The 60,948-nt window shown below is 43.4% G+C and overlaps 3 protein-coding genes and 1 long non-coding RNA gene across 13 annotated transcripts; 2 read left to right on the plus strand and 2 right to left on the minus strand.

The window, feature by feature from the left end:
* The first annotated feature begins 6,410 nt into the window (after window positions 1-6,410).
* CPT2 (carnitine palmitoyltransferase 2) lies at window positions 6,411-30,437 on the plus strand. Of its 8 annotated transcripts, none has more exons than XM_086389112.1 (8): window positions 6,411-6,706; window positions 11,371-12,477; window positions 12,997-13,180; window positions 13,868-13,946; window positions 17,130-17,210; window positions 19,336-19,442; window positions 27,511-28,815; window positions 29,817-30,437. In XM_086389112.1, exons 7-8 carry the CDS (start codon window positions 27,525-27,527, stop codon window positions 30,146-30,148), a joined length of 1,623 nt encoding a protein of 540 aa, XP_086245238.1. In that variant the 5' UTR covers window positions 6,411-6,706; window positions 11,371-12,477; window positions 12,997-13,180; window positions 13,868-13,946; window positions 17,130-17,210; window positions 19,336-19,442; window positions 27,511-27,524; the 3' UTR covers window positions 30,149-30,437. The 8 variants fall into 8 exon arrangements, with proteins under 8 accessions (XP_086245238.1, XP_086245218.1, XP_086245208.1 ...); XM_086389092.1 differs by lacking the exon at window positions 11,371-12,477 and adding an exon at window positions 14,189-14,264; XM_086389123.1 differs by lacking the exon at window positions 6,411-6,706 and adding an exon at window positions 14,189-14,264 and having other exon boundaries at window positions 12,341-12,477.
* Window positions 30,438-37,737: 7,300 nt separating this feature from the next.
* LOC147375363 (uncharacterized) lies at window positions 37,738-43,918 on the plus strand. The gene is made up of 2 exons (XR_015159592.1): window positions 37,738-38,517; window positions 40,760-43,918. It is a non-coding gene; the product is annotated as an uncharacterized LOC147375363 (long non-coding RNA).
* CZIB (CXXC motif containing zinc binding protein) lies at window positions 41,526-48,671 on the minus strand. Of its 2 annotated transcripts, XM_086389131.1 has the most exons (8): window positions 48,615-48,671; window positions 48,325-48,408; window positions 46,776-46,832; window positions 46,337-46,418; window positions 46,098-46,129; window positions 44,739-44,816; window positions 42,726-42,791; window positions 41,526-41,775 (listed from the first exon to the last, which is right to left on the minus strand). In XM_086389131.1, the coding sequence occupies exons 1-8, from the start codon at window positions 48,618-48,620 to the stop codon at window positions 41,698-41,700; spliced, it is 483 nt and encodes a 160-aa protein (XP_086245257.1). In that variant the 5' UTR covers window positions 48,621-48,671; the 3' UTR covers window positions 41,526-41,697. The 2 variants fall into 2 exon arrangements, with proteins under 2 accessions (XP_086245257.1, XP_086245266.1); XM_086389140.1 differs by lacking the exon at window positions 42,726-42,791.
* A 2,464-nt stretch (window positions 48,672-51,135) lies between these two features.
* On the minus strand, window positions 51,136-60,387 carry MAGOH (mago homolog, exon junction complex subunit). Of its 2 annotated transcripts, XM_086389156.1 has the most exons (5): window positions 60,218-60,387; window positions 57,249-57,307; window positions 54,784-54,894; window positions 52,466-52,548; window positions 51,136-51,375 (listed from the first exon to the last, which is right to left on the minus strand). In XM_086389156.1, exons 1-5 carry the CDS (start codon window positions 60,303-60,305, stop codon window positions 51,276-51,278), a joined length of 441 nt encoding a protein of 146 aa, XP_086245282.1. In that variant the 5' UTR covers window positions 60,306-60,387; the 3' UTR covers window positions 51,136-51,275. The 2 variants fall into 2 exon arrangements, with proteins under 2 accessions (XP_086245282.1, XP_086245291.1); XM_086389165.1 differs by lacking the exons at window positions 51,136-51,375; window positions 52,466-52,548 and adding an exon at window positions 54,336-54,661.
* Window positions 60,388-60,948: the final 561 nt, after the last annotated feature.

Genomic DNA, 60,948 nt, shown 5'->3' on the forward strand with positions numbered 1-60,948 from the left:
ATCGATCGACCCTGTTAAGGATTTCTGTTTATCGGCTAAGGTGGCGCCACCGTGTGGCAGGAACGTAAACATAGTTTACAACAGATTTGCGTAGCTAGCCTTGAAGCTGTGGGTCCTGATTAACAGTTTTTAATCCAGGAGAGTTGCCTTATTTTAAAATTGTACACATAAAGTCAAGCTTTATTAGCATCTCGCATCACACCATTTCAAATTATCAAGTGGCCTCTAAAATACAATGTGGGTGACCTATATATCATGGTTCAGGCCGCCTTCTCCTGTCACGTTCTGCTAATTAAAGAAGCCATGTGAAGCAGGTGGAAATTCTGATAATTTAATATTAGGAGCATCATAGAGGCCGCCTTGGTTGCATTCTCTCTGGCAAAAATATGGTGAAAGATCGATTTAAATGGCACTCTGAAATTGACCCAAAGAACTTTGGATTCTCTGGCCCAAAGAATCTGAACAGCAGTATAGATGGTAAAGAATCTGCCTGCAATGCAGGAGACCTGGGTTCAATCCCTGGATGAGGAAGATCCCCTGGAGAAGGGAATGGCAACCCACTCCAGTATTCTTGCCTGGAGAATTCCATGGACAGAGGAGCCTGGTGGGCTACAGTCCTTGGGGTTGCAAAGAGTCGGACATGACTGAGCGACTAACATGTTCATGGTGACCCGTCAGGAAGGTACATGTTAATCATGTGACTTTAGTCACACTTGGTAGGGTGTCTTTACATTTATCTGATTTGAGAACCTATCCTAGATAGATTTCATAGGTTTAACTCTTAGAGTTCTGGGTATCGTGACCCATGCCTGTTTCAAAGGATTGTTGTGAGGGTTAAATGACATAACATTGGTACAGCACACAGCAGAGGATGGCAGTCAACAATTTTTGGTTGCTTTTCCTTTCACTATTTGAAATGAGCTTTGAAAATTACAAAGTGATGAATGTCACTGACAAATATATCTTTGTATGATGCAGGTGGAACTGGTCCAGTGGAAGAGACCACTGTTTCCCAAATGCTAATGTACCTACAAATCACCTGAGGATCTTGTTAAAATGCAAATTCTGTGTTCTATAGTTCTGGGATGGAGCCTGAGAGTCTCCACTTTTAACTAGCTCTCACGTGATTCCAGTCCATTGGCTGCACTTTGAAGAGCAAAGGTTTAGAACAGTTGATCTTAACCAGACTGTACATTAGAATTACCTATGAGATTCTGTAAAGTGTGGACTCTCAGCCCCCACACTAGATCTACTGTATCAGAATTTCCAAGGGTAGGGCTCAGGCATTCATAGTTTTATTAAGTGACCCAGGTGATTCTGGTGCTCAAAATCTTCTTAAATCTGCTCTCAGCCAATTCTGATTCATTCAATCAGCTGCTATTTGTTGAGCTTCTACTCTGTGCCAGGCATTGAGCCTGGTGAGGAGGAAAAACAAAAGAACAGCAACAACAAAGCATACGATAAATGTTGGATATGGGGTGCTTTATATGGGACAGGGGGTGTGAGGGCTCAGCCAGGCTGTTCAGTCAAGGGCAAGGAAGGCTTCTCTGTGGGAGGGGAAGTTAGGAACAAGTATAAGAGTTGAATAAGGCCAAGGAAGAACAACAAGAAGAGGTATAAAATAACATAACATTTTAGCAAAGATTTGAGTTCACCCATGAAGAAGGTCAGAGAAGAAACTGGGAACAAGACCACAAAGGTGTGCTAGGCTAAATAGTTTGACCTTCATTATGAAGAAGTCTAGGGTTTTAAGAAGTACCTGGCAGGGTTTCCCTGGTGGCTCAGTGGTAAAGAATCTGCCTATTAAAGCAGGAGATGCAGGTTCCATCCCTGCTCTAGGAAGATCCCACATGTCCCTGAGCAGCTCAGCCTGTGTACTACAACTGCTGAGCCTGTGTTCTGAAGCCTGTGAATCACAACTACTGAAACCTGGGTGCCCTGGACAGGGAAGTCTGGCGTGCTACAGTCCATGGGGTCGCAAAGAATCGACACGACTGAGTGACTGAACTGAACTGGGTGCCCCCGTGCTCAGCAACAAGAGAAGCCACTTTAATGAGAAACCCATACACTGCAGCTGAAGAGTAACCCCTGCTTTAGCAACTAGAGAAAAGCCCAAGAAGCAACAAAAACACAGCACAGCCAAAAAGAAAGAAATAAATTGAATTTACTTTAAAAGTCCTTGGTAAATAGCAAGTTCAGTCAGTTCAGTCACTCAGTTATATCTGGCTCTTTGCGACCCTATGGACTGCAGCACGCCAGGTTTCCCTGTCCAGGGCACCCATCGCAAACTACTGGAACTTGCTCAAACTCATGTCCATTGAGCTGGTGATGCCATCCAACCATTTCATCTTCTGTCGTCCTCTTCTCCTCCTGCCTTCAATCTTTCCCAGCACCAGGGTCTTTTCCAGTGAGTTGGCTCTTCTCATTAAGTGGCCAAAATATTGGAGCTTCAGCATCAGTCCTTCCAATGAATATTCAGGACAAATGTCCTTTATGATCGACTGGTTTGATCTCCTTGCAGTCCAAGGGACTCTCAAGACTTCGGAGCTCAGCCTTGTTTATGGTCCACTTCTCACATCCATATATGACTACTGGAAAAACCAGAGCTTTGACTAGATGGACCTTGTTGGCAAAGTAATGTCTCTACTTTTTAACATGCTGTCTAGGTTGGTCATAATTTTTCTTTCAAGGAGCAAGCATCTTTTAATTTCATGGCTTCAGTCATGATCTGCAGTGATTTTGGAGCCCAAGAAAATAGTCTTTCACTGTTTCCATTTATTTCCCCATCTATTTACCATGAAGTGATGGGACCAGATGCCATGATCTTAGTTTTTTCAATATTGAGTTTGAAGCCAGCTTTTACACTCTCCTCTTTCACCCTTATCAAGAGGCTCTTTAGTTCTTCTTTACTTTCTGCCATAGAGGTGGTATCATCTGCGTATCTAAGGTTATTGATATTTCTCCCGGCAATCTTGATTCCAGCTTGTGATTCATCCAGCCCAGCATTTCTCATTATGCACTCTTCCTATAAGTTAAATAAGCAGGGTGACAGTATACAGCTTTGATGTAGTCCTTTCCCAATTTGGAACCAGTCCTTTGATCCATGTCTGGTTCTAACTGTTGCTTATTGACCTGCATACAGATTTCTCAGGAGACAGGTAAGGTGGTCTCATATTACCATCTGTTTAAGAATTTTCCACAGTTTGTTGTGATCCACACAGTCAAAGGCTTTAGCATAGTCAATGAAGCAAAAGAAGATGTTTTTCTGGAATTCTCTTTCTTTTTCTATAATCCAACAGATGTTGGCAATTTGATTTCTGGTTCCTCTGCCTTTTCTAAATCCAGTTTGTACATCTGGAAGTTCTTGGTTCACCTACTGTTGAAGACTAGCTTGAAGAATTTTGAGCATTACTTTGTTAGCATATGAAATGAGTGCAACTGTGCGGTAGTTTGCGCATTCTTTGGCAATGCCCTTCTTTGGGATTGGGATGAAAACTAACCTTTTCAGTTCTGTGGCCATTGCTGAATTTTTCAAATTTACTGGCATAGTGAATGCAGCACGTTCGCAGCATCATCTTTTAGGATTTGCAATAGCTCAGCTGCAATTCCATTACCTTCACTAGCTTTGTTTGTAGTGATGCTTTCTAAGGCCCACTTGGCTTCATGCTCCAAGATGTTTGGCTCTAGGTGAGTATTCGCACCATTGTGGTTTCTGGGTCATTAAGATCTCTTTTGTATTGCTCTTCTGTGTATTCTTGCCATCTCTTCCTAATATCTTCTGTTTCTGTTCGGTCCATAATGTTTCTGTCCTTTATTGTGCCCATCATTGCATGGAATGTTCCCCTGGTATCTCTAATTTTCTTGAAGAGATCTCTAGTCTTTCTCATTCTATTGTTTTCTTCTATTTCTTTGTGCTGTTCACTCAAAAAGGCTTTCTTATCTCTCCTTGCTATTCTCTGGATCTCTGCATTCAGATGGGTATATCTATCTTTCTCTCCTTTTCCTTTCACGTCTCTTCTTTTCTCAGCTGTTTGTAAGGCCTCCTCAGACAACCATTTTGCCTTTTTGCATTTCTTTTTCTTGGGGGTGCTTTTGATCACTACCGTCTATACAATGTTACGAACATGCATCCATAGTTCTTCAGGCACTCTATCAGATCTAATCTCTTGAATCTGTTTGTCACTTCCACTGTATAATCATAGAAGATTAGGCCATACCTGAGTGGTCTAGTGGTTTTCCCTACGTTCTTCAGTTTAAGTTTGAATTTTGCAATAAGGTGTTCATAATGAGCCATAGACACCTCCTGGTCTTATTTTTGCTGACTGTATAGAGCGTCTCCATCTTTGGCTGCAAAGAATATAATCAATCTGATGTCAGTATTGACCATCTGGTGATGTCCACGTGTAAAGTCATCTCTTGTGTTGTTGGAAGAGGGTGTTTGCTATGACCAACACGTTCTCTTGGCAAAAATCTGTTAGCCTTTGTCCTGCTTCATTTTGTACTCCAAGGCCAAACTTGCCTGTTACTCCAGGTGTCTCCTGATTTCCTTCTTTTGCATTCCCGTCCCCTATAATGAAAAGGACATCTTTTTTTGTGGGTTAGTTCTAGAAGCTGTTCTGTTCAGCAATAAGTTGTAGTTTTAGTTTTCTTGAAGGAGAAGATGAGCACATGTCCTTCTACTCTGCCATCTTGTAGAGAGCAAGCCCAAGAAAGCATGTGGGGAAAAAGAAAGAACTCTCATGCACTGTTGGAAGGGAATGTAAATTGGTGCAACCACTATGGAAAACAATATGGAGATTTCTCAAAATTTTAAAAATAGGACTACCATTTGATCCAGCAATTCTACTTCTTGTATAAATCCAAAGAAAATGAAAACACTAATTTATTTGAAAAGGTATACGCACCCCTATGTCCATCGCAGTACAATAGCCAAGATATGGAAACAAACCTAAGTGTCCATAGATGGATGAATGGATAAAGAAGATATAGATAAATAAAAAATATATATGGAGTAGTACTTAGCCATAAAAAAGAAAGAAATCTTGCTGTTTGTAACAACATGGATGGACCTAGAAGGTATTATGCTAAGTGAAGTAAGTCAGACAGAGAAAGACAAATACCACATAGTCTCATGTATGTGTGGAATCTAAAAAACAAAGGAAAACAAAAAAAATCAAGATCATAGATAAAAAGAACAGACTAATTGTTGCCAGAGGGCAGGGGGTTGGAGGGTGGGCAAATGAGTGAAGGGGGTCAATAGGAACAACCTTCCAGTTATAACTGGAGAAGGAAACAGCAACTCACTCCAGTACTCTTGCCTAGAAATCCCATGGATGGAGGAGCTTGGTGCAGGCTGCTGTCCATGGGATCGCAAAGAATCGGCACGACTGAGCAACTTCACTTTCACTTTCACTTTCCAGTTATAATACAAATAAGTCATGGGGATGTAATGTCCAGCATGGTGACTATAGTTAATAATACTGTATTGCACATTTGAAAGTTACTTAGAGACTAAACCTTAGAAAATATTAGAAGTCTTCATTACAAGGGGAAAAAAAGATATTTATGACTATGTATGGTGACTAATGGTAACTAGACTTATTGTGATATTTGTTTCACAGTGCATACAAATATCAAATCATTATGTTTTCCACCTGAAACTAACATAGTGTTATATATCAGTTATATCTCAATAAAACAATGTTTCTTTTTAAGAACTTTGGTTTTGAATAAGAATATTATTTAAACCTAGCCATCATGTTCTGCTTTTTCATAATTAATTCAAAACAGAGCAGAACTCTGGAATACTTCAATACAATTTATTCTCCAGAATTTTTCTGAGTAAAGGAACTTTCTTGACTCCTACACAGCAAAATATGGCGTGTCTCTATAAGCAAGGTAAAAAGACAACCCTCAGAATGGGAGAAAATAATAGCAAATGAAACAACTGACAAAGGATTAATTTCCAAATTTCCAAAATAAATAAGCAACTCATACAACTCAATACCAGAAAAACAAACAACCCAATCAAAAAGTGAGGAAAAGACCTAAACAGACATTTTTCCAAGGAAGACAGACAGATGGCTAAGAAACACTTAAAAAGATGCTCATATCGCTGATTATTCAGTTCAGTTCAGTTCAGTCGCTCAGTCGTGTCCGACTCTTAGCGACCCCATGGACTGCAGCCCACCAGGCTCCTCCGTCCATGGGATTTTCCAGGCAAGAGTACTGGAGTGGGGTGCCATTGCCTTCTCCGCTTGTTCCAAAACAGAAGGGCGTGGCTTCCAAACTGGTTTTCCGACCGCCTGGAGAACAGGAAAACGAGCGAAGAGGCCGGGGCCCCGCCCACCCTGCGGTAGGCGGGACCCTCGTAGGGCCTGTGGGCGGTGCCTTCCGTGGGCGGGGGCGGGGAGCCGGAAGTGGCCCCGCGGAAGGGCACAAAGTGTACTGAAGTATCTGACCCATTGTCGCGGGGCACCGGGGGCCGCGGCCTGATCTCCATACACCAGAACTCCCAATTCTCCGCGTTCTAGCTGCTGCCGCCTCCTGGGACGATGGTGGCCCGCCTGCTGCTGCGCTCTTGGTCCCGGGGCCTTGCCGTTGGCCCGGGAGCCCCATGTCGGCCCTTGAGCACCGGCTTCGAGCCCAGCCAGTACCTGCAGCGCAGCATCGTGCCCACTATGCACTACCAGGACAGCCTGCCCAGGTGAGCCCGGCTTCCAGGTCCCTGTCGCCCACAACCAGCCGAGGGTTCGGCCCCAGACTTTCTCCAGTCACTCTTGTCTCTTCTACCGAACCCTCTTGCACCCCCAAAGCTTCACCTGGGACGCTGCCGCATTCGCCAGTCTGACAATCCCAGGGCACTGGAGCTTAAGAACGCTCAAGTTCTCTTCCAGAATCCACCCCCTCCCCGCCCCCATCCCACACCGCTACCATCATAGTTCTCTCAGAATTTCTCTCTTGAGCTCTTCTCAGACTCCTCCAAAAACTCAGCTTCCAATCAGATATCTAATCGTCCCTCACATTTCTCTCTGAACAAATGTACAACCTGTATATGTCCACCATTACTCTTACGCTTCCAGCTAGGGTGTCGCCCGAATTCCTGCACAGAATATGGATCGGCCAGTTCCTGATACATAACACTGACAGTTACTCTCCTTTAACTTCTCCCACCACCACCTTTTTCGCAGCTGCTGCCAGAACCCTCAAGCCCCACTCTCCATGTCTCCAGTCCTCTTCGGTTTTAGCACCTGTCAGTCCCCCAAGCTGACTCAGATATTTACCTTACCCTCCAAGTCCTCAGCATTCTAAGTCCAGTCTTCACCTGGAACCCTTTCATCCCTACCAAACCTTCCTCAACACTCCCCCACCTTCCTCCCCCTAAAATATCCTCCCTAATCCACACTACTCCCTGAAACTTCAGCCAAATCTCACAGAATTCTAGACAGCATCTTCAGTACTCCTCCTCAAATCTTACTTTATTCACATTAGATCCAGTTCAGTTCAGTTCAGTTGCTCAGTCCTTTCCGACTCTGCGACCCCATGGACTGCAGCACACCAGGCTTCCCTGTCCATCACCAGCTCCCAAAACTTATTCACACTCATGTCCTTTGACTCAGTGATGCCATCCAAACCATTTCATCCTCTGTCGTCCCCTTCTCCTCCCACCTTCAATCTTTCCCAGCATCAGGGTCTTTTGCAATGAGTTAGTTCTTTGCATCAGGTGGCCAAAGTATTGGAGCTTCAGCTTTAGCATCAGTCCTTCCAATAAATATTCAGGACTGATTTCCTTTAGGATGGACTGGTTGGATCTCCTTGCAGTCCAAGGGACTCTCAAGAGTCTTCTCCACACCACAGTTCAAAAGCATCAATTCTTCAGCACTCAGCTTTCTTTATCATCCAACTCTCACATCTATACATGACTACGAGAAAAACCACAGCTTTGACTAGATGGACCTTTGTCGGCAAAGTAATGTCTCTGCTTTTTAATATGCTGGTCATAATTTTTTCTAGGTTGGTCATAACTTTTCTTCCAAGGAGCAAGCATCTTTTAATTTCATGGCTACAGTCACCATCTGCAGTGATTTTGGAGCCCCCCAAAATAAAGTCTGTCACTGTTTCCATTGTTTCCCCATCTATTTGCCATGAAGTGATGGGACCAGATGCCATGATCTTAGTTTTCTGAATGTTGAGTTTTAAGCCAACTTTTTCATGCTCCTCTTTCACCCTCATCAAGAGGCTCTTCAGTCTTCACTTTCTGCCATAAGGGTGGTGTCATCTGCATATCTGAGGTTATTGATATTTCTTCTGGCAATCTTGATTCCAGCTTGTACTTCATCCAGTCCAGCATTTCTCATGATGTACTGTGCATATAAGTTAAATAAGCAGAGTAACAGTATACAGCTTTGATGTACTCCTTTCCCAATTTGGAACCAGTCTGTTGTTCCGTGTCCAGTTCTAACTGTTGTTTCCTGACCTGCATATAGGTTTCTCAAGAGGCAGGTCAGGTGGTCTGGTATTCCCATCTCTTTCAGAATTTTCCACAGTTTATTGTGATCCACATAGTCAAAGGCTTTGGCATAGTCAATAAAGCAGAAATAGATGTTTTTCTGGAACTCTCTTGCTTTTTCAGTGATCCAACAGATGTTGGCAATTTGATCTCTGTTCCTCTGCCTTTTCTAAAACCAGCTTGAACATCTGAAAGTTCACGGTCCATGTACTTGAAGCCTGGCTTGGAGAATTTTGAGCATTACTTTGCTAGCATGTGAGATGAGTGCAATTGTGTGGTAGTTTGAGCATTCTTTGGCATTGCCTTTCTTTGGGATTGGCATGAAAACTGACCTTTTCCAGTCCTTGGCCACTGCTGAGTTTTCCAAATTTGCTGATATATTGAGTGCAACACTTTCACAGCATCATCTTTTAGGATTTGAAATAACTCAACTGGAATTCCATCACCTCCACTAGCTATGTTCGTAGTGATGCTTCCTAAGGCCCACTTGACTTCACATTCCAGGATGTCTGGTTCTAGGTGAGTGATCATACCATCGTGGTTATCTGGGTCATGAAGATCTTTTTTGTATACTTCTTCTGTGTATTCTTGCCACTTCTTAATATCTTCTGTTTCTGTTAGGTCCATACCATTTCTGTCCTTTATTATGCCCATCTTTGCATGAAATGTTGCCTTGGTGTCTATGATTTTCCTGAAAAGATCTCTTGTCTTTCCATCCTATTGTTTTCCTCTATTTCTTTGTACTGATTGTTGAGGAAGGCTTTCTTATCTCTCCTTGCTATTCTTTGGAACTCTGCATTCAAATGGGTATATCTTTCCTTTTCTCCTTTGCCCTTTGCTTCTTTTCTTTCCACAGCTATTTGTAAGGCCTCCTCAGACAACCATTTTGCCTTTTTGCTTTTCTTTTTCTTGGGGATGGTCTTGATCACTGCATTCTGTACAATGTCACAAACCTCTGTCCATAGTTCAGGCACTCTATCAGATTTAATCCCTTGAATCTATTTGTCACTTCCACTGTATAATCGTAAGGGATTTGATTTAGGTCATACCTGAATGGTCTAGTGGTTTTCCCTACTTTCTTCAATTCAAGTCCAAATTTGGCAATAATGAGTTCATGATCTGAGCCACAATCAGCTCTTGACCTTGTTTTTGCTGACTGTATAGAGCTTCTCCATCTTTGGCTGCAAAGAATATAATCAATCTGATTTCAGTATTGACCATCTGGTGATGTCCATGTGTAAAGTCGTCTCTTGTGTTGTTGGAAGAGGGTGTTTGCTATGACCAGTGCATTCTTTTGGCAAAACTCTATTAGCCTTTGCCCTGCTTCATTTTGTACTCCAAGGCCAAATTTGCCTGTTACTCCAGGTAGCTCTTGACTTCCTACTTTTGCATTCCAGTGCCCTATAATGAAAAGGACATCTTTTTTGGGTGTTAGTTCTACAAGGTCTCGTAGGTCTTCATAGAACCGTTCAACTTCAGCTTCTTCAGCATTTCTGGTTGGGGCATAGACTTGGGTTACTGTAATACTGAATGATTTGCCCTGGAAACGAACAGAGATCATTCTGTCTATTTTGAGATTGCATCCAAGTACTGCATTTTGGACTCTTTTGTTGACTATGATAGTTACTCCATTTCTTCTAAGGGATTCTTGCCCACAGTAGTAGATATAATGGTCATCTGAGTTAAATTCACCCATTCCAGTCCATTTTAGTTAGCTGATGCCTAAAATGTCAATGTTCACTCTTGCCATCTCCTGTTAGACCACTTCCAATTTGCCTTGATTCATGGTTCCTATGCAGTGTTGCTCTTTACAGCATCGGGCTTTACTTCCACCACCAGTCACATCCACAATTGGGTATTGTTTTTGCTTTGGCTCCATCTCTTCATTCTTTCTGGAGTTATTTCTCCACTGATCTCCAGTAGCATATTGGGCACCTACCGACTTGGGGAGTTCATCTTTCAGTGTCCTATCTTTTCGCCTTTTCATACTATTCATGGGGTTCTCAAGGCAAGAATACTGAAGTGTATTAGATCCAGAGCGCACCCAAATTCTATGCCTCTTCACCATAGCTACTCCCCCCACCCTCTTAACACTTCTTCCAGAATTTACTTCCCCTATGAAACAGCCCCAATATATCTTCCTCTCTCCTTCCCTCACCCAGTATTTTCTTTAATTCAGCTTCCAGTTTTCCCAGTCTTTGAACTCCCAGCCTTAAATTAAGCTGCCAGGTCTCCTCCAGTATTAGCAATTTCCCCAAATTTCTTCACCCTCTACAATCAAACTTTGCTTACTTGCTTACCAGTTAGTTCCTAGTGCAAAGTTCCAAATTTCTTTCAAAAACCTTTTTACTTGCTTCCTTACCAAGCTGCCCGTCAGGGATCTCACAGTCCAGGGGTTGGAGACCAAGTCTCATTGTAAACAGAACCAAGATTGTCACAGACATCCCCCAGAACTAATAGGTTGCTCTTTTTCTCTACAACCAGGAGCCCCTTAATCCTTAACTCCCAGCCCACCTTCTCAGGAATATCATCTGAGGTGATTCTTGTGAAGTTACAGTGTGCAAACTTCTAAAACAGACTAAAATGAGATTATCTAGTCCCAACCCCGCTGTTTAAATTTGGTAGGAGGTCTGGGAGGAGAAAGAAAAAGTCCCTGTTCCTGTGAGATAAGCCTTGACCTCCTGTGTCTGAGCTGAGCCTGTATGTAGGGGAAAGGTGAGGGATGACAGAGCCAAGCCCAGCAGCAGTTGGCCTTTAACTTGTAGATAGGCCTGGGCATGGAACAACAGACTGGTTCCAAATAGGAAAAGGAGTACGTCAAGGCTGTATATTGTCACCCTGCTTGTTTAACTTGTATGCAGAGTACATCATGAGAAATGCTGGACTGGAAGAAATACAAGCTGGAATCAAGATAGCCAGGAGAAATATCAGTAACCTAAGATATGCACATGACACCACCCTTATGGCAGAAAGTGAAGAGGAACTCAAAAGCCTCTTGATGAAAGTAAAAGAGGAGAGTGAAAAAGTTGGCTTAAAGCTCAACATTCAGAAAACGAAGATCATGGCATCCGGTCCCATTACTTCATAGGAAATAGATGGGGAAACAGTGGAAACGGTGTCAGACTTTATTTTTCTGGGCTCCAAAATCACTGCAGATGGTGACTGTAGCCATGAAATTAAAAGATGCTTACTCCTTGGAAGGAAAGTTATGACCAACCTAGATAGCATATTCAAAAGCAGAGACATTACTTTGCCAACAAAGGTCCATCTAGTCAAGGCTATGGTTTTTCCAGTGGTCATGTATGGATGTGAGAGTTGGACTGTGAAGAAGGCTGAGCGCTGAAGAATTGATGCTTTTGAACTGTGGTGTTGGAGAAGACTCTTGAGAGTCCCTTGGACTGCAGGGAGATCCAACCAGTCCATTCTGAAGATCAGCCCTGGGATTTCTTTGGAAGGAATGATGCTAAAGCTGAAACTCCAGTACTTTGGCCACCTCATGTGAAGAGTTGACTCATTGGAAAAGACTCTGATGCTGGGAGGGATTGAGGGCAGGAGGAGAAGGGGATGACAGAGGATGAGATGGCTGGATGGCATCACTGACTCGATGGACGTGAGTCTGGGTGAACTCCGGGAGTTGGTGATGGACAGGGAGGCCTGGCGTGCTGCGATTCATGGGGTCGCAAAGAGTCGGACATGACTGAGCGACTGAACTGAATTGAACTGGGCCCCACCCAGGTTTAGGATCAGAGGGATTTTCTCCACTGTAGAATTGGAAAGCTGAGAAGAATATTAAAGTCAAGGAATATGAAGATCATTTCTTTCACTCTGCAGAACAAATATCCTGGAGCTACAAATAGCACCCATCACCTGTTGTATAATTCTGTAAACAATGACTCCCTCAGGCCTCCACTTCGTCACCTGTATGTTGAGAGTTAGATGAGATTCCTTATCTCTGAGATTCTGGAAAGGTAAATTGTATTATCCTTACACTCATTTAGATGTCACACTTAATGAAAAGCCCAGGCTTGAAGTCCTGTAGAACTTAGATTTAGATTCCAGATCTGACACTCTATAACTTCAGGCAGTTCTGTTCACTTCTTTTGAGCCCAGTTCTTACCTGCAAAGTAGTATCAGAATGCACAGTTCATAGGGCTGTTGTGAGGGTAGAGTGAGGTAAAATGCCAAAATAGTTGGCATCTTCTCTTGTTAGTTGGCAAGAGAAGGACTAGCCTCTTAATATCAGTATTAGGTGGTCCAACTGGGCCTCCCTTCTTCCCTCATCCTTTTTCTGTCATATCCCTGCCTTTTAGTCAAGTGACTTTGGACTTGCTTTCTTCTAGGAAGCCTTGCAGTATCATTTGCTTGGTTTCCAGCTATTATGTTTTTTTCCTTTGTTCTTTTTTTTTGTGGTCAAATATACAAAACATAAAATTTACCCTTTTAACTATTTTTAGGTGTGCAATTCAGTTAAGTGTTTTTTTTTTCAGGGTTATGTTTTATGCACTGAGCAATTAATCTCAGAATATAAAACCGCAAGTCTGGAGAAGACAAAGGGTGGATCAGCCTGATCTACACATTTACATTATTAACTTGATAAACATTGATTGACATGAATTTGGAGACCAGGCAGTCATGGTGAGGAGTTACTGTATAGTGGGGGAGATTCGACAGGTAAGCAGATATAGTTATAGAATAATGGATCAGTGGGAAGCAGCATCTCATGGTGGTTACGGTCATGAGATAGGAGTCAGATTTGATTTTTAATCCAGCTCTACTTACTAGCTTCATGGCTGTGAGGAAATCATGTAATCTAAAAATGGAGTGTTAATATTACCTTCCTCTCAGGGTTGTTAAAGTTAAATACCCTGATATAAAACACTTAGCACAAAGCCAGGCATATAGCAAGTACTCAGTAGATATTCTCAAGTGCTATAACTACCTTAAATATTTGTTGCATATTGCATTGTATGAGTGTGGTGGTGGGAGTGACTTAGTGCCTGGCAGAGAAAGGAAGCTTCATAGAGGAGGTGCTATTTGAGTTGGAATTTGAAGATTACCACATGAGAGGAGTGATGCAAGGATAGAATAGCATGTGCTAAGAAACAGAAGTCTGAAAATGCATGACGTGTTCAAAAATTTTGAGAAGCTGTTGGGGGGCCCAGCTCAAAGTAAAGACTCATCACTTAGGCCCTGAGTTACTAGAGTTGGGCTGGTGTGTGTGTGTCTGTGTGTTGGCTGGGTTGGGGGAGTGGCACTGTGTCTTAAAAAAAATAGTAATGGGCCACTATTTTAGGCCTATAGTTGACCCACAGTCATTGTCAATTATCTTGTGATTTCTTTTACCCCTAATCACTTTAGATGATAGCTGATGTTCAAGACAAAATGGGCATGTTCTCTAGAATTCACATGGGAGGCAGGCGAGGCCCAAGTTTCCAAGGTATGGAGAATGACAGATAGAAACAGTAATGTTCTGAGCCCCGAAGGCATGGTCCGCAAATTGTCTTGACAACCAGAATGAATTTACCAGAATAATATAGATTCTGTAAATAATATAGATTCTATAAATAAATGTATATAATATACTTATTTATATTATATATATAATATAAATAATATAGATTCTGTAAATAATATAGATTGTGTAAAAATACAAAAGGCTTTATACCTGTGTTCTTGCAGGGAGAATAATAAAATGCCTACTGCTTGGAGGCTTCTTAGATATTGATATCAGTCACTTAGACAGGAGATAAATCAGGTTGGTGCTAACTTTTCTTGCATCCTTATTATAGCAAATGGTGTTTAGATGGGGATGGGGTTCTTTGATAGAGGGTGGGGAAAGAGAACCCACATGGTTAAAATGAACCTGCCAGGCCTCTCTCAAGGCTGTAGCTCTATAGCTCTTTTCAAGGCACCTGGTGAACAACCCCTCAAGGAGCTCAAGGAACTTCAGCTGTGCCTTTGAAACCACTTTTGGTGTCCCTTGAGGAACATACTGAAAAGGCCACAGTAAGGGCAGTTGTGGTAGCAAGTTATAGGAAGCCCGATTAAACTGGTTTTAGCCAAAAGGAATGTGTGAACCCACACACCTGAAAAATCCAGGTTGGGTTAAGAGGTCCAAATGATGTCATCAAGACCTGATTTGCCTTCCCACTCCACTCTTCATTTGTGTGACTCCATTCTCAAGTAGGCTCTCTCCTCATGAGCCTCCTCTCTCCTCATGGAGCCATAGTGGCAGCCATCACCTAAGGCATAGCTTTCGCACTCATTTCTTAGTAACTCAGATGTTAGAGATTCCCTTCCTCATCCTAACAGTTAAAAAAAAAAAAACCCAAACTCCTATAGTTAAGTCTTTAGATTCTTGCTAGGTCTCACTGAGTCTGAACCAGTAAGCTTTAAGCCCACCCCTGGGAGCTGGGCATGGAGTCAGCTCTATCTGAACTGCAGGGACTTAAATAGAAAGGGTGCTCTTACTAAAAGAAGTGAAAGTTTGGGGTAGGCAAAACACCAATATGGTGAAACCCCATTCCAGGCACTGAGGCAGAGATGATGAGCTAGTTCCCTAGGAACATGAGCAGAGTTTGAATCTATAGGACTTGATGACCAAGTAAGTAAAAAAAAAAAACAAAAAACGTATTTATCAGAAGAAAAGCAGTGACAAACCTAGACGGTGTATTAAAAAGCAGAGACATTACTTTGCCGACAAAGGTCTGTATTGTCAAAGCTATGGTTTTTCTAGTAGTCATGTACGGATGTGAGAGTTGGACCATAAAGGCTGAGCGCCAAAGAATTGATGACTTTGAACTGTGGTGCTGGAGAAGACTCTTGAGAGTCCCTTCCACAGCAAGGAGATCAAACCAGTCAATCCTAAAGGGAATCAATCTTGAATATTCATTGGAGGGACAGATGCTGAGGCTGAAGTTCCAATACTTTGGCCACCTGATGGGAAGAGCCGACTCATTAGAAAAGACCCCGATGCTGGGAAAGATTGAAGGCAGGAGGAGAAGGGGATGACAGAGGACAAGATGGTTGATGGCATCACTGACTCAATGGACATGAGTTTGAGCAAGCTGTGGGAGATGGTGAAGGACAGGGAAGCCTGGCGTGCTGCAGTCCATGGGGTCGCAAAGAGTGGGACACAACTGAGCGACTGAACAACAATAATCGAGTGCTTACTGTGTACCAGGCACTGTTCTGAGTCTGTGACATGTGTCGCCTCATTGAATTTGCACACAACACTGAAAAGTACATATTAGTATCATCTCCACTTTATGTACGGGGAAAGTTATGTGCAGAGCAGCAGCATGCCCAGAGTCACACAGCTGTAAATGGTGATGCCAGAGTCTGCCCTTTCACCATCGTGCAGTTCTGCTGCCTTGCCGCAGGAGGAATCAACCGGATTCCTGTGGTTGTGGTCACAGAATTGTAAAGGAGCTTTAGAAACAGTCTCTTTCAGTTCCTTCATCTTACTGAGGAAAAAATTGATCACCAGAGACGAACATAACTTGTTTAGAAACATTTCTAACAGCTTTATTGAGATATTGGAGAGGGAAATGGCAACCCACTCCAGTATTTTTGCCTGGAAAATCCCATGGATGGTGGGACCTGGTAGGCTACATACAGTCCCTGGGGTTGCAAAGAGTTAGACACGACTGAGCAACTTCACTTCAGTTTATTGAGATATAATTCACATGCCATAAAATTGACACTTTAAAAATTGAGATATAGTAGATTTACAGTATTATGTAAGTTTCAGGTGTACAACATAGTGACTGATAATTTTTAAAGATTGTACTCCATTTACTGTTAATATAAAATGGTGGCTATCCTCGATGTGCTACAGATACATCCCTGTGGCTTATTTTGTACCGAGTGGTTTGTACCTCTTAACCCCCTACCCCTGTTTTGCCCTTCACTGCTTCCTTCTCCCCACTAGTAACCACTTAGTTTGTTTTCTGTATCTGTGTTTCTTGTTATATTCACCAGCTTTATTTTTAAATTTCACATATAAATGATACCATACAGTATTTGTCTTTCTCTGACATATTTCACTAAGCATAATACCCAAGAATATGCATTCCTCACAGGACTCCTGGTGAGGCTGGGCGTGACTTGAGAGTCCATCCCTTGGTTGGCTGGCGATGGATAGACCTGTGTTTCTCTTTTGTATGATTCTCTGTCAAAAATACACCAATAAATTTAAAAATAGAACTTTTTTTCATCTTAAGAAAGAAAAAGACTGTTGTTCAAATTAAGTAGAATTAAAATCCATGCCAGTGCAGGGTTAACACAAGTATTATAATTGTGACAGGAATCAGGAATATTTTGGCTGCTTCTGCTTCCCCATTTTTAATTTGTTAGTATATTTACTAATTTAGCTCATGAAAATACATTAAAAGGTTATTCTTCTACCTAGAAAATAAAAGGAGTACTGTTGATACTTAAATTCATCTATTCTCATTTGTCAGTGGCTTAGGCTTCCTCTTGTGTTGTTTTTTGTGTGTGTGTGTTTTTTTTTGGAAAGAATTTAATTATCCAGTAATTATTTGTGAGTTTGGATTGGCAAGCTAACTAACCTCTTCCACATCTTGTCAACATTACACTGACCTTGTTTTCTCCCCAGGCTGCCTATTCCCAAACTTGAAGACACCATTAGAAGATACCTCAGTGCACAGAAGCCTCTGTTGGATGACAGCCAGTTCAGGTAAATGCTGAGAAACCCAAATGACCATGGTGGGGTGGTTCAGGAGAAGCTGGCAAGTGGTGGTGGACCAATCTTCGGGGAGTGTCTATGATTTGACTGGGTCCTCAGGCACCTGAGACCCAGTCTTTACATTTGCAAGTTCAGGAAATAGATTTTCACTCATGAAGGGGTGACCAAGCCCTAAGGTGAGACTCTTTAACTTGACTGAATAAACAATGGTTTAGACACTAGAATGCCAAATTTGACTGCCCTGGCAGATTTTACCTCGTCAGCTAGCTGACACTGGTCATTTGCAGAGGGCATGTGCTCTTGGCAGGGAGCTTCATTGAGGAGAGCATGTGGCAGACCAGAAGTTTGCTTGGTGAGCTTATGTACTAGGTTAGATAGTATGTCCCCTAAATCCACTCCCTTCTCAAAAACCTCAGTATGCAACCTTATCGGAAAGAGGGTAGTTGTATGTGTAATTAGTTAAAAGCAGTTCAGTTCAGTCACTCAGTCGTGTCTGATTCTTTGTGACCCCGTGGACTGCAGCATGCCAGGCTTCCCTGTCCATCACCAATTCCCAGAGCTTGCTCAAACTCATGTCCATTATGATGAGGTCATACTATTAATAGAGAAGGTTTAGTCCTTATTCCAGTCCTTAGAAGGGATAAAGAGACAGCCATGTAAAGACAGAGGAGGTTGGAGTGTAGTAACAGGCTGAGGAATGCCAAGGATACCTGATAACACCACAAGCGAAGAGAGAGGCCTGGGACGGATTCTCCCCGAGAGTCTTCAGAGAGAGTATGGTCTTGTCAGCACCTTGATTGTGTAGTTGTAGCCCCCAAAACTATGAGAGAATACATTTCTGTTGTCTTAAGCCATCTGCTCTGTGGCACTTCGTCTTGGCAGTCGTGGGAAACTAATTCAGCCTGAAAGTGGAAAATAATATTGGATATTGTAAAAAAAATGGATTCCATCAGGCTATTGTATCCTGGTGTAGTACTCTTTTTCCACAATGGGAATTTGTTGTGCAGAACACTGGCCTTGTCATTAGAATCACATAGAGTCCTTCACTGGCCAGTGATGGCAAAAAACAGATGAACTGTCCACTGTCTTTTTGTTGTTGTTTAGTCATGGCACCCCACTCCAGTACTCTTGCCTGGAAAATCCTATGGATGGAGGAGCCTGGTGGGCTGCAGTCCATGGGGTCACTAAGAGTCCGGCTTGACTGAGCGACTTCACTTTCACTTTTCACTTTCGTGCATTGGAGAAAGAAATGGCAACCCACTCCAGTGTTCTTACCTGGAGAGTCCCAGGGACAGGGGAGCCTGGTGGGCTGCCGTCTATGGGGTCGCACAGAGTCGGACACGACTGAAGCAACTTAGCAGCAGCAGCAGCAGTCATTGTCATGTCCGTCACTTTTGTGACCCCATGGACTGTAGCCTGCCAGGATCCTCTGTCCATGGGATTTTCCAGGCAGGAATACTGAAGTGGGTTGCCATTTCCTTCTCCAGGGGATCTTCCCTACCCAGGAATTGAACCCACATCTTCTGCATTGGCAGGCAGATTCTTTTATCACTGAGCCACCAAGGAAGCTAATCCACTGCTTTTAAATATTCCATATTAGTCACTTGAAGCTTCTCTTGACATGGTAATGATTTAATAGCTACCCATTATTATTATTTTTCAAACTATCGTAAATCCTTAGCTTTATAAATATTTTAAAAATCATGTAAAGTGGTATATTTCTGGGTTAACATATAAAGAAACTGAGACTGAGAAAGATCGAATAACTTGTCCAAGGTCATACAATTTGAAAGTAACAGAGCTAGAATTCAAACTTAACTCTTCTTGACTCCAAAGCTTTTGGAGTCATTTTCTCCATGTCAAGCTGCCTCCTAGATTATACATTGTTTTATGAGATGTGAATTCACCTTCCTGATCTGTCATTTTAAGAAAATATCTTAGATTCATCTGCTTAGATTGATTCTCCTCTTCTGACCAGAGATACTTTCTGGTCTCAGTCCCAGATTCTAGGGATATGCTAGGGAACCCAAAGTTCTCCGATGCATTTGTGGCCATGAATCTAAAAACCACCTATTCCCTGTCATGGTTTGATTATGTCTTTTCTTGAACATTTCAGGAAAACAGAACAGTTGTGTAAGAGTTTTGAAACTGGAATTGGAAAAGAACTACATGAGCAGCTGGTCGCTCAGGACAAGCAGAATAAACATACAAGCTACATTTCAGGTGGGTAGGCAGGGCTGTGAATGTGGTATTTCCAGAGCCTTCCATGATGGAAAGCAGGTCATCTTCTCTCCTGTTTTGGTCTCACAGGTATTTTTGGTGAGACCAAAAACGTTTGTGAAGTGTTGTCTCATCCTGTCTTCCTGAGGTGAACATTAAGGCTGAGTGAGTTCTTCCTCCACTGAGGTGTTGTCTGGAGTCTGTTGTCAAGAGCAGTGGCTTACCTGCTCTGTAGATAGGATCAGGACAGAACCTCATCATTGGTTCTGTCTGAAAAGGATGCAGGATTTAGTCCTGTGTCCTGTATGTATCATTCTAGGTCCTTCGTTGTCTGGCCCAGCTGCCCGCTCCAGCCTCATTTCACCATCCTCCCTGACACACCCATGCTTCAGCAAAACTGAGTAGCTTCTTCCCTCGACCCCTTAGTCTTTTCATTCTCCTGGGCCTTAATCCATGTTGTTCCCACCACCTTTTTTTGCCTGGCAAATTCTTCCTTTGGAGCCCGTTAAGATGGTTGTCAGAGGCTGGGAGTAGGGGCTGCAAAATGGAGAAGAGGATCAAAAGGTACAGACTTTCAGTTATAACATAAGTAAGTCCTGGGGATGCAATATACACCTGGGTGACTGTAGTTGGTACTGTATTGTGTATTTGAAAGTTGCTGTGAGTATGGATATTAAAACTTCTAATAAGGAAAAAATTTTTATAAGTGTGTATGGTGATGGATGTGCTGAGCATTTTACATATATACAAATATCGAATCATTATGTTGTACACTTGAAGCTAATATAATGTTATATGTCAGTTACATCTCAATTTGAAAAAAGCAGAAAAGACCAGATCTGGGTAGGATGATTTTTCTATAAAACCTTTCAGCCCTTCCCTTTCAGAGTTGGTTGCTTCCACTTCTGTTCCCACTGCGCTTCTTTTAACTCAGTTTATGTTTGTAGTAAGGTCATACATGCATATCATTTAAAGAATCAAATAGTTTTCTCATGCTTGTTATGAGAAGCCACAGTTTCCTGACCTTGACTTAATTTCTCACTTCTCATTTTGCCCCATTCTCTAAATTACTTACTCATATCAGTGCATCTTTTTTAGTTTTAGGCATTATCTATAGATGTCTCACTATAAAAGAGTAGGATTTGTCGGTCTCTTGTATCCTCACCACATTTCCATCCCCTTATTGTCACAGTATGCTATGCTGTGCTTAGTCGCTCAGTCGTGTCCAACTCTTTGTGATCCCATGGACTGTAGCCCACCAGGCTCCTCTATCGTGGGATTCTTCAGACAAGGATACTGGAGTGGCTATCCCCTTCTTCAGGGGATCTTCCCAACCCAGGGATCGAATGCAGGTCTCTTGCAATGCAGGCAGATTCGTTACCGACTGTGCCACTAGGGAAGCTACCTGGCGTTTATACTGTTATAATCATGCAAACCCTGTTTGTCAGCTGAGTTGTGTAGCACACTGGAATTGTTTTGCCTTTTCCATACTAACTTTGTTTTCTCTATAATTAATAATTATACCTTCTTCTGTTTTGCTTTCTATGTGCCTAATAATTTATCTGGGAATTTTTTTTTTAATTTCTCATCTTCTTTAATGGTCTTTTTGCTTTTTTTCCTGTTTGTTTTACCCTCTTTTCTTTCTTCAGATCTTTCGTAATCCTTCTCTGTTGACTTAGAGCTGAATGAGATATTAAAAGTTATGGGAATTTCTATAAATGAGAGTGGGCTTGTCCGTCACAGCTTCACTGTCATGTCATCGGCTAAACCACTTCCTCGGGGCGCCCCTAATGTTGGTGTCTTTGGGTTATTTAGACTTCTTAGGGAAGGCTTTTCCAGTTAACTGCCAAAAGGTATATTCCTGGTTGCTGCTGTTGCAGGAGTGAGATTAAGGAAAGAAGACTTGAGTTCTCATCTATGACTTACATCTCCCAATTTTACTTTCTCCAGTGAATAAAACTTAAATCTTCTACTGGAATAGGGAGGGAATCTAGGGGGTGGGGTTCTAATTAAACAGCCTTTCAACCAGTGTACCTAGGCTACTACATCCTGAGCCATCTGGGGGTTCTGCTGTTTAAGTCATATTGTTTCCTGGCTTTCTTTGCTGCAAGCTTAGGGTTGGCTTTCTCTGACTCTGCTAGATAATTTTATACTTTCCAATATTTGTTCTTTTCTTCTCTCTCATTCTCTTTGCCTTATTGGCTTATGTCTTTTTAAAATTCTTTTACTCAGGGGATCAGAAGCATAAATTCATGTCTTCTTTCATCAAATGTATCTTACCCCCATTTTAATGAATTGCATTCTATTTTAATTCTGTTTATCTCCTTCGCCAGAGTTCTTCTGAATTGAAATCCATGCTCTGTCCCCAGGCTGAGGGCCTGGCATGGCACTGATTCTCAAGGAATGAAATGGAATTAATGGATCAACAAATGAATAATAGATAAATTTTTGCCTATTAATCCTTCCCCAATGCTTTATGTATAAAAACTACTTCTTCCCATTGAAGATACCCCATATTTGTAGAGTTCACCCATGCTTGCTAATCCAACCAGGAACTTCCCTTGAAAACATGTTTTCTAATAAGATACTGTTTCTGGAATTTTTACAAGCATCCACAGGAATACAGAGGGCTAGTTTGAGTGGCTCATATGCACTGAGTTATTTCTAATTGCCTTTCAAGTATTTCCTAAAAGAGGGAGTAGTGTACATAGTACACAGAATGATGGTGAAAACTTTTCTGTCATTTTAGGGAGACAGTCAAGTATGGATATTGTCCCTGAAAGGAGGTGAAGCACAGGAGGGGTGGGGATTAAAAACTGTTCTGTTTCAGTCTGAATGCAAGTGAGGAATTACTGTTTTTTATTTCTGTAAGTGTTAAGGAGGAAAACAGAATGAAGAGGAAAAAGCAATTAATAAATATTAGAGAAATGTAAGTCAAAACCACAGTGATGGTTATCCACTAGAACGGCTCCAATCAAATAAGACTGATAGTCATGTTAACAACAACACTAGAGATGACTCTACACATGGACATCACCACATGGTCAATACTGAAATCAGACTAATTATATTCTTTGCAGCCAAAGATGGAGAAGCTCTATACAGTCAGCAAAAACAAGGTCAAAAGCTGCCTGTGGCTCAGATCATGAACTCCTTATTGCCAAATTTGGATTTGAATTGAAGAAAGTAGGGAAAACCACTAGACCATTCAGATATGACCTAAATCAAATCCCTTATGATTATACAGTGGAAGTGACAAATAGGTTTAAGGTATTAGATCTGATACACAGAGTGCCAGAAGAACTATGGATGGAGGTTTGTGACATTGTACGGGAGGCAGTGATCAAGACCATCCCCAAGAAAAAGAAATGCAAAAAGGCAAAATGGTTGTCTGAGGAGGCCTTACAAATAGCTGAGAAAAGAAGAGAAGTGAAAGGCAGAGGAAAAAAGGGAAAGATATATTATCTGAATGGAGAGTTCCAAAGAATAGCAAGGAGAGATAAGAAAGCCTTCCTCAGCAATCAATGCAAAGAAATAGAGGAAAACAATAGAATGGGAAAGCCTGGAGATCTCTTCAAAAAAATTAGAAATACCAACGGGATACCTCATGCAAAGATGGGCACAAAAAAGGACAGAAACAGTATGGACATAACAGAAGCAGAAGATATTAAGAAGAGGTGGCAAGAATACACAGAAGAAGTGTACAAAAAAGATCTTCATGACCCAGATAACCACGGTGGTGTGATCACTCACCTAGAGCCAGACATCCTGGAATATGAAATCAAATGGGACTGAGGAAACATCACTACGAACATAGCTAGTGGAGGTGATGGAATTCCAGTTGAGCTGTTTCAAATCCTAAAAGATAATGCTGCAAAAGTGCTGCACTCAGAATGGCAGCAAATTTGGAAAACTTATCAGTGGCCACAGGACTGGAAAAGGTCAGTTTTCATTCCAATCCTAAAGAAGGTCAATGCCAAAGAACATGCAAATTACTGCACAATTGCATTCATCTCACACGCTAGCAAAGTCATGCTCAAGATTCTCCAAGCCAGGCTTCAACGGTACGTGAACCAAGAACTTCCAGATGTCCAAGCTGGATTTAGAAAAGGCAGAGGAACCAGAGATCAAATTGCCATTATCCACTGGATCATCAAAAAAGCAAGAGAGTTTCAGAAAAACATCTACTTCTGTTTTATTGACTACACTGAATAAATTGTTGTGTGGATCACAACAAACTGTGGAGAGTTCTGAAAGAGATTGAAATACCAGACCACCTGACGTGCCTCCTGAGAAATCTGTATGCAGGTCAAGAAGCAACAGTTAGAACTGGACATGGAACAACAGACTGGTTCCAAATAGGAAAAGGAGTACGTCAAGGTGGTATATTGTCACCCTGCTTATTTAACTTATATGCAGAGTACATCATGAGAAATGCTAGGCTGGAAGAAGCACAAGCTGGAATCAAGATTGCCAGGAGAAATATCAATAACCTGAGATATGCAGATGGCACTACCCTTATGGCAGAAAGTGAAGAAGAACTAAAGAGCCTCTTGATGAAAGTGAAAGAGGAGAGTGAAAAAGCTGGCTTAAAACTCAATATTCAAAAAATGAAGATCATGGCATCTGGTCCCATCCCTTCATGGCACATAGATGGAAAAACAGTGGAAACAGTGAAAGACTTTATTTTCTTGGGCTCCAAAATTACTGCAGATGGTGACTGCAGCCATGAAGTTAAAAGATGCTTACTCCTTGGAGGAAAAGCTTGACAGCATATTAAAAACCAGAGACATTACTTTACTAACAAAAGTTTGTCTCAAAGCTATGGTTTTCCAAGTAGTCATGTATGGATGTGAGAGTTGGACCATAAAGAAGGCTGAGCACTGAAGAATTGATGCTTTTCAACTGTGGTGCTGGAGAAGACTCTTGAGAGGCCCCTGCACTGCAAGAAGATGCAACCAGTCCATCCTAAAGGAAATCAGTCCTGAATATTCATTAGAAAGACTGATGGTGAAGCTGAAACTCCAATACTTTGGCTATCTGATGTGAAGAGCTGACTCATTGGAAAAGACCCTGATGTTGGGAAAGATTGAAAGCAGGAGGAGAAGGGGAGGACAGAGCACAAGATGGTTGGATGGCATCACTGACTCAATGGACATGAGTTGAGAAAGCTCCAGAAGTTGGTGATGGACAGGGAAACCTGGCATGCTGCAGTCCAGTGGGTCGGGAAGAGTCAGAAATAATTGTGCAACTGAACTGAACTGAGTGGTAACAAATGTTGCTGAGGATGTGGAGAAATTGAAACCCTTGTACACTGCTGGTGGTAATGGTGCAGCCACTTTGGAAGACACCTGGGCAATTCCTCAAAAGATTAAACATAGAGTTCTGGTTCAAGATGGTGGAGTAGAAGGGCATGGAATTCACCTCCTCCCACTGATATGTCAGAAATATTTCTACATGTGGACTGAAAGCTTGCAGAAGATCCCATACAACCAAAGCTGCAAGGAAGGTCCCCACTTAACTGGGTAGGATGAAGGGAAAAGGGAGAGGAGTAAGTGGGACAGGACCTGCGCTCCTGGGAGGGAGCTGTGAAAGATGACCTCTTCCCTCACCTGTCAACCTCCTTCACTGAGTATGAGATCCACCAGGACAGATAGGGAGCTTCAGAGGCTGGAGAGGAGAGTGTAGGAGCTGGTTTGCCACCCTGCAGAGGAGAGAGACCCACAGATGGTCCAGGCCATATTGTCTCACTTCTGAGCCCAAGACACCTGCCTGCTGGTGTGTGCAGCAACTGAGTGCTGAAACTTAGGTTTCAGAGGGCAGACACGGGGATAGGATGTGGTTTGGCTGTGGGGAGACAGCCCAAAGGGCTTGGAGTATGGCCAGGCTGAACAAAGGGTGTGCACATGATTGATGGTATTGGCACAAAAACAGACATATGTATCAGTGGAACAGAATAGAGAGCCCAGAAATAAATCCACACACCTATGGTCAATTAATCTATCACAAAATAGGCAAGAATATACAGTGGAGACAAGACAGTCTCTTTAATAAGTAGTGCTGGGAAAACGGGACAACTACATGTAAAACAACGAAGTTAGAACATTCTCTAATACCATATACAAAAATAACTCAAAATGATTAAAGACCTAAGTATAAGATCAGTTACAATAAAGCTACTAGAGAAAAACATAAGGAGAATACTCTTTGACATGAACCATAGCAAAGTTTTTTTTTAGGTCTGTCTCCTAGAGTAATGGAAATACAGGCAAAAATAAATGAATGGGACCTAATTAAACTTAAAAAGCTTTAAAAGCACAGCAAAGGAAACCATAAACAAAACAAAAAGACAACCTGTGAAATGAGAGAAAATATTTGCAAATGATGTAACCAACAGAGATTAGTCTCCAAAATGTACAAACAGCTCCTACAGTTCAATATAAAAAAACAAACAGCCCAATCAAAAAAATGGGAAGAAGACCTAAATAAACATCTCACCAAAGAAGACATATAGAGATAGCCAGTGGGCACATGAAGAGATGCTCAATATCGCTAATTATTTGAGAAAAAAAATATGGGGTATTGCCTCACGCCAATCAAAATAGTTATCATTAGAAAGATCTACAAATAATAAATGCCAAAGAGGGTGTGGAGAAAAGGGAGCCCTCCTACACTATTGGTAGGAATGTAAATTGGTGCAGCCACTATGGGGAACGGTATATGATCCAGCATATATGCATATATATGGGCATATATCTGGAGAAAAACTCTACTTCATAAAGGTACATGCTCCCCAGTGTTCATAACTGCACTATTTACAGTAGCCAAGACATGAAAGCGGCATAAATGTCCATGATAGGTGAATGGGTAAAGAAGATGTGGGGGGTGTATATATATACACACACACAGACACACAATGGAATATTCCTCAGCTATCAAAAAATGAAATAATGCCATTTGCAGCAACGTGGATGGACGTAGAGATTAGCACATATACTGAAGTAAGTCAGAGAAAGATAACCATCATATGGTACCACATGTGGAATCTAAAATATACCGATGAGCTTATTTCTAAAACGTGTTTGAGACAGACTCACAGACATGAAAATAAACTTAAGATTGCCGAAAGGGGAAAGGTGGTGGGGGAGAGATAAATTAGGAGTTTGGGATTAGCAGATACCAATATATCTAAGATAGACAAACAGCAAGGACCTACTGTATAGCACAAGGAACTATATTCAGTATCTTGTAATAATCTAAAATGGGTAAGTGTCTGAAAAAGACTAGGTATATGTGTAACTGAATCACTTTGCTCTACACCTGAACTGACACAGCACTGTAAATCAACGATACTTCATTCTCAGTCAAAAAGCAAAGGGTTAGAGTAGACTTCCCATATGACCCAGCAATCCCTATCCTAGCTATATCTTCCAAGAGAACTGAGAACATAATGTCCTCACACAAAGAAAGCACTAGCATTATAATAAGCAACAAGTGGAAACAAATGTCCATGTACAGGTGAATGGATAAACAAGATACAGTATATTACTGGAACATTACTTACCAATAAAAAGAAATGAAGAACTGATACATGCCACAGTGTGGATGAATTTCCAATACATTATTATAAGTGATAGAGTGTGTGTTCAATTGCTTAGTCGTGCTGACTCTTTGCAGCCACATGGACTGTAGCCCGCCAGGCTCCTCTGTTCAAGAAATTTTCCAGGCAAGAATACTAGAGTGGGTTGTTTTTTTGTACTGCAGTGGATCTTCCTGACCCAGGGATCGAACCTGCATCTCTTGTGTCTCCTACATTGGCAGGTGGGTTCTTTACCACTAGAGCCACTGGGAAGCCCATAAGTGATAGAAGTCAGATGCAAAAGACGACATATTATATATTCCCATTTAATGTTTTTGAATTATTGCAAAGCAAAAAAAAAAAAAAAAAAATCAGAAAATTCCACCCTCTGAAAGTGATCGTCATTTCTTCTGAATATGCTTGATTTTTTTTTTTTTTTCTTTCTCACATTCTGTCTTTAGGAACTCTTTATTGTTCACTTTTATTTTTTAGGCCCCTGGTTTGATATGTATTTAACTGCTCGAGATCCTGTTGTCCTGAACTTTAATCCGTTTATCTCATTCAACCCTGATCCAAAGTCCGAGTATAATGACCAGCTCACCCGGGCCACCAACATGACTGTCTCTGCCATCCGGTTTCTGAAGACACTTCGGGCTGACCTTCTGGAGCCAGAAGTGTTCCATTTGAACCCTGCCAAAAGTGATACCGATACCTTCAAGAGATTCATACGCTTTGTGCCTTCCTTCCTATCTTGGTATGGCGCCTACTTGGTCAATGCATATCCCCTGGACATGTCCCAGTATTATCGGCTTTTCAATTCAACTCGTTTACCCAGACCCCATCGAGATGAACTCTTCACCGATGACAAGGCCAGACACCTCCTGGTCCTAAGAAAAGGACATTTCTACATCTTTGATGTCCTGGATCAAGATGGGAACATTGTGAGTGCCTCTGAAATCCAGGCTCATCTGAAGTACATTCTGTCAGACAATAGCCCGGCCCCCGAGTTTCCGCTTTCGTATCTGACTAGTGAGAACCGGGACATCTGGGCAGAGCTCAGACAGAAGCTGGTGAGTGGTGGCAACGAGGCGACCCTGGAGAAAGTGGACTCGGCTGTGTTCTGTCTCTGCCTAGATGACTTCCCCATTAGGGACTTTGTCCACCTGTCCCACAGCATGCTGCATGGTGACGGCACAAACCGCTGGTTTGACAAATCCTTTAACCTCATTATAGCCAAGGATGGCACTGCTGCCATCCACTTTGAGCATGCCTGGGGCGATGGTGTTGCAGTGCTCAGGTTTTTTAATGAAGTGTTTAAAGATAGCACTCAGGCCCCTGCCATCACTCCCCAGAGCCAGCCGGCCAGCACTGACTCTTCTGTGGCCGTACAAAAACTCAACTTCAAGCTGAGCGATGCTTTAAAGACTGGCATTAGCGCTGCTAAGGAAAAATTTGATGCCACCGTGAAAAGCCTCACCATCGACTACATCCGGTTTCAGAGAGGAGGCAGAGAATTCCTGAAGAAGCAGAAGCTGAGCCCTGACTCGATGGCTCAGCTGGCCTTCCAGATGGCCTTCCTGCGGCAGTACGGGCAGACGGTGGCCACCTATGAGTCCTGTAGCACTGCAGCATTCAAGCACGGCCGCACCGAGACCATCCGCCCGGCCTCCATCTTCACAAAGACGTGCTCCGAGGCCTTTGTCAGGGAGCCTTCCAAGCATAGCGCTGGAGAGCTTCAGCAGATGATGGCCAAGTGCTCCACATACCACAACCAGCTGACCAGAGAAGCAGCAATGGGTGAGACGGGGTTGGGGAGCATGCCGTTTGGTCTTGTTGCCCTCAGCTCTGGGGTATGCCTCAGTACTATTCTGATTTCCACCCTTCTCTAGGCTTAATCCATCTGCCAACTGATTATTATTTTTTCCTTAGCAGTCTGAACAGCCAGACTAGCCACTAGGGACAGACCATTCTCTCCCTCTGAGCAGGAATGGGGCGATGCATCTGACTTAAATGCATCATCCTCATTTAAGGTCATTTTCAGCTGTGTCACATACTCTCTTCCTATTATTTATTGGTCTTCAGCCTCATTTTTGACAATGCAGGATTTCTAAGCCCACAGCCCCTCTTACTTCAGCCCAGTTGTAGTGTGATGGCTGCGTGTAAATAGGCCATCTCAGAAGCTCTTCCCTACCTAAGTGGCATCATTTTGCTCCTTTCTGATGAGATTCAAGACCTAGGAAGGACCTGAGGGATCACATAGTCCAGTCCTTTCATATGGCAAAGTCCTGGAACTAAAAGGGACCTCCAAGATCATTCTGGTCTCAGCCTTCTCTATTTTATAGGTCGGAAGCTGAGACCACTGGCCCAGGATCACACAGCAAATTAGCAGGAAAGCTGAGATTAGAACCTGGTCAAATACCCTTTCCATTTTGTTCCACTGACTCCATCTTGTCCTTTGTACTTGATTTGGGCTTTTGGTTTTCCCTTAGTTTTTGAGTCCATGGTGTGCTCTCCACATACTTTTCGTGACTGTTTAAACTGATTCAATCTCAGAATTTTAAAAATTAGGTGTATCTTAGGCTGATTTTTAGCTCAGCTGTTCACTGCTTTTTTAAAAGGAATATTCTAGAATGCACTGCTCCAGAATTTAGCAAGGTGGAGGTGTGAATGCAGAGGTCAACAAACCCTTCTTCCCCTCTCGAGGATGCTGTGAAGAATATTCCTACCTTGGGTGGGAGGTGTTACTAAGTGAGGTCCCTTTCAGTTCTGAGTCTGGTTTTCCATTTTGTCTCTGACAGGCCAGGGCTTTGATCGACACTTGTTTGCTCTGCGGTACTTGGCAGCAGCCAGAGGGATCAGCGTGCCCGAGCTGTTCCTGGACCCCGCATACAGGCAGATAAACCACAACATCCTGTCCACCAGCACACTGAGCAGCCCAGCAGTGAACATCGGCTGCTTTGCCCCCGTGGTCCCTGATGGTTTTGGCATTGGGTACGCTGTTCAGGACAACTGGATAGGCTGCAACGTCTCTGCCTACCAAAGCCGCAATGCCCGTGAGTTTCTCCAGTGTGTGGAGAAGGCCTTAGAAGACATGTTTGATGCCTTGGAAGGCAAAATGATCAAAACCTAGCTTCTAGGTGAGTGAAAAGCCTCTGTTTCATCAGCATAAAAACTGGGGCCTCTGTAGCCAGTAGGCACTATTCTGTGACTAATGAAACTAATTATGAGGTGCCTGAGCACCATTGCTATAAGATTTGAGCCTTAAAACCATGGTTTTAAAGCTAAACATATGATTTCCAAGACCATAACTAAAGATGCTGTAAAATTTCGGTTTTAAGGACATTATCAGGAGGTAAGACTTGGAAAATAACTCAGATGTACTTATTGTTGAAGCAGAAATAAAATTTAATTCTTTCTTAGAGGTGGTTCCTCTTAGGCTTTTTTGTGTTGGGTTTTGTTTGTTTTAATTGTTTAACCGAATTGCCAAATCCCCACAAAGAGTTTTCCAGCAGTAAGTTCGGGTGGCAGTTCCTGTTGGCTCCAGGTTCTTCAGGTAATGGTGGGAAACACGCGTCTTTGCTGTAAACATGCTTCTCTCTCCTGGAATATCCTTTCTTTAAAAATCCTCTTCATTTTTCCAAGGAGTAAACTGCTACCGCCTGATTCTGACAGTCCTTGTGCAACAAAGGGGTTATAATACCCTTGGATTTAAGGAGTTCTATTTCACCATTCTTTGAGCCAAATGAAGATTAAGAATGTGTGTGCATTTATTTTGACCAGTTGACTCTTGTGTGCTGATGATGCTCTGTACATTGTGCAGAGCATAGAAACCTCTCCATTGAGTGAAATGAACACAGAATTTATCGTTAGAACATCCCTGCTCTGGCAATGTATTGTTTAAAATACTGCCATAATGTGAAAAGGAAGCGTATTCTGTTGTTTTTGAACAGGAAGAGTTTTTTGTTTGTGTTTAATTTTACCTGTGTTTCCAGTGGCTTGCCCAGTGAGTTATTGGACAGCTGGAATTTGAACTCTGATAATGAGCCAGTCACAAAGTTCTTCCAATGTATTATCTCATTTAATCCTCCTCACACTTCATGTCAACACACCTGCCTGTTTTCTTAGCCAACACGGTCCATCCTTTGCTCAGTAACCATTTGGTAAATACCCAACAGATCCCAGGTCCTCTACTCCGTGATTTGATCCGACAGAGGCATTTGGGGGCTGCCAGCAACTGAAGCGACTTAGCAGCAGCAGCAGCGCACATAAACATACGCTGCTTTCATTCAGCAAACATGATCAGGAGTATCTGAACTCGGTATCTGGGTTCCACCATGTCCTTACTTTATGACTATAGGCAAGTTCTTTTGTCTTTCTGGTCTGTGAGTTCCTTTGTAAAATGGGGATAATTCCTGTAGCATGGGGATGTTATAAGAATTAGCTGTAACAATATAGATAAAGTACCCAGCGCACAGTTGGAGCTGAGTTTCTGCTCTCTTGCTCTGTGATGTCTCTGCTGCCACTGTTATATTCCTTAGTGAAATACTCACCTCTGTTGAATAGCAAGTTCCCCATAGCAGGAGCTCTTAAGACCAAAGCCTCTGTTCAAACTTGATTAAAAAGTATATATTTCATGCTTACATCAGGTGAATGTACCCTTGGGCAGTACACCTTGGGTGCAGGCAGTTCCTTAACGGGGCTACGCCTGCCGGCCTGTCTGAGTGTTCCGCATTCCTATTTACAACTTTCCCCGCCCCTCCTTCTGGTCTTGGGTTCATGCTGTGAAGGAGTCTATGGGGTGAGTAGAATGGCAAAAACAAGTATTAAGTCTCAGTCCAGTTGGGGCTCACACACACATCTGGCACATTTGTACAGAACTCAACTACTGGTAAAGCATCAGCTGATTGGATCCCCTTAACTTTGAAATAGAAGTTATCCTCATCTTCCACACAGAAGATGGATAGTTTCGGTTCAGTTTAGTTGTTCAGTCGTGTCCGACTCTTTGCGACCGCATGAACTGCAGCACGCCAGGCCTCCCTGTCATCACCAACTCTCGGAGTTTACCCAAACTTATGTCCATTGAGTCTGTGATGCCATCCAACCATCTTGTCCTCTGTCATCCCCTTCTCCTCCTGCCCTCAGTCTTTCCGAGCATCAGGGTCTTTTCAAATGAGTCAGCTCTTCACATCAGGTGGCCAAAGTGTTGGAGTTTCAGCTTCAACATCAGTCCTTCCAATAAACACCCAGGACTGATCTCCTTTAGGATGGACTGGTTGGATCTCCTTGCTGTCCAAAGGACTGTCAAGAGTCTTCTCCAATATCACAGTTCAAAAGCATCAATTCTGCACTCAGCTTTCTTTAGAGTCCAACTCTCATATCCATACATGACTACTGGAAAAACCATAGCCTTGATTAGATGGACCTTTGTTGACAAAGTAATGTCTGTGCTTTTTAATATGCTGTGTAGGTTGGTCATAACTTTCCTTCCAAGGAGTAAGCGTCTTTTAATTTCATGGCTGCAATCACCATGTGCAATGATTTTGGAGCCCCCCAAAATAAAGTCAGCCACTGTTTCCACTGTTTCCCCATCTATTTGCCATGAAGTGATGGAACCAGATGCCATGATCTTAGTTTTCTTGAGCTTTAGGCCAACTTTTTCACTCTCCTCTTTCACTTTCATCAAGAGGTTTTTTAGTTCCTCTTCACTTTCTGCCAGAAGGGTGGTGTCATCTGTATATGTGAGGTTATTGATATTTCTCCCGGCAATCTTGATTCCAGCTCTTGCTTCTTTCAGCCCAGCGTTTCTCATGATGTACTCTGCATATAAGTTAAATAAGCAGGGTGACAATATACAGCCTTAACATACTCCTTTTCCTATTTGGAACCAGTCTGTTGTTCCATGTCCAGTTCTAACTGTTGCTTCCTGACCTGTATACAGGTTTCTCAGGAGGCAGGTCAGGTGGTCTGGTATTTCTATCTCTTTCAGAATTTTCCACAGTTTATTGTGATCCACACAGTCAAAGGCTTTGACATAGTCAATAAAGCAGAAATAGATATTTTTCTGGAACTCTCTTGCTTTTTTGACAATCTAGTGGATGTTGGCAATTTGATCTCTGATTCCTCTGCCTTTTCTAAAACCAGCTTGAACATCTGGAAGTTCACGGTTCACATATTGCTGAAGCCTGGCTTGGAGACTTTTGAGCATTACTTTACTAGTGTGTGAGATGAGTGCAATTGTGCAGTAGTTTGAGCACTCTTTGGCATTGCCTTTCTATGGGATTGGAATGAAAACTGACCTTTTTCAGTCCTGTGGCCACTTGGTGAGTTTTCCAAATTTGCTGGCATATTGAGTGCAGGACTTTCACAGCATCATCTTGTAGGATTTGAAATAGCTCAACTGGAATTCCATCACCTCCACTAGCTTTGTTCATAGTGATGCTTCCCAAGGCTCACTTGACTTCACATTCCAGGATGTCTGGCTGTGGTTGAGTGATCACACCATTGTGATTATCGTGAAGATCTTTTTTGTACAGTTCTGTGTATTCTTGCCACCTCTTCTTAATATCTTCTGCTTCTGTTAGGTCCATACCATTTCTGTCCTTTATTGATCCCATCTTTGCATGAAATGTTCCCTTGGTATCTCTAATTTTCTTGAAGAGATTTCTACTCTTTCCCATTCTATTGTTTTCCTCTATTTCTTTGCACTGATTGCTGAGGAAGGCTTTCTTATCTCTCCTTGCTATTCTTTGAAACTCTGCATTCAAATGGGTATATCTTTCCTTTTCTCCTTTGCTTTTCACTTCTTTTCTTTTTACAGCTATTTGTAAGGCCTCCTCAGATAGCCATTTTGCTTTTTTGCGTTTCTTTTTCTTGGGGATGGTCTTGATCCCTGTCTCCTGGTCAATGTCATGAACCTCCGTCCATAGTTCATCAGGCACTCTGTCTGTCAGATCTAGTCCCTTTAATCTATTTCTCACTTCCACTGTATAATCATAAGGGATTTGATTTAGGTCATACCTGAATGATCTGGTGGTTTTCCCTACCTTCTTCAATATAAGTCTGAATTTGGCAATAAGGAGTTCATGATCTGAGCCACAGTCAGCTCCCAGTCTTGTTTTTGCTGACTGTATAGAGCTTCTCCATCTTTGGCTGCAAAGAACATAATCAATCTGATTTCAGTGTTGACCATCTGTGATGTCCATGTGTAGAGTCTTGTGTTGTTGGAAGAGGGTGTTTGGTCATAGCAAACACCCTCTACGTTTGCTATTTGCTATTCCTCTATGATATTAAGTGAAAAACAGTTAAATATTAGGTTAACTGTGTGCTAGGATTATAGCCATATAAAAACATGTCTTTGTGTAGATAGGCCCTGAAAGGGAACAGGAGAAAATAAACACATTTGTATTAGGGAGCCAGGAGAGTGGGATTTAAGAAAATGTTTACTTCTTTTTCTTTTTTTCCTTTATTGATATCATACTGTTTGTGCAATACCAAGTTGTTAGGCGGGAAAAAAAAAAAAAAAGAATTCACACTCACAGCCCCTCACTTCCTTACCTCACTCCTCATGCTTCAGCCACACTAAGCCTCCCATTCGTCTTGGACATGTCTGATCTTTACTGTGGCTCTGTCCTTTGTATATGCTGTGCTCCATCACTGAAATGCCCTTGGCTCCAACACATTCTCTGCCAAATTCTTCCTTGTTCTTTTTGTTATTGTTTCTGTTCAGTCACTAAGTTGTGACCCCATGGACTGCAACATGCCAGGGTACCCTGTCTTCCACTGTTTCCTGGAGTTTGCTCAAATTCATGTCCATTGAGTTGGTGATGCTATTTGATTATCTCATCCTCTGCCACCCCCCTCTCCTTTTGCCTTCAATCTTTCCCAGCATCAGGGTCTTTTCTAGTGAGTCGGCTTTTCGCATCAGGTGGCAAAAGTATCAGAGCTTTAGTTTCAATTCAGTCCTTCCAGTGAATATTCAGGGTTGATTTCCTTTAGGGTTGACTTTAGGTTTGATCTCCTTGCAGTCTAAAGGAGTCAAGAGTCTTCTCCAGCATCACAATTTGAAAGCATCAATTCTTCAGCACTCAGCCTTCTTTATGGTCCAGCTCTCATATCTGTACATGACTACTGGAAAAACCATAACTTTGGCTATATGGATCTTTGTTGGCAAAGTGATGTCTCTGCTTTTTAATATATTGTCTAGGTTTTTCATAGCTTTCCTTCCAAGGAGCAAGCATCTTTTAATTTCATGGCTGCAGTCACTGTCAGTAGTGATTTTGGAGAAATAAGAAAATAAAGAAAATAAAGAAAATAAAGAAAATAAAATTTGTCACTGCTTCCACTTTTCCCCCTTCTATTTGGCATAAAGTGATGGGGCCAGATGCGATGATCTTAGTGTTTTAAGCCAACATTGCTCTTTTTAGTCCAGCTCTAATGTCCCCTTCCATGAAGCCATGCTCATGGAGTCTCCCTGGAAGAATGGGTCATCCCTTCCTCCATCCTCCACTACTCCCAGCTTTGACTTCTGTTTTAGCCAGCAAGGGGCCTGACACATAATGAGTTATTGCTGGAGACCACATTGTTCCCTTCTGGTGACCATGGCTTTGTAAGGAGGTAGCACCTTCTGTCAAGAAGTGGAGTCTATTTCTCCCCTCCTAACTGGCCCACCCCTGCCTCAAGACTCAAGTCATTCCCTTCCCAGTGATTCTTTTCATGTACAAGTCTAATTATATCCCTGCTTGAAATTCCTCAGTAGTTTCCCACTGCTTTGGAAAGCAGTCCGTATGTCTTGATGTCACAGTGTGGCCCTGATGGAGCTGGCCCTGCTTGTGTTCTCAGCCCCACCTCTCCTAACAGGTCACCCTGAGGAAGTTGCCTCTGCTGGAACATAACCTCCTCTCCATCCTTCCAGTTATTTTCTGCCTAACTCTCAGATTTCAGACAGACTGCATCCATCTCACCCCACCCCCCGAGACCGAGTCAGTGTGTGCCCTTCCTGTGTGTGCCCAGAGCATCCTGACAATCTAACCTCGGTCACAGCTGTCCCCATTACTAGGTTGTGGCTATATTCCCAGTGTTGTACAGTAAGTCCTTGTAGCTTATTTTTAGTTGTACATCTTAATCCCTTACCCCTATTTTGCCACTCCCCCTTTCCTCCCCCCACTGGTAACCACTTAGTTTTTCATATCTGTAAATCTGGTTTTTTGTTATATTCACTAGTTTATTTTCTAAATTCCACAAGTAAGTAATGTTACAAAGTACTTGTCTTTCTCTGACTTATTTCACTCAGCATAATACCGAAGTATATCCATGTTGCTGCAAATGGCAAAATTTCATCTTTTCTTTTCTTTTTTTGTGCATATCTGTTACAGATTTTTGGTTTATAGTTACTGGGAGGTTTGTATATAGTAACCTCTCTATATATGTGATTAAGTTGCTGATCGCTTAATTTCAAATACAGTTTAACAACCCTGCTTTTGTACTCTTATCCTATCACAATGACTGTTTTTGACATCATATTTTATATCTAAATGTTTTGTGTAACTCTTATTTTTGTAACTTATTTGTGTAACTCTTTATTGTGGATAAAGATGATTCTATCACTTCTTTCTTTTAGCTTTCCTACCAGCTTTGTGTGTGGATTTTTATTGTATATCTGCCTTTACTGGTGAGCTTTTTCGTTCTGTTATTTTCATGTTTCCATTTGTGGCCTTTTCTTTTTCACTTAGAGTTCCTTTAACATGTCTTGTAAAGCTGGTTTGCTGGCGCTGAACTCTTGCTTTTGATCTCTGCATAAAATCTGAATGAGAGCCTTACTGGGAACCGTATTCTTGGTTGCAGGATTTCCCCTTTCATTAGTTTTCATGTATTATTATCACTCCCTTCTGGTCTGCAGAGTTTCTGTTGAAAAGTCAGCTGAAAGACTTTTGGGAGTTCCTGCATGTGCTGTTTGTTTCTTTTTCCTTTCCGCTTTCTGGTTTGTTTCTTTGGGGCTGTGCTGGGTCTTTGTTGTGGCATGCAGGCTTTCCTCTCATTGCAGCGCGTGGGCTGTCTGGTTGTGGCACGCAGGCCTAGTTGCCCTGTGGCATGTGGGACCTTAGTTCCCCGACCAGGGATTGAACCCATGTTCCTTGCATTGGAAGGCAGATTCTTAACCACTGGACCACCAGGGAAGTGTTCCCCCTGCCCCCTTTCTGCTTTTAATAGTCTCTCTTTATCTTTAATTTTTGCTGTTTTAATTACAGTGTGTCTTGGTATGTTCCTGTTTGGTTTAATCCTGTATGGGACTCTGTGCTTCCTGGACTCGAATGACTGTTTCCTCTCCCAGATTAGAGAAGTTTTCAGCTACTGTCTCTTCAAATGTGTTCTCTGCCCCTTTCTGTCTTCTCCTTCTGGGACAACTATAGTATCAGTGTTAGTATGCTTGATGTTGTCCTAAAGGTTTCTTAAAGCATCCTTACGTCTTTTCGTTCTGTTTTCTTTTTCTGTTCAGCATCAGTGATCTCTACTACCCTGTCTTCCAGCTCACTGCTCTGTTCCTCTGTATCGTTTAGTCTGCTTTTGATTTCCCCTAGTGTATGTTTCCGGAGAAGGCAATGGCACCCCACTCCAGCCTGGAAAATCCCATGGGCGGAGCAGCCTGGTAGGCTGCAGTCCATGGGGTCGCTAGAGTCGGACACGACTGAGCAACTTCACTGTCACTTTTCACTTTTATGCATTGGAGAAGGAAATGACAACCCACTCCAGTGTTCTTGTCTGGAGAATCCCAGGGACGGGGGAGCCTAGTGGGCTGCCGTCTATGGGGTCGCAGAGTCAGACACGACTGAAGCGACCTAGCAGCAGCAGCAGCAGTGTGTGTTTCATCTCAGTTATTGTATCTTTCAGCTCTGGTTGTTCTTTATATCTAACTCTGTTAAAAACTTCTAACTTTCACTCCATATGTCCATTCTTCTCCCTAGTTCTTTGATCATATTTATTATCACTATCCTGAACTCCTTCTTGGGTAGATTGCCTATCTCCACTTCACTTAGTTGTGTCTCCTTAGCTTTTATCTTGATCCTTCCTCTTGAACTTATTCCTCTGTCACCTCACTTTGCTTAAATTGCTGTTTGTATGTTCATGTATCTGGTAGGTTAGTTGTTTCCACACCTTGGAGAAGTGGCGTTCTATAGGAAATGTCCTGTGTCCCAGCAGCCCACTCCCCTCTTGTCACTCAAGCTATACGTTCTAGGGTTTCCCCCATGAGGGCTGTGTGGGTCCTTCCATTTGGCAGGCTATGCGGACAGTCTGGCAGGCTTGGGCAGCCCCCAGTCCAGTATGTTGCCAGGCCCTGCCTTATGTGGAGGCTGCAGGCTCTTTGTTGGCAGGGCCATGTCACAAGGCAGCTGATTACAGAACCCCAGGTGGCCCTGGGGCTAGTGCTGGCTCACTGGTGGAGCCATGGGCCAGAAAACTCCACGACTGTAGCCTGCCCACTGGTGGGTGAAGCCAGGTCCTGAGGTTAGTGTCAGACTACTGGCAGGCAGAGCTGGGTCTTGGAGTCTGGTTGCAGGGCACCAGGATCCCAGAGCTGATGTCAGATCACTGGTTTGTGGGTGGGGGGGCCGGGGGCGGGGTAGGGGGAGGGTGGATTCTTGACACAGTTGGATGGAGTCTGAGATGTCCCAAAGTTTTGCTGACCTGCTAGTGGGCAGGGCCAAGCTGGTCCCAGGGTGATCTCCTGTGGTCCAGCTGGGTCAGGAGGCTGTGGGATTATGATCGTCTTGCCTCTGGTGTCTGCCTTCTTGTGGGTGAGGCTGGCCTAAAGGTTAGAGCAGGCTTCATGGTGGGCAGGGCTGGGTTCCAGGGGATTCTGGGACTGGTGCCTCCCACTGGTGGGTGGAACTGGGCGCTGGGCCCTGTAGTGGGTAGGGTAGTGTCCAGAGGCAGCTGTGGGCTCATGAGGTCTTTAGACAGCTGTGTGCTGACTGCCGGGGCTGCATCCCCTCCTAGTTAGTTCCTTGGCCTGTGTCCCAGTAGTAGTGCCTAGAGGCTGTTGTATGGGGCCAGATCTTGGTGATAATGAGCTAGAGGAAGGAATTCACAATTTGGGTGCCCAGCAACACCAGCATCCACATGGTAGAAGCAGCTCCCAAGAATGGCTGCCACTAATCTCTATGTTTCCAGGGATGCTACAGTTGCCCCCACTCCCGTCCCCAGGAGACTCCAAGACTAGCTGGTAGGTTTGCCCAGTCTCCTTTCAAGTTAGTGCTTTTGCCCTGGGTCCCAGACAGTGTGAAACTGTGTGCCCTTTAAGAGATACGGAGAAGGAACTGGCAACCCACTCCAGTATTCCTGCCTGGAGAATCCCATGGACAGAGAAGCCCAGTGGGCTACAGTCCATGGGGGTTGCAAAGAGTCAGACATGACTGAGCAACTGTCACTTCACTTTTAAGGGTTGTCTCTCTTTCCCCCAATCTTGTGGGACTCCTGAAACCAAGCCCCTCTGGCCTTCAAAGTCAAATGCTCTGCAGACACATCTCCCCAGTGCAGGAACTCCTGTGAGAAGAACCTCTGCAGTGTAATTCTCTAGCCTGTGGGAGCCTGCCCCTCCTACCTATCTTGTTATGGTTCCTTCTTTGTATCTTTAGTTGCAGATGTTTCCCAGGAGTTTCCCATCTTTTTCAGTGATGGTTGTTCTACCGATAGTTGTGATTTTGGTGTGTTTGCAAGAGGTCAGCTCAGTTCTTTCTACTCTATCTTGGCCAATCTGTCAGTCTCGAGCATTTTGAGATTCAGTTCCCAGTTACTTTTAGGGGTGGGATATACTTGGGTTGCCGTGGATGGGTGTGTTTTTGTATTGAATCGTGTTCTGCATGTTGCCCATGTACTGAAATGCATTTGACTTCTGTATACTGATCCTACATCCAGCGCCTGTTTATGTTTTTGGATTTGCTAAGTGGAAAATCATAGTCTGTGAAAAGTGAGTTGTTTCATCCTTTTTGGTGTTTTCACCGTACTTTCTTTTCAGTCTTACTGTGCTGGGGGGTGGGGACAGTGATGAAGAGTGATCCAGGATATCCTCATCTCACCCCGATCTTGAATGGAATACGTCAAACATTTCATTTACTCTGAGTTTCCTATAGATATCATTTGTGAGGTGAGGGTAGTTTCTTTCTGTTCCTAGTTTGCTAAGGGTGTCTATGGTTTGTTGTTGAATTTTACCAAATACTTTTTTGCATCTGTTGACATAATCTACTTCAGCTTTCCATCTGTTACTGATTATTTGTGTTCCTCTACCTCCTAAAAGATGAGAAAATAATGTACAATATAGAGAGACCCTTGAGATCCTTTTAGTGCTTGCCTTTGTAACACGTACTGGCTGGTACAGGGAATAACCCTGAAAGGCTATTATTTACCCAGCCTGATGCTCCTCGCTTGCTTTCAGGCCAGGCAGTAGACTGTTCCCAGTGGGTGGGGGCTGGCAGAAATGCTGGCTGAGGGAGGCCAAAGGAGCCCTGCCCTATCGGGGCAGAAAGCACAGGCCCAGGAACTGAGAACATGAGGGGTCTAGAGGACACGTGACACAGTTGCCAGACTGGGACAGGTAGGCATCTCTTCTCCACCTTTAGACATGGCCAGTTTCCCTGCCGCGTGGGGATCCCCTTCCTAGAGCCCCACAACTAGCCTTGAGTGGGCAGACCCTCTCCTAGAGGGCCGTTTAGAAAAATGAAGATAGTAATTTTTTACTTCCAAATTCTAGGCTCCAGCGGAACACTGACGAAGAATAAGTCCTCTCATAACAGGTCTGCCAAACGGCAGTCTCCGGTATGAAGATATGAGCTTGCCCTAATGACCTAACCATGCACTGAACCACTCTATCCACCATGTAGAGGATCTTCAGGCCCAGGGAAGCAGGCCCATGAGACAAGAGGACATGACTGTTGTCTTCACATCTCCACATGGCTGTTCAGGGGTAGAACAACACAGAAGTGTGACCACAAAGGGCATAGACCAGGACCATGAGGAGCTGCAGGAAGCAAAGAGGCTGACTCAGTACAGGGAAGAACCTTTACAGGGATTCCCCTGGTGGGAGGGGACTGCCCCATCACAGCAAGTGGGCAAAGACCCAGTGGCCAGCTGGCAGGGACTAGAGACGATTCATGCTGGGACAGTACTGACCTCCGAAGTCCCTCTGAACCCTGGAACATGCAGCGACACCAGCTAACAGAAATGCCTGGGTTTACCTGAGGGTCAGGCTGGTCAGTGTGATGCTTTGGGTCAGGATTGCTGGGTTCGGCATCATTCCACAGGCTCAGCTGCCCTCGGTACCAATGACTTCACACCTTTGGTCCCCTGGCTCAGCCTGTGCACTCCCCAAGCGGTTGAGAGCCCTTGGGAAGTCTATGCTCCTGTTTTTCTAGCTGGATCAAGCTATGATTCTGTACTGCGGGAAGGTGCCAAGAGGCCATCAGAGCCCTCCAACATGGAGAGGGGTGGAAGGAGTGGAGGAGCCATTCACCCAGCAGTGTAGTACAAATGGGACTTTATTGGCGGGGCTCGGGAAGCTGCGGCAGAACCGAGCATGCGGGCTGTGAGGGCCTGGACAACTGCCAGGAGACAAGGGACGAGGGGACCAGCCTCTGCTTGGGGCACGTTGTCCCTTTTCAGTTCTTAGAGCCAAGTGTACAGGAAGAGGGTTCAGCACTTCACAAACTGGTGGGTGACCTCGTAGATTCCCACAGACTCCTGAGCCTTTTCGTCATAGTCAGTCCAGTCCTGTGGGGGAAAAGGGCAGTGTTAGCCTCAAGAGGCAGCCTGGGACAGCTTGGGGAGAAGAGAACTGGGACTTAAAGGCACAGCTCGGGCTCTGACTCAGACTTCAGGAACAAGTCTGACCCAGGACACAGAAAGACTGCTCAGGTCTAAATTACTGCTCCTCTAGCTTTGTGATTTTTTTTTTAAGTCCCTAGCTTTCCTGAGTCTCGGTTCTGTCCTGTTTTAAAAAAGGGAACAATAGATTTTATGTTGAACGTTGAAAGAAATGAGTGAACACATGTAAAAGTACTTGGCATGGTGACAGGCACATATGAGAGCTCACTAAATCCAGTTACTGTTATTTGGTGCTATGCAGATTGAATTTTTTGTCCTTCCTTCTTCTGAGGCCTGACCACAAGCCTTCCTCATCTGCAAGGCAGTAACCTGTCCAGTGGTCCAGCTGACTCTTGGTATTCACAGTGGTTAATGTTCTATAAAGTCCCCACAAGCACTGAATCAGTGAATATTGAACCACTGCTCCCAGGGGAAATACAGGTTAGGTTCCTGGGAGCATCTGATCACAATATTTTCTTCAACCAATCAATACATAACCTTGTTTCATGTATGTTTATGTTTAAAAACACCTTATCTAAATAATATATATGTGTCTGTGTACATGTATGTATACAGTTGATTCATTAAGACTGGACTCATGGCCAACAGCACTGTATCTCACGCCTAAACAAAGCTTATCTAAGATGTATTTTCTCCAAAAGGCACATCCCAGCCTTCCTGCATGTGATCACTAGGTAGTGCTTTAGCACCACACATTGGGTTATTGTAAAAACCAGAATCACCAACAAAAAGCACAGAAGTATGGAGCCAGCATCTCGCTGAAGAGCCTTGTTCACCAAAAGGATAATTCCCACCAGGTGCCTTATAGCTCCCCACAAGGCCGCCAAGTCCCGTACCTTCTCCTGTAGATTAATGTCACTGAAGACTGTCCCCGATTCCACACCCTCAGCAGCAAACCCGGCCTGCAGATGACAGGAAGGCAGTAGTGTGGCAAGTGGGCCTGGCTGGGGAACTCGCCCATCTCACAACCCTCTGGCACAGGACACACAGTGTGGGATACTGTTTTGGAATAACTACTGAGATCCCAGGGCCTGGCAGCTGCCCTGGGACTAAGAGTTGCCGGGAGCCGGCATATTGCATACTGAGTGCGTATTGCATATTGTGTGCAGCACTTTCCACAGCATCATCTTTCAGGATCTGGAATAGCTCAACTGGAATTCTATCACTGCCGGGAGCCAGCGTGAGGAGCTCCACCCATGACAAAGGTCATGAGGAAGGAGGCTCGGCATACGCAAAGGCGGGATCGAGCCTCAGGAGTCCCCCTGGAAATTCTCGAGCATCTCTGCCTACTTTCTGCTTTGCGCTTTCACCTACACCTCTGACTTTACGGGGGGCTGTCCCCCACTACCTCTCTCTGAAAAAAGAGTTAGCTTACAGCTCCAGTTAATAATTCCTGGGTGTGACAGTGTTTCAACCTACAAACTCCTTTGGAAGTCCTCTAGCCTGCCTGAATAGGTTTTTCCGGCCACATGTGATTGCTCAGAGCCTCCCAACTGTGAGAGGCATGAGATGTTCTAAACTGTCTAAATACAGATTCCTTTGAGCAGTTAAAAGATTGATTAGAAATTGTATTGGTGAAGGGATTTTCACTTGTTGGGCCAATGTTTGCTGCTATGTCTCCATATCCCTTACCTGCTGTGTCCCTGGCAGTGTATTGATTAATATAATTGGTGTAAATAGTAGCTTTAATGTTTGTAACCTGGGACCCTTGAGTTAATTCTTTTTCTTGTTATAGCCCACCACACCTTTGCTCTGTAGGAATGCAACTTTATCTAATGCTTTTGGAGGGTGGCGCTTGACTTATCACCTTTAGAGAAAAATAAGTTTTCTGAAGAAAGGGTCTTAAAATGTTAACAGGCCTCTGGGCCAGAAGATGATGCAAATCACCTAAGCTTTTGCATATGATAAGTTTGCAGGAAGAAAGCCTGGCTTGCTGCATGACTCTACCCCTTCCCCCATTATCCTCTATGCATAACTTAAGGTATAAAAACTACTTTGGAAAATAAAGTGCGGGCCTTGTTCACCGAAACTTGGTCTCCCCATGTCAGTTCTTTCTCTCACCTTCTGGCTGAATTATTCAGCCTCCTTTCTCCACTAAATTTCCTCACTGAGCTGTCCTTATTTCAGCCTTTCTTCACTGAATTTTCCTACTGAGCTATCCTTATTCTATTACTCTTTATATCCTTAATTAACGTTTAATTAAGCAGTTTCCTGATCCTCGCTGACGCCGTCCCAGCTTCGAATTCCCTGGATCCACCGGGGCTGGACCCCGGCAAAGAGTGGTTTCTCCAAATTAGAGCCCTGGCCTAGAAGGCAGGAGGTGTATGGTAAATCCTTCACCTGGTTTTCACCCCTGGTGAAAACCCCTGGTTTTCTGAAAGACCCCAGGCATGTCACTTCCCTCTCTGGACCTCAGTTTTCTTACTTATGAAATGGGGATAACAATATAATCTCTTTTGCCTACCTCAAAGGGTTGTGAGGTGAAAATGCTACAAAAATCTAGTGTCATGAGCACTGGCTCTGGAGTTGGATAGATGTGGGTTCAAATTACTGCTCCGGTGTTTACTAACTGCTTCCCCTGAGCAAGTCACAAAATCTGTGAAGTTCTTTCCTCATCTGAAAAACTGGATGAATAAACCTCACAAGGTTAACTGTAAGGATTAAGTGAGGTAACATTAAAAGTAACAAGTTTGGTGTCCGACATATATTAGCTGTTTAGGAGATAACAATGATTACCCTTAGGAAGGAGAATTCCTACTCCATGGTCTCTGCAGGAAGCACAGTTCTGCTGTCACTTCCTGCAGTATCCACCTTCCCCAAATATACAGGTTCCCTGGGAAGACAGGTACCTGGGGCTGGAAATCCACTGGTTCAAGTCCTCGACACTCAAACTCTACTATCGTCTTGAACTTCTCGTTGTCTTCAGCCTATAAAGGAAGTATGAGGAATCAGGCCCAGCGGGGCCCAGGATGATCCCACGGCCCCTGTGAGCCCAGAATGGGCCTCAGGAACTACTCATCTCTCTCTGGAAGAAGGCCACCTTGGCACTGGCTCACCATGAGATCTTTCTGAATGTGGACTCTCGGGTTGGGGCGCCTGGATGTGAGCTCACACACAGTTCTGCTTCTCTTCCTTTCTGGGCCTAAGATTGTCAGATGGAGCTGAGGAACCCACTACAGCTTTATCGTGTGACTCTGAACTAGGTGTAAAGTGCCCAGCATAAGACCTGACACTATGGTCAATAAATAGTAGATAAAATTATCAAAGTAAAAACTATGAGAAAAATATTGAGGTATAAGGTTTCCAGACCATCCAGAAGGCCTTGGTACACTTAGCTATGGCCTTTTGGTAACCATCTGCCGTGCTGTCAAGGCGGGGGCTGACTTAAGACCTTTGAAGTGGGATATGCATGTGGAGGATACTCACGGAGTGGAGTGGTATAACCAAAATTTGTGCCTACCCGACCCTTGGGTCCATATGTCCCAGGGACTACACCTACACATTCATTCTCATGCATTCACTGTAGAAACACTTCCTGCATGCCCACCAAGTGCCTGTCCTTGGTGTAGTTTTGTTTCCTGGTCTGTCTCTTTCACTAGATTATGATTTACTTGAGGGCAAGTCCTTATGTGATTTTTTTTAACTTCAGGACAAAGCTGAGAGTTTGGCATAAAGCAGGCATTTTTCAAAAACGCCAAATAAGGAATGGATGAAGACAAGTAATTGCCCTTCTTTAAATACACAGACCCAAAGCATACATTCCCTCCCTCACTTGGACTAATACACTACACAGTAACATAAATAAATGTCTAATAAAATCAGATAGCAAGGATGGATGCACCATTCAAAGGACTATCCCACCCATGGATGCAGAGAAGGCTCAGTAGTCCTCTAAGATATAGACAAGGCAAGTGTTCCCAGTGTTGGAAACTGAGTGGCCAGGTTGGGTCAGAGGTCGTGTAAGCTCCCACAGCCCAGCACTTTTAAGAAAGCACTACAATAGTCTGGTTATGAGTCTTTTTCCTACCAAGCATTCAGGCAGTGTAAGGTGAATAAATGATTGACACAATGAACAAACGAACAAGTCAGCACGTGCATTCACTCCCATAGCTCATCACTCTGGTGCAGATATAACTCTAGAACACAGGCCTCCTAGTTCCCAGCTTCGACCTAATCCCACCATGCCTGCCACTGCAGCGGGAACTTACGTTGTAAGATTTGATGGTGCTGCTCAAAATCTCTGAAATGTAAAAGAGAAGACAAAGTTGATTTGAGTCCACAGCCTGGCCCTACCACATACCCAGATGGTGCTCTGTGCAAGAGACTACTGTAGAGGCTTGGGTACCTCAGGCCTGGGTCCACCCACAGGTAACATGAGCATGCTCTCAGGCTGGTACCAGAAAGCTGTGGGCCAGCCTGGCAGAGGCAGTATCCATGGCCTACCTACCAATGGAGTTTTCCCTCGAACACAGCTTGCACTTCTGGACCATGGAGGCACTGCCACGGCCTCCCTTCAGTGCCACACTGTCCTGGCAAGCAGGAAACAGAACCTCTAGTCACGTATCAGTCAGGTGTAAGGGTCCTCAGGAACCCAGTCCTACCACTTATTATCCAGTTAAAGAGATGAATACCCAGACAGGGTGAGGAACTTGCCAGGACAAGAATCCTGGGGAGGCTTCTTGAGACTGAGAAAAGGACTATCCCTTGATTTTGAACTCTTGCCTCACATCCCAGAGCCTATTGTTTCCAGTGTTGATCACACCAATGCCTGCCCTCCCAAACCACAGAAAGTGGGGTCCAAAGGCCAGAGAGCTTAGGGTCACAGATTCCTGCCCAGAGACCTGTGTGTTTTTGTGTGTGGATATAGTGGTGGGGGGAGCAGTTACCATCAGCCGAATGTACTGCCACTTCTCTGAAATCTCACCACAGTTGCCACATTTCATCTTGAGGGGAGGGAAAAAGAGTATTAGTAAAGTAGTTAGCTCAGCTGGGCAGATGCTGAGGGAAGGGCAAGAACGGGGTGAGGTGGGCAGGCTCATAATCTTATCAGCCATCTAAGGACACAACCAGACTAATCTCTGGGCAAAGTGTTTCTCATGTTGACTGGCCCATCCTCCTCTAAGAAGTGCTCAGTCTGGCTATGGATTCAAGGCTCATGTGGTACAGAAATGGCTTCAAAGTCCCCGCAACACCCATTGAGTTAGGAGCTTCCTCTGTGTTCTCACAGGCCCTGGAGGTTCCTGGTAGAAATACTTATCACTCTGTTGCTACTCTATTTCTTTGTCTCCTCTAAATTCTGCTTTTTGATGCTCAGTTGCTCAGTCCTGTTGGTCAGTCGTGTCTGACTCTTTGCAACCCCATGGACTGTAGCCTATCAGGCTCCTCCGTCCATGGGATTTTCCAGGCAAGAGTGCTGGAGTGGATTGCCATTTCCTTCTCCAGGGAATCTTCCTGACCCAGGAATCGAACCTGGGTCTCCCGAATTGCAAGCAGACGCTCTACTGTCTGAGCCACCAGGGAAGCTTTTTGAAGCTAGAGACCATCAATTTCTCAAGTAAGACCTGGCACTCGGGCTTCAAAAAATTTGAAAATAAAGGTGGTCAGAAGGCTTCCTGAAAAGGGGATTTTTCCAGGTACTGAAGGATACTGGGATTTAGACAAGAAGGAAAACAGATGAGAAGCTCCTGAATGTGGGAACGTAAAGGGCCTCAACTGCTCAAATAAAGCGAGGACCTCTGTAGACCATGCCACTAGGGTACCAGATTTACAAATATGGGTTGGGGAAGTAAGGGTGGAGCCCCGCACAAAAATAAAACCTAATCAAGAAAAGAGGTGAAATTATTCTTACTAAATAATCACAAGATCCCTGCAAGTAGTCTTTCATTTAGTGTCTGTTCAATGGCACCCGACTCCAGCACTCTTGCCTGGAGAATCCCATGGATGGAGGAGCCTGGTAGGCTGCCAGTCCATGGGGTCGCTGGGAGCCAGACACGACTGAGCAACTTCACTTTCCCTTTTCACTTTCATGCACTGGAGAAGGAAATGGCAACCCACTCCAGTGTTCTTGCCTGGAGAATCCCAGGGACGGGGGAGCCTGGTGGGCTGCCGTCTATGGGGTCGCACAGAGTCGGACACGACTGAAGTGACTTAGCACATAGCATGAAACATTTAACGGAGGGAAAAATTACAAAAGGAACTTCAAGACACTGCTAATTAAGAATTAATCAATAAACTTTTAAAAAGAAAACGTAAAATTCTATCCAGAAGAAAAGTGAACATTTAATAAGCATTTTTCATCTTGCCCCAGAGAAAGCTCCTGTTCACTACTGACCTCAGGATGGGAAAGTTTTACGCGAGCCGGGCCTTGGCACCCCCAACCAGAGCCCAGAAATGCCCGCAGCCTAGACGTCTAGAGCCCCGCCCCTCCAGTCTTACCTTCAAGTACCACCGGAAGTCTTCGCCCACTGGCCGGAGGTTGGTGACATTCTCCAGCGTGGCTTTGAGCTGCAGCGCAATTTTCTGAGAGAAGGGGCGCCATGGCGACTGCGTCAACAGCGCCTGCGCAGCCCCTGCCCCGCCCCTCTCCTCCCTTCCCAGCTCGAGCTTTGCCTCCCGGCCCCTTCTCAGCACAAGCCCACTCTCAATCCCTCGTGGCGCGATCTCCTGCCTCCTAGGTTCTCGCCACCTCCCCGCTCCTGCCCTGTTGGCGGCTCGCTTCCACTTACCCCCATAGCAGCCCAGCCCACCCAGCGCTTGCTGCGGTCACTACTTTGCGGCTCGTCGTAAACGGCGGGCGCTGCCTGCGCATCCTCGGTGCGGCTCTGGGCGGGGCCTGGAGGCGGGTGTACGCGGGCCGCTGCTTTCCCAGTGCACCTGGTCTTTTAGGCAAAGCTATCTTGAGGTAGTCTGAGACGCAATTAGCCGGTGTTTAGACCCGCGGAAGGCTTCCTCCGGCAATCGGTAATTAGATATTTACTGAACGGCAAGTTAGTTTGAGGGACATCGCACCAAACAAGACAGTTCTGCCCGACACCTCTGCCGGGTCCTCTCTTTTCTGCCTGCCTTCACCCAACCTCGCCCTGGCTCTCTGCCTGCCCGCCGAGGCATCTTAGATCACGTCAGCTCACGCTGCCCAGGGCCGGCTTCGCAGATTTGGGAGACGGTGAAAGTGAAGTCGCTCAGTCGTGTCCGACTCTTGGCGACCCCGTGGACTGCAGCCCACCAGACTCCTCCGTCCATGGGCTTTTCCAGGCGAGTACTGGAATCGGTTGCCATCGCCTTCTCCGTCCTGAGGTCTAGATTGTTTAACATTTGGAGCGACTCTTTATGATGTCTACTTTGCCACAAACTTACCTAATTGCCGCCAGGTACCCTTCAATAGCAGAGGGTGCACTGCAGACAGAACCCCAACGTCTCAGGTCCCAGATCGGCAGCTAATTTGCTGCCCTTTTTCCATTCTTTTTTTTTTTTGCCCTGTGATCTTTGGAGGAAGCAAAGTAGGATGTGTGTGTGTGTGTGTGTGTGTGTGTGTGTGTGTGTTTGGGACCCTGTGATTTTTTTTTTCCTCTCATTTATTTTTGGCTGTGCTGGGTCTTCATTGCTGCAGATGGGCTTTTTCTAGTTGCAGCAAACGGGCTAGTCTCTATGACTCATTAGTTGTTGGCACATGCGCTTAGTTGCTCCGAAACATGTGGAAATCTTCCCAGACCAGAGATTTAACTCATGCCCCCTGCGGTGCCAGGTGCTGGACCACCAGGGAAGTCCTGGGACCCTGTGATCTTTGAAGGAGGTGAAGTAGGAGCGTGTGTGTGTGTGTGTGTGTGTGTGTGTGTGTGTGTGAAGGAGGCAGAGTAGGGTGGGTGGGTGTGTGTCAAGGAGGCAGAGTAGGGTGTGTGTGTGTGTGTGTGGAGGCAGAGTAGGGTGCGTGTGTCTCTCTGAGTAGGGTGGGTGTGTGTGTGTGTGTGAAGGAGGCAGAGTAGGGTGCGTGTGTCTCTGTGATCTTTGAAGGAGTCAAAGTAGGGCGTGTGGGTGTGTGTTGGGGAAACACTTGCCCAGGAGTATCTGGGACCCGTCCCAAGTTGGCCAATCTTGAGCGATGTTGAGCTTCGCTTTATCACCTCCCCTCAGTCAAATGAAATTTAGCAAGATCATGCCCATTATCCGTTCAGGCAGCAGTTTGCCTAAGGAAGCCATGCAACCTAGCAGCAAGAAAAATTTCCTGCAGATCTACCTGCTGAACAAATCCCCACACTATCTATACCAACTAGGTCGCTTCTTAAATGGCTGCTAGAATTCTGACTTTAAATGAATTATTGGAAAGTTTTTCTGAAACTAGCCACTTTATCCCTCATAATGTATTAAACCAAGTATACTTCCCCATAGTGAAATAGTTTCAGATGTATCTATAAAGGTGATTTTAAAAACTCCAACCTCCGGCTTCCCTGGTGGCTCAGTGGTAAAGAATCCACCTGCCAATGCAGGAGACATGGGTTTGAACCCTGGTCTGGGGATCCAACATGCTGCAGAGCAACTAAGCCCACGCACCACAACTATTGAGCCTGTGCTCTACAGCCCAGAAATCACAACTACTGAGCCCATGTGCCACAACTACTAAACCTGTGCCCTAGAGTTCGTTCTCCACAACAAGAAAAACCACCACAATGAAAAGCCCCAGCAATACAAGAGTAGCCCCTGCTCTCCACAACTAGAGAAAAGCCCGAGCAACAAAGACTACCACAGCCAAAAATAAAAATAAGTAAAAAAAAACACAAAAAAACCCTCCAACCTCAATTATACCTCAGTAAAGCTCGATGAAAAAAAAAACATCAACCATACCATTTTACTCCCTAAAAAATTAATACTTCATTAATACCAAATATCTAGTGTTTAAATTTTCTTACTGATGGCAATTTTACATTTCCTGAATCATGATCCAAACAGGGTTTGAACATTGTATTATGTGATTACATGTCTCTCAAATCTCCATTAACATTCCCACTCCATCTCCATTTGTTTACAGCTTATTTTTTTTAAAGAAATCAGATCACTTACCCTGGAATCTCCGTATTGATTGGATTTCCACTGTTATTTTTTTAGCATGTTTCTCTAATCTTTTACTTCCTATAAACTCGTAGTTTTATGTACAGAGTTGATTAGATTTTTGGCAATACTTCACATAAGAAGCTAGTGTTAAAAAGTAATTCGAGACAAGTTCACATGTTCAGGTCTTTATAAAATAAAAAAAAATGCATTTTGTTATGTATTTATTAAAGACAATCATTTATAGTTTATAAAAAAAATATTGCCCTGATATACACAAAAATGTCTAGATAATGGTAATTAAAAGCAGCACTCCCACCCCCCTTGTGTCCACACCAATGTTCCATCTAGATTGGCTTAATCTTGAAGTGTAATCCAATAAGACTGAAGACCAAACACTTCAGGTCCTGGACAAGATAATAAAATACTCGTAAGCCTTCTGGATCCCTGTAATGCAAGAGGAAAAAAATGTTTAAAAAGCTGAAAAAACTCAGCAAAAAATACCATTTAATAACCCAGATTATTTATGTACCAGGGTATTCCTCATAAGAGGTATTTACAGAATTAAAACTTTGAAAACAACCAAATGTCCAAAAATAAGAAAAAGTCTGTATACATTAAAATGGAATATTAAGAAGTAATTTAAAATGTTAAGGTTTTTTAGGAAGGAAATGCTTATATTAAGTAGAAAAAGGTCATGATTAAACAGACTGTTGATCTCAATTCATTTTTTGTGCTTTAAAAGACTATTTTTTAAAGCACAGGAAAAAGACAGAAATACTTTAAGATTAATGGTTATCTGATAATTTTATGGGTGATTTTCACCTTTCTACATTTCTGTATTTCCTATATTTTCTACAGTAAGCATGTATTACTTTCAGAATTAGGAAAACTTCCTTTTTAAGAGGTAGTGCTAAGCAGGACCAAGAGACTCACTCAACCTTACTACAGCATAACTGGGTAAGAACAAGGAGATTGTTCATAGGAAGACAAATATGTCCAACATGTACTAAAAGTGAACTGTATCTAATCCCAAATCCTCAAAGCACAAGAGCCAAAGAGGCTGCCAAATTCTAATGATTCTGTGTGGCATAGAGATTCATGTCTCAATAATTTACCGTGACAAAAACGAATTTTTTAATTTGTATTCTAAATGATTTCAAGTTTTACTACAGTCAGGCTTTAAGATGTGCAATCTGAATAACCAACACTGAGGAAGGTACCCAGACTCACTGATTTCATAGGTTATTTCCAGCAGTTGTTTTTTGTGTTTTGGCCAGATTCTTACCCACTTTGGCTGCTCCTACGGCATTACTCTCTGGGTGTATCACTGACAAGTGCTACTGACGACAGCTGACTAAAACTCCAAAAGCAAAAGGAGCAAGCCCTTGAAGATAATTTGGGAGTCTCTCTGTTGAGGGGGACAAAGCTGGCCAGTTCTTAGATTTGTACCATAACAGTCTCAATTTGATTATGGGTTTCATATCAGCATGCTCGAAAACAGACATATCTGTATATAAGGATCATGTGTACTTACTTGGATTGATTGACATCAATAAGGGAACCAATTTTTGATGTTGTGAAAGAAATGTGTTCGTCGCCAATGACAATTTCAAGCTCCTAGAAACATTGAAATAAGTATCAATCTGAATTGGTTTTTCATCACACAGGAGAAGGGTTCATCATCTTCCAAATCACATGAACTCTAATACAGATGGCCACATTACCAAGACCAGCCTGAGCCCTAGACTGTACTGGGTACTAGAAACAAAGAGATAAATGGTACGACATAAATACTGGTTTAGTGCTTAAGCAGCTTTTACTCTTAGTTGTGTCTGTGAGGCTCCACATTTGGAAGAATTTACATTGTGTTCCATATAGGAGTTTTCATTGTTAACAATGTGGAATAACATGTATAAACCTGTTTTACAAATACCAAGCATCTTAACTTTTAAGGGCAACAATGGGACAAGGAAAGGAATTCCAGACCTTGAGTTAATCCCAGCTTTCTCACTTACTAGTTGTCTGCCCTTGGGCCTGAATTTCTAAAGAATGGAACAAGTACCACAATCTTAAAAGAAAAAAAAAATCTATTGGGTGGGGAATAGGAGGGGGAGGTCTGTGGGACAGATCAGCAAAACCAAACAAAGATTTCTGCCCTTGTGGAACTTATAACCGATTGAGTTCTACTTCTTTTGTTTTTAAAAAATATTTAATTAATTTATTTGGCTATGCTGGTCTTCATGCAGGATCTTTAATTGAGCCATGTGGGATCTAGGTCCCTGAGCAGAGACCGAACCCGGGGCCCCCTGAATTGGGAGCATGGAGTGTTAGCCACGGGACCACAGGGGAAGTCCCCTGAGTTCTACTTCTTAACATTCAGACTTGAAAGTTAATATTTTGTTGTACTTGTGTCAGATTTCTTTTTCAAGAAATATTGCAGTTTAGACCCACCTCCCACTGTATTCTTCCTGCATGCCCAGAAGTTGGAATGTATTCTTTCCACTCATGGTTTTAGATTACATTCAGTTTTTTGTTTTTGGCCACAGGGCATGGCTTGTGGGATCTTGGTAGTGAAAACGCCAAGTCCTAACCACTGATCACCAGGGAATCTCCGTATTGAGTTAAAATTGGTTTGTTACATAAGTACAATATTCTGTTTCTACTTCTGTATTATACTGTGCTAACCACCAAAAATTTAAGTTTCTGTCACTATATAGTTGATTCCCTTTACAAATTTTGCACACCCAGCCCCTTCCCTCTAATAACCACTACTCTGTTTTTTGTATCTATGTGGTTCCAGTTGGTTTGTTAATTTATTTTGGTTTTTGTTTGTTTTCAACAAAGTTTTTATATGTAGATCAAGTTCATTATTTTTAGATGCTTTAGAATATTTCATCATCATGCATAAGGAAAACCAAACAAGACAATTTCAGACAATGATAAATGCTATGAAGACAAAAACCAGATCTTATTTAAGTGATAAGAAAAGGCATTTTAGATTAGATAGGCTCTTAAGACATCACTGAAGAAGTGACATTTGAAGACCTCAATAATAAAGACAGTCTCAGATAGAATGTTCCAGGCAATATGTAGCAGATGTAAAGGTTCTAAACTAAGAAGTACCTAGGTGAATCTGAGTAACAGAAATAAGACCAATGAGATTTAAACCCAGTGAGAGATGGTGAAAATGGTAGAAGGTAAGCTGGGAGTTCAGATTTTATTTTAAATGTGGTGGGAAGCCAGAGTTTAAAATCAGTGGAATACATAAACAAATTTACATTTTAAAAGATTACTGTCACTCCAGGAAAGAAAAAATGGGCTCTACAGGACAAAAGAAGGGACAATGAAATCAATTAGAAGTTGGAAGGCAGCATTAAAGTAGAAAGAAGAATCTTTCCTATTAATTTGGTCAAATACAACAGTGGCTTTTATTTTTTAATTACCACAATGTTTTCAGAATAAATATCCAAGCAAGAAGATAGACTTAGTTGCTGGCATGACTTTCCATTACATTGCTGACATGACTATGTTTTATTTATCTTGCCATCTTTGCAACATTTTGTCCATAGTGGTTACTCAGTAAGAAATGTGGGTAGCAAATACTCTCAAGAAGCGGGAGGTGGACCAGAAGAAGAAATCCAGGGCTGGGCTCCAGGTGGTCAGCAGCTCCACCTGCTGTCCCTGTCCTCCGTGTGGGCTTCGTGCTGCCTTAGACCAAGGTGCTGGTGACCTGCTCGGTGTAGGGCCCAGAACACACATACACACTGAGTACATTCAGTGTCATATGCAGAGCAGGAAGCTTTATCTTATTTGTAAGATTTCTGCACTGTGGCTAGTTGCTAAAACACTCACCTGCCGGCCCACTCGGTCAGGAGGAGGCCACAAGGCATCATCCTCTTTGGTAATTTCACTGTCATCAATTATTCTCTTCAGTTCCTCCATCACACTTTTATGTACATAAGCCTGAAAGCAAGTTAAAAAACAGAATTCAAATTGTATCTCTAAGCAGCATTCTGACTCAGATAGTGATGAAAGATTAAAAAAAAAAAACTAATGAAGATTTATTTCTGGCACCTCTGTAAATGTGAAGCCATTCCAGCTTGACTTGGGCATGTAAGAGGATGGCAGGGTCAGAAGTGTCCAGTGACTACACCTCAATCCCACATCTAGTTGTTTCTGTTTCTTGGTACATCCTGTTCATCTGGACCTATTCCTTGCCTACCTGCACACCTGAGCCCCAAAGAAAGATCTGTGAGTAACTCGGGCTATTTTAAACTAAATGACATGCTTCTGAAGAGCAGACACATGTCTTTTACATTTTACATATTACTACACATTAAAAAAAAAGTGAGGATGCTGACATGTATGGCTAAGCATAATACTGATTGCTAATATTACAGTATGAAAATATACTATTAAGACATTTCCAAATGTGACAAAGCACTTAAAAGGAAAGAATGGCTTTAATGAAGTTCAATGGTGTGGTAGAAATCACACCAAACACGGACTTCACAAAGGCAGGCAGAGGTCTAAATTCCTGCTCAGTTTCTTAACTCGAAGGGTAACTTTGAACAAGCCCCATAATTAATATATAGGTCTTCAATGTCTTATCTGTAAAGGATATATAACACACCCATCATAGAGGCTTACAATAGGGGTTAAAATAGGACTACAGATGTAGTACCTAGTGTCCTGACTAGAATCTAACATGCATTCAATGATGTTAAGTGCTTTCCCACACTCCTTTTTGCCTACTCAAATGCAAATTAAAAGAGCTCTCTTGAGTGCTAGGTACCAGGGAATGCAGATGATACCACCCTAATGGCAGAAAGTGAAGAGGAACTAAAGAGCCTCTTAATGAAGGTGAAAGAGAGTGAAAAAGCTGGTTTAAAACTCAACATTCAAAAAACTAAGATCATGGCATCTGGTCCCCTCACTTCATGGCAAACAGATCGGGATAAAATGGAAACAGTGACAGACTTTATTTTTTTGGACTCCAAAATCACTACAGACAGTGACTGCAGCCATGAAGTTAAAAGACACTTGCTCCCTGGAAGAAAAGCTATGACAAATCTAGTTCAGTTCAGTTGCTCAGTCGTGTCTGACTTTTTGCGACCCCATGGACTGCAGCACGCCAGGCCTCCCTGTCCATCACCAACTCCCGGAGTCTACCCAAACTCATGTCCATTGAGTCGGTGATGCTATCTGTCGTCCCCTTCTCCTCCCGCCTAGACAGCATATTAAAAAGCAGAGACATCACTTTGCTGACAAAGGTCCATATAAACAAAGCTATTTTTTTTTTCAGTAGTTATATACGGATGAGAGAGCTGAACTATAATGAAGGCTGAGCGCCAAAGAATTGATGCTTTTGAACTGGGTGCTGGAGACTTGAGTCCCTTGGATAGCAAGAAGATCAAACCAGTCAATCATAAAGGAAATCAGTCCTGAATATTCATTGGCAGGACTGATCCTGAAGCTGAAGTTCCAATACTTTGGCCACCTGATGCAAAGAGCCAACTCACTGGTAAAGATTCTGATGCTGGGAAAGATTGAGGGCAGGAGAAGTGGGCAACAGAGGATAAGATAGTCAGAGGGCATCACCAACTAAATGCACATGACTTTGAGCAAATGCTGGGAGATACTCTGGGAGTTGAGAAACTCTGGGACAGGGAAGCCTGGTGTACTGCAGTCCATGGGGTTGCACAGTCAGATATAATTTAGCAGCTGAACAACCACCACCAAGGAATAGATCAAACACTAAGTTAGTGGCGGGTATGTTTTCTGTTTTTTCAGATGAAGCAACTGAGACTTATCAACCTCAACCAGGAAATTTTCCCAAGGTCACATGTTAGTAAAAGATTCAAGGTTCAAAACCAAGATCTGCAAGACTTCAAATGATTACCAGTTATTGACTCATCACTATTAAAGAAAAAATAAACTAAAAGAAGATTTGAGAAAAACTTTAGAAGCCATCTACAGACACATTTATACTTTCCTATTCTTTATCTTTCAATATTACTCCCAGATTGGACTTCTCTGGTGGCTCAGACGGTAAAGCATCTGCCTACAATCGCAATGCAGGAGGCCTGGGTTCAATCCCAGGTCAGGAAGATCCCCTGGAGAAGGAAATGGCATGCCATTCCAATACTTTTGCCTGGAAAATCCCATGGATGGAGGAGGCTGGTAGGCTACAGTCCATGGGGTCGCAAAGAGTTGGACACGACTGAGCGACTTCACTTTCATTACTCCCAGAAAGAATAAAAACAGGACACAAGGCTAAATGGTAGTGAATGAAAGGCCTTCAGACAATTCATTACCTCTTTTCTGATCATGACATCATTTTTGTAATTGCTGTTGTTGGCATATCTCAATTTCCCTGTGAAGGACAAAAAACAAATTCAATATATAATAAAAACATAAAGAAAGCGTCATTAGCCTACCAAGACTATCAGCTATTGCTTAAAATGTATCCTAACTTTCCCTTCAAAGTGTCTAATAGTTTTAGTATTTACATCTCTGGTGTTTCAACAATACTAGTCTTTTCACTTTAGGCTTTGGTGAACAAAAAAATGTCACCTGCCTTATCAGTAAACAAAGGATGTTGCAGCCATTAAGCCATCAGCCACTGCAGCCACACCACCCCCAGCCCCCTCCCTATGGGTGCACCCTGAGGGGATTCAGGATGTTGAAAATAGGATACTGGCCCTGGACAGTTAAGGTGTATATCAAAGGAATGATTTCAATGAGCCTAGCATCCTCCCATACAAAGAAAAATGCGAACTTCATTAACTTTAGATGTCTGGTATTTGATTAACAGTAACCTTTAGATGTTCTACCTGTTTTTTGGTGGTTTTTTTTTCCCTCTAAAACCTCCTATATATCCTGGCTCATCCCTCACCTCTTCAGAATAGTCCCTCAAATAGTCCCTCAAAGCTATCCCTGACAGCCTATCTCCCAGGCTTAAGTCCCCAGTGTTTCCACTGAATAAAACAATTCTCAAACTTTAAGTTATGGATTTTTTCCCCCAGTGAACACTATTAAATAACCTTCTAGCCAAAAATACAGCTGACAATGATTTACAATTCTTGCAAAAGGCAGCTCAGGTGTGATAAAAGAACAGACTCTCTTGTGACTGGCAAATCATATCTCAGCAGGTTAATGTCCTCAGCTGAAAATAGGAGTGATTGATAACCTACCTGCACACAGGGCCTTCAGAGGCTTAAAAGAATCGTGAAAGTTTCTGAAAACTATAAAATGGTTTTTACATATATTAACATGTGACTGTGAAACACTGATCTACTCCTTTTCTAAACATGATAGAAAAGCTGTGGTTTTATTATTGAGCATTTTTGGTATACAAGGCCCTCTGTGACACTGTTCATCAAACAGGCTGATTTGGGTATATATGGTGGATATGAAGAAGATAAAAGGAAATAGAGGAGATAATTTTTTCCGTATACAAGGCACACTAAAAAGAGTCAAAATAACTGATGCCTTACTGCACTGTGTCTCTGTCTCAAGTCTCTCTCCATTCAGTTCATTCTCCATAGAGTGGACAGAGTGAAACAGTTAACAGATGGATCCAATTAGGTCACTCTAATATTGACATTTTAATACTGACAACGGCTCCTCACTACCTTCTTGATAAAGTCCAAAATCCTCAATGTGGCTTCCTGCTAAGCTGAGCTCATTTCCAGCCTCATTCCTACAACAGGACTCTCACATAGAGCTGGGGTTAATCAAAATACAGTTCACCCTTAAACAACGTAGGGGTTAAGGGCATCCACCCTCTACACAGTCAAAAATCTGAGTATAACTTAATAGTCTGCCAGCCTTCTGCATCTGTGGTTTCTCAGTATCTACAGTTCCTCATCCTCAATTCAACCAACTGTGGATCAGGTAGTACCACAGTATTTATTAGGATTACTAAAAAAATCTGTGTATAAATGGACGCATGCTATTTGAAACTTGTTCCAGGGTCAACTGTTTTGGTTTCTGCCTGAAACATCCCATGCACCTTTTGGGTTTTCAGCCTCTTTGCTGTTAATGCTGTCCAAAATGCGTTCTTGACCCATCTGTCTAACTAACTCCTACACATTACTAAAGACTCATACTCTCCACCCAGGTCATCTTATGCAGGAAGCCTTCTTTGACTCAAAGGCTAGGTTAGGTGCCTTCTTTCTGCTCCCAGAGTCTTTTCTGTTTCTTTCTATAACACCTTATACACTGTCTTATCATTGTTAACAAAACTTTCTCAAATTGGGCTTGTCAGTTCATTCACGGGGTCCCAAAGAGTCGGACACGACTTAGCAACTGAACTACAAGGAGTTCATCTTTGTGCCTCCATTTAGTGGAAGCTTTCTGTCATCTTTCACTTCTTTTCCTTCACCATATTGATCCCTCACCAAATCCTATCAATTGGCAAAGTCCTATTGGTTCTGCCTCCAACTGTATCCTAAATCCTTCTCTACTTTTACTATCACTCTAGTTCTAACCAACATCCTTTTTCTAACAATTGTAACCATCTCCTGTTAAGTAGTTTTCATTCTTGCCCATTCTGCACCTAATAATTACAATACTTTCTCAAGAATAGATTACACCTCTGCTTAAAACTTTCCAACCGCTTCCTGCTGCACTTAGAAAAAAAAAATCCAAACTCACCAAGACTATATGGTGTGGCCCCTGCCTACCTAATTGACATCATCTCCTACTATTCTCCCCAGAGTTCACTACTCTTCAGCCACAATGGCCACTTGAAACATGCCTAGCTCATCTCTGCCTAGAACGTTCTTTTCCCGAGATGGCGCCTTGTCAATCAGAGCTCAGCTCAAACATCGGCTCTTCAGCGAGTTCTCCAATAGCTATCCTTCTTAAAAGCGGCCCATCAGCAATTGTTCCATCATTTTCTTTTCTGAACACTCAACACTATTTGGGATATTTTTTTGTTTACGATCTCCCAGCAAAAGAATACAAGCTCCACGAGGGAGGAAGTCTGTTTATCATTCACTCCTACACCCCAGATTGTGGAAGTGAGACTGGCACAGATAGGCGCTCAAGAAAGGTTTGTTGAATAAAGCAATATGGTCAAAATCGTCACTAAACAGAAGCCCTAGCACACGGACTGAAAGAATCAGTGGGGCGGACAAGGATCGTTCCTTCCAAATCGGCGCCTCACAGCCATCGGTCCCTTCCTCTAGTTCTTCGTACATTCCGGATCCCCGGCCTCCCCACTCGCCCACCCCCAGGCCTAGACCTCGCTCCCGGGAAGCCGGGACGCTTCTCTCACCGTCGGGCCGGAACTCAAATTCCAGGAATTCGTGGCCGAATTTGCCTTTGTGCCCCACGTAGTAACGCAGGTAAAAGTCACTCTCCATGGCTCGCAAAGCAGATCCAAGACCGAACTTTTAAGAGCAAACCGCACCACCACTAAAGGCGCCCGACATTGACGTTTACAGCGGCGCGAGGAAGTGACGTTAGGAAACGTCATCGCGCGTCACGGAGCGACCCCTCCCTCTCTCCTCCCACTTCCGGAGATGGGACCAGGCGACATCTCCCATCCCGGCGAAAGAAAGCCCCTTTCCCCCGGAGGCGGAGTCGGTTCAGCCCCGCCCCCTCGGCCTGCGACCGGAAGAGGCTGAGGGCTGTTGATCAGTGTCCCTTTGGGGCTTGAGGCCCAGGCTCCAGTTTCATTTAGGATACCCAACAGTGTGAGTTGGAATAGGTCCTTCACCGTCTCTGAACCTAGGTCGTCCCATCAGTAAAACAGGGTTAAAGGATCCGACCTCTCGGGAGAACGCAGCGCGCCTTGGCGCGTCTCTAACGTTGGCTCCGACTGAACTCTGCTGTTTAAAAATCAGTTCAAGAAACTCAGCGACGCGTTCCCTAAATCCGCAGTGGAGCTTGCCTTTTTTTTTGGGCTACAAACTCTCCCGCACTTATTCTCCATTTTATCTCTTTCTACTTCACTTTTTCCCCTTTCTGCCTCACTGGTCTCTAGATGAGGTGTTGTCAGTAGGA

The sequence above is a fragment of the Bos grunniens genome, chromosome 3, assembly GCF_055505025.1.
Source record: "Bos grunniens cultivar Pamir isolate PY7600 chromosome 3, Bosgru_T2T1.0, whole genome shotgun sequence".
NCBI lineage: Eukaryota > Metazoa > Chordata > Mammalia > Artiodactyla > Bovidae > Bos > Bos grunniens.

Excerpts from the sequence above, each read along its gene's own strand:
- CPT2 (XM_086389065.1), top strand. The coding sequence starts at position 6,555 with ATGGTGGCCCGCCTGCTGCTGCGCTCTTGGTCCCGGGGCCTTGCCGTT. Across the intron at positions 6,707-17,129 it reads TACCAGGACAGCCTGCCCAG|GCTGCCTATTCCCAAACTTG; the intron begins GTGAGCCCGGCT and ends TTTTCTCCCCAG. Across the intron at positions 17,211-19,335 it reads TTGGATGACAGCCAGTTCAG|GAAAACAGAACAGTTGTGTA; the intron begins GTAAATGCTGAG and ends TGAACATTTCAG.
- CZIB (XM_086389131.1), bottom strand. Across the intron at positions 46,419-46,775 it reads GGCAGTACATTCGGCTGATG|GACAGTGTGGCACTGAAGGG; the intron begins GTAACTGCTCCC and ends CCTGCTTGCCAG. Across the intron at positions 42,792-44,738 it reads CAGTGGATTTCCAGCCCCAG|GCCGGGTTTGCTGCTGAGGG; the intron begins GTACCTGTCTTC and ends TGTCATCTGCAG.
- MAGOH (XM_086389156.1), bottom strand. The coding sequence starts at position 60,305 with ATGGAGAGTGACTTTTACCTGCGTTACTACGTGGGGCACAAAGGCAAA. Across the intron at positions 54,895-57,248 it reads ATGTCATGATCAGAAAAGAG|GCTTATGTACATAAAAGTGT; the intron begins GTAATGAATTGT and ends ACTTGCTTTCAG. Across the intron at positions 52,549-54,783 it reads CTGACCGAGTGGGCCGGCAG|GAGCTTGAAATTGTCATTGG; the intron begins GTGAGTGTTTTA and ends CAATGTTTCTAG.